The 68,647-nt window shown below is 41.5% G+C and overlaps 1 protein-coding gene across 1 annotated transcript; it reads right to left on the minus strand.

The window, feature by feature from the left end:
* Window positions 1-28,278: 28,278 nt before the first annotated feature.
* LOC120064016 (sodium channel protein type 2 subunit alpha-like) lies at window positions 28,279-59,622 on the minus strand. Its single transcript, XM_039014326.1, has 26 exons — window positions 59,362-59,622; window positions 57,589-57,707; window positions 57,251-57,340; window positions 57,028-57,156; window positions 56,131-56,222; window positions 53,664-53,927; window positions 53,116-53,179; window positions 52,759-52,900; window positions 49,249-49,455; window positions 47,774-48,052; window positions 44,363-44,701; window positions 43,455-43,587; window positions 43,098-43,336; window positions 42,813-42,986; window positions 42,324-42,680; window positions 41,697-42,194; window positions 35,677-35,809; window positions 35,331-35,485; window positions 34,398-34,571; window positions 34,038-34,160; window positions 32,473-32,742; window positions 32,250-32,303; window positions 31,206-31,343; window positions 30,954-31,058; window positions 29,539-29,809; window positions 28,279-29,444 (listed from the first exon to the last, which is right to left on the minus strand). The coding sequence occupies exons 1-26, from the start codon at window positions 59,620-59,622 to the stop codon at window positions 28,279-28,281; spliced, it is 5,976 nt and encodes a 1,991-aa protein (XP_038870254.1).
* Between the last annotated feature and the right edge of the window lie 9,025 nt (window positions 59,623-68,647).

Genomic DNA, 68,647 nt, shown 5'->3' on the forward strand with positions numbered 1-68,647 from the left:
CCCTTCCAACCCCCCCCCCAACCCAAATGACCCAACACTTCAATCTTTCCCTCTCTTCAACATACTTACAACAATATAACAACACATGCTCCACCGTTTCATCGACCATACACTCCTGAAACAAACCATTCACATGCTTGCCATCCAGATGTAATGACGAGTTCAATGTACAATGTTCTAAGCGCAGTCGAGCGAACACCACGTCTTCCTTCCTAATCTGACCTTTGAGTCTTGGTCCACCGACCTTTCATTGGAGGGCATATAAATTCCGTCCTTGGGCTCAGAGTCCATCTCCACACATCTATCAAAAGGGCTCTAATCTTACATTTAGAGCATTAATATCCATTATATCTCGTTTTTCAAAGCTCTGTTGGCTAACTGATCTACAATTTCATTCCCTTCCACACCCTAATGTGCTGCGACCCAGCAGAATCTCACTACCTCACCCAGTCTCTCAATTCTCCATAATAACATTAACCCTAGGATGCATAGTAAACATGGCACCCCAAGAATGCATGTGCCGGGTCAAAATGACCCGATAATGTAATATCTGTGTTTTATTTATATGGGTCTAAAATATTATACATTTGTGGAACATAATTATTTTGAGTGGTGATTTGGAACTTTCAATAATTAATTGTTTGAAATGTTTTTAGTCGCTCTTCAACATTTTGATACGCATTTCAATGATAACATATTATGAAAATTCATAACAGCTGTTGAAAATATTAGCATATTTTTCTTACAATCAATCTTACATTCAACCTTTTAGTGTGAAGAACAAAATAAAACTACCTTAAACATGTTTTATAATATTTCAAAACATTTATTTGAAAATCCAAAGTTCATCATCAATATAAACGACAACACTAACAATTGTGAATTTAGAAAACATGAACACTTAAAGGAACAAAGTGTGCCTGTGTGTGATGCTTACTTATGCTGTCTTAGTCCATGCATTTGTTACAAACCACAAGCATGTGACTGTGCTCTTTGCAGACGGGTGTGTTGCACTGAGAACACCAGCAGCTGACTTTTCTATCCTTTGTGTGTGGGCAGAGCTGGCACCTCTTCCTCTTCCGGCCCTGGCTGCTCTGAGTGGTGGTGGCATGGCTCTCTTTCATCACCCCACATCTTTCCATTGCCTCAGTTCTTCTGTGGAGATGGGAGAACCTTCCAGAAGGACAACCATCTCTGCAGCACTCCAACAATCAGGCCTTTATGGTAGAGTGGCCAGACAGAAGCTATTCCTCGCCAAAAGGCACATGACAGCCCGCTTGGAGTTTGTCAAAAGGCACCTAAAGGACTCTCAGTCCATGAGAAACAAGAGTCTCTGGTCTGATGAAACCAAGATTGAACTCTTTGGATGGAATGACAAGCGTCACATCTGGAGGTAAGCTGCAGTAAGACCCCCTTTTGACTGGTTTTCACTCTCCTCAGAGGAGGAGTCTTTCCCGTCTGTAGAATCATCTAGGACAGCTGGACTACCAGGTGCATCCACAACTCCAACTTGACCCACAGGCACATAGTCTGTGTAATCTGAATTGGATACCTCAGATTCTGAGTCAGAGGCACCAATGGCGTTCTCATCATCTGTAAAACCATTTTGGTTGTATATCTGCCAACATTCTTATGAGCCTCCTTATGAAACTCCTTTTACTCAATGAGTTACAGTGCCTTGCAAAAGTATTCATCCCCCTTTGCATTTTTCCTATTTTGTTGCATTACAACCTGTAAATTAAATTGATTTTTAATTTGGATTTCATGTAATGGACATACACAAAATAGTCAAAATTGGGAAGTTAAAAAAATTACTTGTTTCAAAAAATTCAACAAGAAAAAAAACGGAAAAGTGGTGCGTGCATATCTATTCACCCCCTTTGCTATGAAGCCCCTAAATAAGATCTTGTGCAACCAATCACCTTCAGAAGTCACATAATTAGTTAAATAAAGTCCACCTGTGTGTAATCTAAGTGTCACATGATCTGTCACATGATCTCAGTATACATACACCTGTTCTGAAAGGACACAGATTCTGCAACACCACTAAGCAAGGGGCACCACCAAGCAAGCGCCACCATGAAGACCAAGAGCTCTCCAAACAGGTCAGGGACAAAGTTGTGGAGAAGTACAGATCAGGGTTGGGTTATAAAAAAAATATCAGAAACTTTGAACATCCCACGGAGCATCATTAAATCATTATTAAAAAATGGAAAGAATATGGCACAACAAGAAACCTTGCCAGAGAGGGCCGCCAACCAAAACTCATAGACCAGGCAAGGAGGGCATTAATCAGAGAGGCAACAAAGAGACCAAAGATAACCCTGAAGGAGCTGCAAAGCTCCACAGTGGAGATTGGAGTATCTGTCCATAGGACCACTTTAAGCCATACACTCCACAGAGCTGGGCTTTACGGAAGAGTGGACAGAAAAAAGCCAATGCTTAAAGAAAGAAATAAGCAAACACGTTTGGTGTTCACCAAAATGCATGTGGGAGACTCCCGAAACATATGGAAGAAGGTACTCTGGTCAGATGAGACTAAAATTTAGCTTTTTGGCCATCAAGGAAAACGCTATGTCTGGCGCAAACCCAACACCTTTCGAGAACACCATCCCCACAGTGAAGCATGGTGGTGGCAGCATCATGCTGTGGGGATGTTTTTCATCGACAGGGACTGGGAAACTGGTCAGAATTGAAGAAATGATGGATAGAGCTAAATACAGGGAAATTCTTGAGGGAAACCTGTTTCAGTCTTCCAGAGATTTGAGACTGGGACAGAGGTTCACCTTCCAGCAGGACAATGACCATAACCATACTGCCAAAGCAACACTCGAGTGGTTTAAGGGGAAACGTCTAAATGTCTTGGAATGGCATAGTCAAAGCCCAGACCTCAATCCAATTGAGAATCTGTGGTATGACTTAAAGATTGCTGTACACCAGCGGCACCCATCCCACTTGAAGGATGGGCAAAAATCCCAGTGGCTAGATGTGCAAGCTTATAGAGACATTCCCCAAGAGACTTGCAGCTGTAATTGCTGCAAAAGGTGGCTCTACGAAGTATTGACTTTGGGGGGGTGAATAGTTATGCACTCTCAAGTTTTCTTATTTTTTTTTCTTATTTCTTGTTTGTTTCACAATAAAACATATTTTGTATCTTCAAAGTGGTAGGCATGTTGTGTAAATCAAATGATACAACCCCCCCAAAAAATCTATTTTCATTCCAAGTTGTAAAAAAATAGGAAAAATGCCAAGGGGGTGAATACTTTCGCAAGCCACTGTAAAAAGGAGAAATGAAAATGGTGATTAATGAACATTAAAAACAATATATTTAATAAATATTTTATTAATTACTTTGATTTTATAGTTGTAGCAAAAAGAAAGGTCAGTTTGGCGAGTGCAATGCAGTGAATTCCATAGGAAATACATATGGGTCATATGAAAACTTGGGGTAGTGATGCAAAAGCTATTTTTGCTGAAAAAATATTAAATTAAAAAACAAAACTAGGATGTTAGAACATTAAAGACACATTATTTAAGGAATTACTGGAATATTAGATGATGACATTTTTTTGGGGGGGGGGGGTCAATACAGCAAAAAATAACATTAGGCCGGGTCATTTTGACCCGGCATATGCATCCTAGGGTTAATACCTCAAATAGCTGGTCACTCCTATTAGATTTACCAGATGATAAACTACTCAGAGAATCTGAGCATACTATAATTCTGCCAGGTTGTATGTCCTCCACCCACTGGAGGGCAACTACTATCGCCAACAGTTCAACTGAGTATACTGACAGTTCATCTGTTAGTCTTCTATCTGCACTTATCTGCACATCAAATGCAGAAACATAAACACCTGGTCCTGTGCGCCCACTATCTGGGTCCTTGGATCCATCTGTGAAAAGCGATAAAAAGGCATAAACACTTCTACCAATGTAATTGTCAACCAGTTTCCCTATATCACTGACTTCTGATCAATCTTTCATTTTCTCTGCCAAGGTTAGTTCAACAACAGGTTCTGGGAGTAACCATTGAAGAGGATCCCCTATCACCACAGCAGGGCCAACCTCCAACTCCCTCAAACCCTTTTCGTCAGAAAGCTTTCCAACTGTCCAACCAAAACCACTGCCTTGTCTACTAGTGTATTCCCAACAGTCATCTAGAACAGTAGCAGTGGGATGCTCAACTTCACAGCCTTTCAACCTAACCCAATAAGCTAATGACCATTTTTTACACCGTATATCCAAAGACTATATCTCACCTGCCTCCACTAGTAAGGCACATACAGACGTTGATTTAAATACCAGGCATGTTCAGATTACAGGTTAAAAAAGGCTATTATATGTTTCAAAATGGCTTCTAGAGCTCCTATTGGTCAGTTTTTTGCAACCTGTTTACCAACCACATCATATTTTGTTTTGCATCCCCATCATGCTTGGTCTATGAACCCATGAGCCACATTTTGAATTATAAAAAAAACTTTGTTAATCTGTAAACCCTGATATAGGCCGAGGGACAAAACGGGTGGGGTTTTACTTTCAAGAAAAAATATTTAGTTGTTTGTAAAATATGTTTCCAAACTCTGCGTATATACTGCTCTTGGCAATATTTTTCTTTGTTCTCGATTCGGGAAAAGTTTATCTTATTAATGTCAGTGTCCAGTTGCAGACGGTTATAAAAAAAAACAGACAAAACTCAAAAAGATTTTAAATCCATGTTTTGTGCTACACGAGGAGGTTCCTCGCCATCTTCCTCGTCCAGTTATTATCATGCTTGTAAACAAATTACAGTGTTCAAAATCCCTAATATTTGATAGCTTTTTATAAATAATGTTTTGTTATTGCATATAACTGCTGAAAATTCTGTTATCAAGGTAATTTCCTTAGTAGGTGACATCAGAAGTCAGCATGTGGGAGAAGTGGGAGCTCAGGATGATAGACGAGTTTCCCACTAGTAATTACCAGTTGGAGGGCCGTTCAAGTGGATTTTTTCCACTTCCCACTTGGTTACGAATGCAGCATTACAGCCGGTCCACCTCTTGGGTTCTCAGCTGAAGGTATGGACCACAGCTGGCTCCATGTAAACTACAAACACTTTTTTAAGGTTTAGAAACATTATTAATCCTCGCTTGCGATACGGTTTAGTAAACATTTGGACCTTAACTTTTATATAAGTGAGAAAAAATATTTCAAATGCAAAAATACACCCGGATTTGTTGCACCCTGATTAGTTTTTACATGTCCTCGGCTACTACACATCATCTCACCTTGCACTCGCCTTTCCATTGACCATTCCATTTAACATTTGCGGCTGGATCATGTGTTTTTCAAACTACAGCAGATTGCAAATTTGCTAAGCTGTGTACAGTAGGTGTATATTTCGTATTTGAAAAATGATTTCTCTCTAATACGAAAATTAAGATCCAAATGTTTCCAAAACCGTATTGCGTACGTGGAGTATTTGTGTTTAGACAAAGCATTTGCCCAGCGTCGGGGCAGTGTCGGAGTGTCGGGTCATTTGCCTCGGGCAGCATATACAGTTGAAGTCGGAGGTATACCTGTGGATGTATTTCAAGTCCTACCTTCAAACTCAGTGCCTCTTTGCTTGACATCATGGGAAAATCAAAACAAATCAGCCAAGACCTCTGAAAAAAAAATGGTAGACCTCCACAAGTCTGGTTCATCCTTGGGAGCAATTTCCAAACACCTGAAGGTACCATGTTCATCTGTACAAACAATAGTACGCAAGTATAAACACCATGGGACCACGCAGCCATCATACCGCTCAGGAAGGAGACGCGTTCTGTCTCCTAGAGATGAACGTACTTTGGTGCAAAAAGTGCAAATCAACCCCAGAACAACAGCAAAGGACCTTGTGAAGATGCTGGAGGAAACAGGTACAAAATATCTATATCCACAATAAAACGAGTCCTATATCGACATAACCTGAAAGGCCGCTTAGCAAGGAAGAAATCACTGCTCCAAAACCGCCATAAAAAAGCCAGACTACGGTTTGCAACTGTCACGTTCCTGACCTGTTTTCTGTTAGTTTTGTATGTGTTAGTTGGTCAGGACGTGAGTTTGGGTGGGCAGTCTATGTTTTCTGTTTCTATGTTGGTTTAAAGGGTGACCTGATATGACTCTCAATTAGAGGCAGGTGGTTTGCATTTCCTCTGATTGAGAGTCATATTAAGGTAGGTGTTTTCACACTGTTTGTGGTGGGTGGTTGTCTCCTGTGTCTGTGTCTATGTACGTTGCGCCACACGGGACTGTTTTCGGTTTGTTTGTTCGGTTTATGTAGTCTGTTCCTGTTTCATGCGTTCTTCGTGTCATGTAAGTTCTTATGTTCAGGTGCGTCTACGTCGTTTGTTGTTTTGTAGTTTGTTAAAGTGTTTTCGTGTTTTTTCATCTTGAATTTAATAAATCATGTCATCTCAAGAAGCTGCATTTTGGTTCAATCCTTGCTCCTCCTCTTCGGATGAAGAGGAGGAGGAAAGCCGTTACAGAACCACCCACCAAATCAGAACCAAGCAGCATATGTTCGAGCAGTGGAATACACAGGACTACTGGACTTGGGAGGACGAGCTGGATGGAAAAGGACCTTGGGCTCAACCAGGAGAATATCGCCGTCCCAAAGCTGAGCTGGAGGCAGCGAAAGCAGAGAGGCGGCGATATGAGGAGGCAGCAAGGAGACGTGGCTGGAAGCCGGAGAATCAAGCTCAAGACCGGAGATATGAAGGTACGCGGCTAGCAAGAAAGCCCGAGAAGAAACCCCAAAAATTTCTTGGGGGGGGGGGGGGGGGGCTAAGAGGTAGTGGGCCAAGGGCAGGTAGGAGACCTGCGCCCACTTCCCAGGCTAACCGTGGAGAGCGGGAGTACGGGCAGACACCGTGTTACGCAGTAGAGCGCACGGTGTCTCCTGTACGTGTGCATAGCCCGGTGCGGGTTATTCCACCTCCCCGCACTGGTAGGGCTAGATTGAGCGTTGAGCCGGATGTCATGAAGCCGGCTCTACATATCTGGCCACCAGTACGTCTCCTTGGGCCGGCTTACATGGCACCAGCCTTACGCATGGTGTCCCCGGTTCGCCTACATAGCCCGGTGCGGGTTATTCCACCTCCCCGCACTGGTCGGGCGACGGGGAGCATTCAACCAGGTAAGGTTGGGCAGGCTCAATGCTCAAGGGAGCCAGTACGCCTGCACGGTCCGGTATTTCCGGCGCCACCTCCCCGCCCCAGCCCAGTACCACCAGTGCCTACTCCACGCACCAGGCTTCCAGTGCGTTTCCAGAGCCCTGTTCCTCCTCCACGCACTCTTCCTATGGTGCGTGTCTCCAGCCCAGTGCCTCCAGTTCCGGCACCACGCACTAAGCCACCTGTGCGTCTCCAGAGCCCTGTACGCACTGTTCCTTCTCCCCGCACTCGCCCTGAGGTGCGTGCCCTCAGCCCGGTACCTCCAGTTCCGGTACCACGCACCAGGCCTATAGTGCGCTTCGAGAGGTCAGTGTGCCCTGTCCCTGCTCCCCGCACTAGGCTTGAAGTGCGTGTCTCCAGTCCGGTGCCTCCAGTTCCGGCACCACGTACCAGGCCTACAGTGCGTCTCAGCCGGCCAGAGTCTGCCGTCTGCCCAACGGCGCCTGAACTGTCCGTCTGCCAAGCGCCGCATGAACTGCCCGTCTGTATTGAGCCTTCAAAGCCGCCCGTCTGCCATGAGCCTGCAAAGCCGCCCGTCTGCCATGAGCCTACAGAGCCTTCCGCCAGACAGGAGCTGCTAGAGCCTTCCGCCAGACAGGAGCAGCCAAAGCCTTCCGCCAGACAGGATCAGCCAGAGCCATCCGTCTCCGCAGCGCCATCTGAGCCATCCGTCTCCGCAGCGCCATCTGAGCCATCCGTCTCCTCAGCGCCATCTGAGCCATCCGTCTCCTCAGCGCCGTCTGAGCCATCCGTCTCCCCAGCGCCGTCTGAGCCATCCGTCTCCCCAGCGCCGTCTGAGCCATCCGTCTCCCCAGCGCCGTCTGAGCCATCCGTCTGTCCCGAGCCATTAGAGCCGCCCGTCTGTCCCGAGCCGTCAGAGCCGTTAGTCAGTCAGGAGCCGCTAGAGCCATTCGTCAGTCAGGATCTGCCAGAGCCGCCAACCAGACAGGATCTGCCAGAGCCGCCAACCAGACAGGATCTGCCAGAGCCGCCAACCAGACAGGATCTGCCAGAGCCGCCAACCAGACAGGATCTGCCAGAGCCGCCAACCAGACAGGATCTGCCAGAGCCGCCAACCAGACAGGATCTGCCAGAGCCGTCAGCGAGCCATGAGCGTCCAGAGCCGTCAGCCAGCCATGAGCGTCCAGAGCCGTCAGCCAGCCATGAGCGTCCAGAGCCGTCAGCCAGCCATGAGCGTCCAGAGCCGTCAGCCAGCCATGAGCGTCCAGAGCCGTCAGCCAGCCATGAGCGTCCAGAGCCGTCAGCCAGCCATGAGCGTCCAGAGCCGTCAGCCAGTCATGAGCTGCCCCTCAGCCCAGAGCGGCCATTTATCCAGAACTGCCCCTCAGTCCAGAGCTGTCTCTCTGTCCGGAGCTGTCCTTCAGTCCGGAGTTGCCCCTCTATCCTGAGCTACCTCTCTATCCTGACCTACCTCTCTGTCCTGTGCTATATCTCTGTCCTGAGCTACCTTATCCCGGTGCTGCCCCTTGTCCCGGTGCTGCCCCTTATATTAAGGTTACCATTTAAATTAAGTGGGTGTAAAATGAGGGTGGTCATTCTAAGGGGGAGACGTAAGCTGGGATTGACTATGGTGGGGTGGGGACCTCGCCCAGAGCCTGAGCCACCACCGTGGTCAGATGCCCACCCAGACCCTCCCCTAGACTTTGTGCTGGTGCGCCCGGAGTTCGCACCTTGAGGGGGGGGTTATGTCACGTTCCTGACCTGTTTTCTGTTAGTTTTGTATGTGTTAGTTGGTCAGGACGTGAGTTTGGGTGGGCAGTCTATGTTTTCTGTTTCTATGTTGGTTTAAAGGGTGACCTGATATGACTCTCAATTAGAGGCAGGTGGTTTGCATTTCCTCTGATTGAGAGTCATATTAAGGTAGGTGTTTTCACACTGTTTGTGGTGGGTGGTTGTCTCCTGTGTCTGTGTCTATGTACGTTGCGCCACACGGGACTGTTTTCGGTTTGTTTGTTCGTTTGTTCGGTTTATGTAGTCTGTTCCTGTTTCATGCGTTCTTCGTGTCATGTAAGTTCTTATGTTCAGGTGCGTCTACGTCGTTTGTTGTTTTGTAGTTTGTTAAAGTGTTTTCGTGTTTTTTCGTCTTGAATTTAATAAATCATGTCATCTCAAGAAGCTGCATTTTGGTTCAATCCTTGCTCCTCCTCTTCGGATGAAGAGGAGGAGGAAAGCCGTTACAGCAACTGCACATGGAGAAATGTCCTCTGGTCTGATGAAACAAAAATAGAACTGTTTGGCCATAACGACCATCGTTATGTTTGGAGGAAAAAGGGAGAAGCTTGCAGGCCGAAGAACACCATCCCAACCGTGAAGCACGGGGGTGGCAGCATCATGTTGTGGGGGTGATTTGCTATAGGAGGGACTGGTGCACTTCACAAAACAGATGGCATCATGAGGAAGGACAATTCTGTGGATATTTTGAAGCAACATCTCAAGACATCAGTCAGGAAGTTAAAGCTTGGTAGCAAATGGGTCTTCCAAATGGACAATGACCCCAAGCATACTTCCAAAGTTGTGGCAAAATGGCTTAAGGACAACGAAGTCAAGGTATTGGAGTGGCCATCACAAAGTCCTGACCTCAATCCTATAGAAAATTTGTGGGCAAGATAGGAGGCCTACAAAACTGATTCAGTTACACCAGCTCTGTCAGGAGGAATGGACCAAAATTCACCCAACTTATTGTGGGAAGCTTGTGGAAGGCTACCCGAAACGTTTGACCCAAGTTAAACAATTTAAAGGCAACGCTACCAAATACTAATTGAGTATATGTAAACTTCTGACCCACTGGAAATGTGATGAAAGAAATAAAAGCTGAAATAAATCATTCTCTCTTCTATTATTCTGACATTTCACATTCTTAAAATAAAGTGGTGATCCTAACTGACCTAAGACATGGAATTTTTACTAAGATTAAATGTCAGGAGTTTTGAAAAACTGAGTTTAAATGTATTTGGCTAAAGTGTATGTAAACTTCAGACTTCAGCTGTAGTTATGTGGAATGACCCAATGTAATGCAATGGAATTCAAGTCATGATAAGAGCTAATTCACAGGCAGCCTGAGAGGGTAGGCTTCTAAGTGTCAAAGGGATAATTATTTTAGCCATCTAGGATGCCAAAAATAAACAATGGCACATTTCAATCAGAGCGCAAAGGCATGTAAAAAATAAGGTTATGTTACTTTGAATATATAGAAATTAGTCCAGATAGCTCTGATTTGGCAATGGCTCCTATACACAGAGGTCGAATCTGTGTGTGTGTATTGGCCATCTGTTTTTCAGACATGCACATTTCCAGCAGCAAAGCGTCACCAGGGGGTAGCCCAGTCAAATATCCAGATACATAGAAAGAAAACCGGAAGATATTGCATAATGGCAAAGAGGAGCGCTATGCGGTTCCTGGCTTGGGAACCTTCAGGTCAGATACCAATTATAAGCATAAAGTGGGCTAGGTTAAATGAAAGTTCAGTTACTGTATTGCCTACTTATCAGTGATGCCAAACTCCCACATACCAGTCCGTCTCATGTACGATGGAAATATATTCACATCCAGTCAGCTTTAATTGGAGGTTCCATGTTACACAACAGAAAGATTGATTGTGAAATCATAACCCTTTGATGTCTGGGCACTGACTCAATAGTAGGAGCATCCAATTCCCAGTGTTCATGGGCACAGAACAGCTGTCCCAAGGGAAACCTTTCCATGCCATGTCAGATACTATCTAACACAAGCACTGGCACATAATCATTACTCTCTGCAGCACACATCAATGGAAGAGTAAATCAGGTTGCTATCGAGCTCTGAGCATGGGCAACTGTGAGAACTGGTTATGAGCTGTATAGCTGGCTCCCTTTAACGAGTGTACCACACACCTTGTTGTGATCTAACAGAACTGCTGCTAAACCATCATTGATCATAAAGGCTACGTTAATGAACCAGTGCATGTGAAGTGAGGTTTTATTTTTTCATATAGTTATAGAAACACCCTTATAAACACACATCAACACAGTTTGTGTAGATGTTATTGTGGAACTGTAGTGTTGTAGGTTGAAGGAGTAGCACTGTAAGGATAAGGAACAATAGTATTTAACAAGAACACATTAGAGAACCTGTTAGGAGAGACTGATTAATGTGTGCCTGTGGGATATCCTGCTACATACAGTATGTTACTGGCCACTTCCATTGTGGTTTCTCTCTTTAATAGGCTACTTAATGTCCCAGTCAATAACACACACAGCTCTTTTGGTTGATTTACACTTGAATTTTGTCCATGTTGTTCTAAGACCATTTCATAAATAATTAAATACTTCAAATGCATGTACAGTATAGTTTACTGTACGATCCTATTCATTAACATAACTTTACAGTGGGTCGATTTGGATTGTTAGTGATAGTGTTATGGGGGAGAGAAATGAATGCATCTCCGTGATGGTAATCTATAGCAGCATAAACTGGACTGGCATTTTCCTGAAAGCATAATATCAAATTACTAACCATGTTTATTGAGAGTAAATACATTAGGCATCATCCCTTCTGGCTCATTACTCTGGGTATCCCAGCTAACCTGGCTAAAATAATTGCAATGAGCTCAAGTGTCTATGCCTGTCTGTGCTGTGTCAATGTGTGTGTGTGTGTACTGGGGGAGGTGGGGCCCTTACTATCTATCGCTAATGGGAATCCCTTTCCTGTCAAGAACACTAGTCCATCTAAAAAGCAAAAATCTGTTCTTATAGAGTGGGCCCCATTTGGGACATCTGTTTCTCCTTTCCACAGTTGTATTTTCCCATCATATGGTCAGGATCAGAGCAAACTCCATAGCTGTGTTTGCCCTCCAGATAGATAGACATTTTCGCATGTGGCCATGTTACGGAAGGGAAAGAGTGGGGAAAGGGAGGACAGCCAGTGCAGGCGGACTCCTCGTTTGTATAGAGAATTCTGGGAGGCAGGCAGTAAAGGTTGAGCAATAAGGAACAGTGAGACACAGAGGAGCTGTGATGTCAAGTTGCTAGACAACAGGTGAGGAGAATCTGCAGCATCACTCCTCATTTAAATGACTCTCCAATAAGAGTTCCCCCAGACATGGCACTGTATCCATCTGCCATTTTAGTCACCGAACAGATTTAGTAACACACTAACTCTTCCATTGATGGTGGATAATGCAGTTTTAATTAAGGATATACAGTATAGGTCACAGCAATGCATTTTAATTTCAATAATTCATAAATTGATCGTCCTGTCCACTACAGTGAAAAGTATGTGGACACCTGCTCGTCGAACATCTCATTCCAAAATCATGGGCATTAATATGGAGTTGGTCCCCCATTTGCTGTTATAACATCCTCCACTCTTCTGGGAAGGCTTTCCACTAGATGTTGGAACGTTGCTGCAGCCACAAGAGCATTAGTGAGGGTGGGCACTGATATGGGGCGACTAGGCTTGGCTCGCAGTCGGCATTCCAATTCATCACAAAGGTGTCCGATGGGGTTGAGGTCAGGGCTCTGTGCAGAACAGTCAAGTTCTTCCACACCGATCTCGACAAACCATTTGTGTATGGACCTCGCTTTGTGCACAGGGGCATTGTCATGCTGAAACAGGAAAGGGCCTTCCCCAAACTGTTGTCACAAAGTTGGAAGCACAGAATCGTCTAGAATGTCATTGTATGCTGTAACGTTAAGATTTCCCTTAACTGGAACTAAGGGGCCTAGCCCGAACCATGAATAACAGCCCCAGACCGTTATTCCTCCTCCACCAAACTTTACATTTGGCACTATGCATTGGGGCAGGTGTGTTCTCCTGGCATCCGCCAAACCCAGATTTGTCCGTCCGACTGGCAGATGGTGAAGTGTGATTCATCAAACCAGAGAACGCGTTTCCACTGCTACAGAGTCCAATGGTAGTGAGCTTTACACCACTCCAGCCGACGCTTGGCATTGCGCATGGTGATCTTAGGCTTGTGTGTGGCTGCTCGGCCATGGAAACCCATTTCATGAAGCTCCCGATGTACAGTTCTTGTGCTGACGTTGCTTCCAAAGGCAGTTTGGAACTCGGTAGTGAGTGTTGCAACGGAGGACAGATGATGTTTACGAGCTAAGCGCTTCAGCACTCGGAGGTCCCATTCTGTGAGCTTGTGTGGCCTACAGTACCACTTCGTGGCTGAGCCGTTGTTGCTCCTTGAAATGTCCACTATATCAGCACTTATAGTTGATGGGGGCAGCACTAGCAGGGCAGACATTTGACGAGCTGTCTTGTTGCCCTATGACGGTTCCGCGTTGATATGTACTGAGCTCTTCAGTAATGCCAAACTACTGCCACTGTTTGTCTATAGAGATTGCATGGCGGTAAGCTCGATTTTATTCACCTGTCAGCAACGGGTGTGGCAGGAAATAGCCGAATCCACTAATTTGAAGGGGTGTTCACATATACTTTGTATATATAGTGTAGCTACAGTAGATTTGTGTTGACCCAGGGGTCAGCTGGAGGTCATCAATAACATTAAACAACAGAATGCCACCGGATATATACAGTTGAAATATACAGTTGAAGTCTGAAGTTTACATACACTTAGGTTGGAGTCATTAAAACTCGTTTTTCAACCACTCCACAAATTTCTTGTTAACAATATAGTTTTGGCAAGTCGGTTAGTACAAACAATAGTACGCAAGTATAAACACCATGGGACCACGCAGCCGTCATACCGCTCAGGAAGGAGACGCGCTCTGTCTCCTAAAGATGAACGTACTTAAGCGCGAAAAGTGCAAATCAATCCCAGAACAACAGCAAAGGACCTTGTGAAGATGCTGGAGGAAACAGGTACAAAATTATCTATATCCACAGTAAAACGAGTCCTATATCGACATAACCTGAATGGCAGCTCAGCAAGGAAGAAGCCACTACTCCAAAACCGCCATAAAAATGCCAGACTATGGTTTGCAACTGCACATGGGTACAAATATCATACTTTTTGCATCAGGGACTGGTGCACTTCACAAAATAGATGGCATCATGAGGTAGGAAAATGATGTGGATATATTGAAGCAACATCTCAAGACATCAGTGAGGAAGTTAAAGCTTGGTCGCAAATGGGTCTTCCAAATGGACAATGACCCCAAGCATACTTCCAAAGTTGTGGCAAAATGGCAACAAAGTCAAAGTATTGGAGTGGCCAAAGCCCTGACCTCAATCCTATAGAAAATTTGTGGACAGAACTGAAAAAGCGTGTGCGAGCAAGGAGGCCTATAAACCTGACTCGGTTACACCATCTCTATCAGGAGGAAAGGGCCAAAATTCACCCAACTTATTGTGGGAAGCTTGTGGAAGGCTACCCAAAATGTTTGACCCAAGTTAAATCAAATCAAATCAAATGTATTTATATAGCCCTTCTTACATCAACTGATATCTCAAGTGCTGTACAGAAACCCAGCCTAAAACCCCAAACAGCAAGCAATGCAGGTTTAGAAGCATGGTGGCTAGGAAAAACTCCCTAGAAAGGCCAAAACCTAGGAAGAAACCTAGAGAGGATCCAGGCTATGAGGGGTGGCCAGTCCTCTTCTGGCTGTACATGGTGGAGATTATAACAGAACATGGCCAAGATGTTCAAATGTTCATAAATGACCAGCATGGTCAAATAATAATAATCACAGTAGTTGTCGAGGGTGCAACAGGTCAGCACCTCAGGAGTAAATGTCAGTTGGCTTTTCATAGCCGATCATGGAGAGTATCTCTACCGCTCCTGCTGTCTCTAGAGAGTTGAAAACAGCTAGTCTGGGACAGGTAGCACGTCCGGTGAACAGGTCAGGGTTCCATAGCCGCAGGCAGAACAGTTAAACAGTTAAACAATTTAAAGGCAATGCTACCAAATACTAATTGAGTGTATGTAAACTTCTGACCCACTGGGAATGTGATAAAATAAATAAAAGCTGAAATAAGTCATTCTCTCTACTTTTTTTCTGACATTTCACATAATTAAAATAAAGTGGTGATCCTAACTGACCTAAGACAGGGAATTTTTACAAGGATTAAATGTCAGGAATTGTGAAAAACTGAGTTTAAATGTATTTGGCTAAGGTGTATGTAAACTTCCGACTTCAAATGTAAGTGTAATTTTGCTTTCATGATAAGGCCGGATAGAGAAATACAACACAGCACAATCACTTGGATTGGGCGTGGTGTATGGTTATAATCACTTCAATGTGAAAAGGATTGGTAGTAATAATCAGCACAGTGCCATTGTCTTCCTTCTGTTCATTGTGCTCTATAGAGAGCAGCACCAGAGTAGCCCCAGGGAAATGCCATGCAGTGTTTGGGCTATGATTAATTATTCATCAAATGTTCCACCTACTCAAGATGTTAATGGCCTCCAAAACAGCAGCCACTGCTGAACCACTCAAAAAACAGATTATTTCATCCTGACAAACAGCAGTTTGTGTATCCAATTGTAATGTACACAATACTTCACTCATATTTGTTTGTTTCTTTTGTTCCCTTAGACCTCCTCGATAACCTTCTTAGACTTAGACGTTATAATTCAGTTTCAATTCATAATGGCCAAACCTCTCTCAAATAATCCAATATGCAAAGTCTTTGATCACATAGAGGCACAAAATAAGTTAAAGGAAAAACGAAATGAAATGGAGGAACCTATTCAACAAATATCAAGTGTAATATAATACAAAAAATAAAGTGAACTGAATGGAAGATGGGGAGGAATGCATCACATTATTCTTTAATCTTCAACATAGAAATGCTACCAAAAATTGTTTAGTGAAACTTGTGACAAATGATGGAGTCAACCATGATTCACCAAACAATATTTTGAAAGAGGACGCAAAGTACTTTAAGCACATGTTTTTGTTTCAGTCTCCTCCATCTCCACTAACCGAAGATAACTGTATGGATTTTTTTTATATGAATAATGTAAAATTAATAGCTGTACAGAAAGACTCATGTGAATGCCAAATTACAGAGGAATAACTTCTTGATGCAAGCATGTTTTAACCACTCCTACAAAAATGGTAGATTATCAGATACGCAACAAGAAGGTCTGATTTAATTATTACTTAAACAGGATACAAGTGGTATATATATAAAGATCCGGTCCATAAAAAAAATTGGAGGCCCCTTACACTTACGTTTTGTGATGCAAAAATTCTAGAAAAATGCATAGTGCATAGAATTTAAAAGGTATTGTCGGATATTATTCATCCTAATCAGACATATGACAAGTACTAGAAACAATAGAACACTATGAAAAATCTGGGAAACCAGGCCTTGTATGCATAGCTGACTTTGAAATGGCTTTTGATAAAGTACGACTGGAATTTATATATAAAAGCCTTGAATATTTCAATTTTGGAGAATCTCTTATAAAATGGATTAAAGTTATGTACAGTAACCCCAGGTGCAAAATAGTAAATGATGGTACTTCTCTGAAAGTATTAAACTGTCGAGAGGAGTAAAACAAGGTTGTCCACTATCGGCATATTTATTTATTATGGCCATTGAAATGTTAGCTATTAAAATCAGATCCAACAATAATATCAAGGGGTTAGAGATCCAGGGCTGAAAAACAAAGGTGTCATTATACGCTGATGATTCATGCTTTCTTTTAAATCCATCATTTGGATCCCTCCACAGCCTCATAGAGGATCTAGATACTTTTTCTAACCTCTCTTGATTACAACCAAATTATGATAAGTGTACTACATTAGCGTGTAGTTTACCAATAAAATGGTCTGAAGGTGATGTGGACATACTCTGTATACATGTCCTGAAAGAAAGAAATGATCTCACTACAATACATTGTAATAGAAAGTTAGTTTTTTTACGATGGAAAGTAAAACATCTGTCTATTTGTGGAAAAATCATCCTGATTAACTCTTCAGTCATATCCCAGTTGACTTATTTACGTATGGTCTTGCCTACACCAAGCAACCTGTTTTTTAAAATTATATTAGCAAAATATTTTACATTTTATTTGGAACGGTGAGCTACATAAAATTATACGGGCCTATTTATATTATGAATATAAATTCGGGGGCAGAAATGATAAAATATTAAAGCATAAGACCTCTCACTAAAGGCGTCAGTCATACAAAAGTTATATTTAAATCCGAACTGGTTCTCTAGAAGATCAGTAAGAATGCCTCACCCCATGTTCAAGAATGGCCTTTTTCCCTTTATTCAGATTACAATCGCTCACTTTCAGTTATTTGAAAATGAAATAATCTCCAAAATATCGCTATTTTTATAACAAGCCATAGAAAGTTGGTTGCAATTTCAGTTTAATCTACCAGGAAAGACAGAACAAATAATACAACAAATATTCTGGTTAAACTCAAATATACCAATTGATTAAAAAATATATATATTTTTCACTAATAATAGAAAAAGGTATAATCTTTTTAAATGATCTCATAAATAGGACTGGTGGAGTTACGTCACACATGCAGCTAACAGAAATATATGGAAATGTCTGCTCCACCCAAAATTACAACCAACTAATCGCAGCATTACCGCAAAAATGGAAGAGGGGAGGGGAAAATGTAAGAATCTTGTCTGTTGGCCAAAATTGGTTAAAGAAAATTGTGATAAATAAAAAAAAGTACACCAGTTTCATTTAAGGACCAAAAAATTGACAGCTGTGCCATGTACCGATTCCATGGCACATGGTTTATGAACTGATACGCAAAACAACGCCAGATTCAAGACTTTAAATTATTCTAAGAAATTATTGCAACCAATAGAATGTTATATATATGTGGGTTACAACCATCCCAGCTCTGAATATTTAGCTGTGAAGGGACAAAATCATTAGATAATTTGTTTTGGTACTGTCCATGTAGCTTGTTTTTGATCTCATGTCCAGGAATGGGTGAAGAAGTGCAACATTTACCTGGAACTAACTCTGCTGATAGCGCTACTGGGGGTTTGAAAAGTCATTGTCAGTCGATCAATAATAGAGTAATACTTTTAGCAACAAAAAAAAATATTTAATTTACAATCTGTAAAAACTATGAGAATAGAAAGTTTCAGAACTTTTGTGAAACATCACAGTTGAAAAATATATGGCAAATATAAATAAAACATGGATGGTGTTGGGGGATAGATGGAAGGGGTTGAGTGGAGATGAAGGGTGGGATTAAAAACAACAAGATAACGAATGTAAAATATACTGTGTACGTAAAATTTATATGGTTCGGAACATTTGTGAAACAGCAGAGTTAAAAATATATGGCAAGTAGAAATCAAGCTGGATGGGCTTCAGACATGGAGGGGTTGATGGTAGCTGAAGGATGGGATTCAAAACAAATAGAAGATAACTGTTGTAAGGTGCATTGTGCACATGAAATGAATATAATACTTATAAGCTAGAAGTAGAATCCTAAGTGTTGTTGTCCATTAGTTTACTCCAATTAGGAGAGGTTGGGTAGGGTTAGAGGAAATTAATAAAGGAACATATATATTTTTTTAAATGAAATACAAATAAAAAGTATTTGATCACATACTGCGCCATTAGCTGTTTGTAATTTAACATTTTGTGGAGAGAAGAGATATTTGTCTGAGACACTTCCTCACTGCTACTCAAAGTTAAATATGAGTGAAAAAGTTTTCTCCCATCAAACAAAAATGACTTGCCGTTAAGTGCTCATTAAAATTTGCCACATGATAAATGGACACTGTTGAGACTATTGCTAAATAGTGTGGTTTGGGTGCAATGATGGTCAAAGTCCTAAAGAGTGACTGCAAAAGCTTTATGCCTAATGCTTTTGCAATTATGTGGTTAGTCACTTGAGACAGGTCTGGTCCAATCAGTGAACCTAATCTTAGCAAGGAAAAAGTATATTGTTTAGGATGATGAACACAATATCCTGCTACATTTCCTGTTCAAACAGTAATTTAATAGAGCACACAATGCAGGAATTAGAAAGCACTTACATAGAATTAAACATAATAAAACTTCTCACAAATTATAGTGTGCTAAAGTCAGTCTGTCTCCATGACGCATCATTGAATCCTTTAGATACTCTGACAAGGATGTGGGCACACTGACAAATCACCAGTAACTTGGTCAGGATTTAGACACAGATTCAGCCTTTAAAAGGCACAGAGAGGAAGAAATGTTGTAGCAATAGATGTTTTTCAGATTGGATTTGACAGCAACAGATTGTTCCCTTGTAGATTTAAGTCTGTTGAAATGTTATTCACCGGACAATAGCGCCTGAAAATCGTAACATGTTCTGTAAAATAGTGGACAGTTAGGTATTTTTCAATAGAGTGGAAATGTTAATCGAAAAAGCACTGACTGAGTCTCATCTCTGGAGTTGAGAGTGAATCTATTGCTTCATACAAATGTAATGTTAATTTGTCCACATTTCCAACCTTGCTATAATGCAGATAATGATGGTTTCACACTGTCCTCAATCATTAGCTAGTAGCTATACTCCCAGCAGGGCCATGCAAAGCAGTGACTAAGGCTGAGCCGAGTAGCAAACATTAGCTGGCATCAGTGGAGGCTCCTCAGAGGAGGTAGGGGAGGACCATCCTCCTCAGTGAATTTCATAAAAATAAAATTGTAAAACATAAAAGTTATCCTTTTTAGATAAACAATACTAAATATATTCACGTCACCAAATAATTGATTAAAACACACTGTTTTGCAATGAAGGTCTACAGTAGCCTCAACCACACTTTGTAGGGTAGCACCATGGTGTAGCCGGAGGACAGCTAGCTTCCATCCTCCTCTGGGTACATTGACTTCAATACAAAATCTAGGAGGGTCATGGTTCTCACCCCCTTCCATAGACTTACACAGTAATTATGACAACTTCCGGAGGACTTACTCCAACCTATCAGAGCTCTTGCAGCATGAACTGACATGTTGCCCACCTAATCAAAGGATCAGAGAATTAATCTATTACTGAAAGCATAAGCTACAGCTAGCTAGCACTGCATTGCATAAAATGTGGTGAGTAGTTGAATCAAAGAGAGAGAAAGAAAATAGTTTAACAGTTTTGAACAAATTAATTTCTTATAAAATGAAGGAGAAGCAAGCGATAGAGAGAGTGATTTTTTTTTAAACATTCAGTTTCACTTACTTAGCTAGCAAATGCAGTTAGCTAGTTTAGCCTTCTCAAACACCCTGCATAATTGTAGTGGGTTTATTAACTCGTTAGTTCTATTAGCTATGTTGCTATGACGTTTCTTCAGCTAATATGGTGACGACGATGTAGGCTGTGTGTAGCGGTTATGATATGGATTGGCTTGGAAAGTTTTTTTCACCTGGTCACATACAGTTGATGTGTTGTGCATTGAAGTTCACAAAGGAAGGGCAAAAGGTGAGAGGAGGAGAGCTCATAGATGCGAGAAGGAATACAACGTGGATGCTATGAAAGTGTTTACGCGTTTACTGTGTTTACGCATGATCAGGGGTGTGTTCATTCCGCAGATTCCACAGTGCCTCTTTAACCTCAGGAGGCTGAAGAAATTTGGCTTGGCACCTAAAACCCTCACAACTTTTACAGATGCACAATTGAGAGCATCCTGTCGGGCTGTATCACCGCCTGGTACGGCAACTGCACCTCCCGCAACCGCAGGGCTCTCCAGAGGGTGGCGTGGTCTGCACAACACGTCGTCAGGGGATAAACAACCTGCCCTCCAGGACACCTACAACACCCGATGTCACAGGATGGCCAAAAAGATCATCAAGGACAATAACCACCCATGCCACTGCCTGTTCCCCCCGCTATCATCCAGAAGGCGAGATCAGTACAGGTGCATCAAAGCTGGGACTGAGAGACTGAAAAACAGCTTCTATCTCAAGGCCATCAGACTGTTAAATAGCCATCACTAGGCTGCCCCATATACAAAGACTTGAAATCACTGGCCATTTTAATAATGGTAAACTAGTCACTTTAATAATGTTTACATATTTTTCTTTACTCATCTCATTTGTATTCTATTCTACTGTATTTAGTCTATGCCACTCCGACATTGCTCGTACTAATATTTATATATTCCTTAATTCCATTATTTTACTTTTAGGTTGTGTGTATGGTGTGTATTGTTGTGAATTGTTAGATATTACTGCACTGTTGGAGCTAGAAACACAAGCATTTCGCTACACCCGTAATAACATCTGCTAAACACGTGTATGTGACAAATACAATTTGATTTGATTAGGTTGCAGCAACCTCATGATGCGTATAGGGAAAATTTGAGTATCACGTAGTAGCCTAAACCCATTAATGTTACATTGAACTTGGTGAATGGAATATGAATGACAGTCATCCAATATGCTGTAATAGTAATAAGGCCATGCTATTCTTAAACGGCACCAACCGCCACTGGCTGGCATTGACTGTCTCTAGAGACAGAGGCTCAGCTGCCATTCCTACTAGTGTACCTGGTTCCACCACCATTCATTCACCCAAAAGCCTTAAACAGGTTAAACAGGGTCAGTCAGCCCTGACCTCTCAGCATAGACGTCAGCTGCTACTGTATCTCTGATGAACTCTCAAGTGTTGAAATATATCTCTGATTTAGGTAGCAGAGTTGCTGTTGGCCTAAAGCAATTCCCCCTCTCTTGAAACCCGAGTGCATTCAAGACATTTACACCACTTAGGAAAAAAAATGACAGACAAAAATAAAATGTATAATGAAACTGAATCTTGTGAAAAATAACTTTATAATTTTCCATTCAAGAACAGTACATCATAGAGTTGAGGAAGAGTTATGCTATGCAAGGGGAAGAAAATCATACTACTTGATACCCATTGATACCCAACAGTAACTTAGAATTTACTAATACCAATTCATATCCAGCATTTTGTTCACTAAAATCTGAGACTGCATTGCACTATGACAGGTACAAGGTATTCACACATCAGCATACCGTTAGTTCAACCTGAAAATGTATTCCAGCTGAATATTGTATTGTGTTCATATTTTGTTTGGAATATATTTGAAATGAAACAGTATGCTGTAAAGCAGTAGTATTCAAACTTTTCCAGCGGGGACCCCATTTTATTTGCAATAATTTCTCGCGACCCCACCCCAAATCTAAAGACACAACCTTAAAATCTGTACATTGAGCTTTTTTTACAAGAAAAACTCATCTTTCATTCATTACATTTTAGTTTATCAAAATGAAACTTTTACAACAAAAAAAATTCTAATTATCTTTCTCAAAAACATTTGTATATAGTCCCATGCAATAATCTGTACTCTTAATCTTTTGTTCCAATTTTTTTTATAAAACACTTTTATTTAAGGGTTTCCCCAGTGGCGCAGCGGTCTAAGGCACTGCTCGAGGCGTCACTACAGACCCGGGTTCCATCCTAGTGTAACAGTTTAGCTTCCGTCCCTCTCTTGAACAACTACTTCAAAGTCTCAGAGCGAGTGACGTCACCGATTGAAACGCTATTTGCGCGCACCCCGCTAACTAGCTAGCCATTTCACATCGGTTACACTAGTCTGTATCACAACCGGCCGTGATTGGGAGTCCCATAGGGCGGCGCACCACTGGCCCAGCGTCGTCCAGGTTAGGGTATTGTTTGGCCCAGGGGGGGCTTTTCTTGGCTCATCGCATTCTAGCGACTACTTGTAGCGGGCCGGGCGCTTGCAGGCTTACCTCTGTCGTCAGTTGAGCAGTGTTTCCTGGGACACACTGGTGTGGCTGGCTTCCGGGTTAAGTGGGCGGGTGTTAAGAAGCGCGGTTTGGTGGGTCATGTTTCGGAGGTCGCATGACTCGACCTTCGCCTCCTGAGCCCGTTGGGGAGTTGCAACGATGAGACAAGATCGAAATTGGGGAGAAAAAGGGGGTAAAAAAATAAAAAAATAAAATAATTCTTTTTTATTTTTGGCTGTCCTCATTGCAGTTCTCCCAAGACCTCACTAGGGGAAGCAACCATACTTTGAACACCACTGCTGTAAAGCATATTAAGAGGCACCTAAAATTCCTGTGTAAATACAGCAATGTGGATTGTAAATAGCTAAAAAAGGTTGCTGAAACGCTGCCGATGGAAGATAACAAACGATGGACAAACACATTTCTCCTCTGAAGTACACAGGGGGAAAAAAGAGGAATAGAGTACAAAAAAAAATGAAATAATGAAATAAAGATGCCCTACATATATGAATGATTGTGCTTACTCATATCGATCATTCAGAGCTTTGGGATTTAGGTTCAGCTCTCAATCATCCTACTAAAGTGCATACAATACAGTAGTACCATTTTTTATGCATACTGTAATACTGTACATGCATTTACATTTCTTGGGTTATTCATGTCAGGAGTAGATTCAGTAATCATGTGCCTTTGGTGACATTAATGAGGAGTGGTAACAGCACATGGTTCAGCAACATCCACAACAATTGCCAATGCATGCAGATGGAAGGTGATTGTGAGAGATGGCTGGTGGTTGTTATAGCTCTTGTTCTATATAATAGATGGCTGGTGGTTGTTATAGCTCTTGTTCTATATAATAGATGGCTGGTGGTTGTTATAGCTCTTGTTCTATATAATAGATGGCTGGTGGTTGTTATAGCTCTTGTTCTATATAATAGATGGCTGGTGGTTGTTATAGCTCTTGTTCTATATAATAGATGGCTGATGGTTGTTATAGCTCTTGTTCTATATAATAGATGGCTGGTGGTTGTTATAGCTCTTGTTCTATATAATAGATGGCTGGTGGTTGTTATAGCTCTTGTTCTATATAATAGATGGCTGGTGGTTGTTATAGCTCTTGTTCTATATAATAGATGGCTGGTGGTTGTTATAGCTCTTGTTCTATATAATAGATGGCTGGTGGTTGTTATAGCTCTTGTTCTATATAATAGATGGCTGATGGTTGTTATAGCTCTTGTTCTATATAATAGATGGCTGATGGTTGTTATAGCTCTTGTTCTATATAATAGATGGCTGGTGGTTGTTATAGCTCTTGTTCTATATAATAGATGGCTGGTGGTTGTTATAGCTCTTGTTCTATATAATAGATGGCTGATGGTTGTTATAGCTCTTGTTCTATATAATAGATGGCTGATGGTTGTTATAGCTCTTGTTCTATATAATAGATGGCTGGTGGTTGTTATAGCTCTTGTTCTATATAATAGATGGCTGATGGTTGTTATAGCTCTTGTTCTATATAATAGATGGCTGGTGGTTGTTATAGCTCTTGTTCTATATAATAGATGGCTGATGGTTGTTATAGCTCTTGTTCTATATAATAGATGGCTGATGGTTGTTATAGCTCTTGTTCTATATAATAGATGGCTGGTGGTTGTTATAGCTCTTGTTCTATATAATAGATGGCTGGTGGTTGTTATAGCTCTTGTTCTATATAATAGATGGCTGGTGGTTGTTATAGCTCTTGTTCTATATAATAGATGGCTGGTGGTTGTTATAGCTCTTGTTCTATATAATAGATGGCTGGTGGTTGTTATAGCTCTTGTTCTATATAATAGATGGCTGATGGTTGTTATAGCTCTTGTTCTATATAATAGATGGCTGGTGGTTGTTATAGCTCTTGTTCTATATAATAGATGGCTGGTGGTTGTTATAGCTCTTGTTCTATATAATAGATGGCTGGTGGTTGTTATAGCTCTTGTTCTATATAATAGATGGCTGATGGTTGTTATAGCTCTTGTTCTATATAATAGATGGCTGGATTGGCATTGTGTAATTGTCTTGGTAGTCCACATGTGGTCCAGGTACTGTAGGTGGTCCAGGTACTGTAAAGGCATGCTTTACAGCTGAAACAGTTCGGTAGAGTTTGTGCATATGTGACTTTTTTGTACGTTTTGGACTTCGTTGAAGATTGTTTTGGCTGTTCAGCCACACAAGAAAAAATTCTGGAGGCAAGCCGAAGTTCAGAGCCGAGGTCTACCCCACTTTGTCGGTGAATGGTCAACAATAGGGATTCTTCAATAAAAATGTTGTTGTCATTCAACGAGACGACAAATTGTCATGCTATTTTTATATTGAAAAATACTGCACCAAACATCTTAGATGTAAAATTGCAGGACTAAGATCTCTTCGGCAAAAAAAAATCTAAATTAATGACAGATTTCTTGAGTTATCTTAGATTAATTCTGACTATTTTGAGGAAGTGTATACTGTCTACGGCATCTCAAAATGGACAAACAGTAGTATTGCTGCTATTTTCTCGTTTTTCAAGCGAAGGTCTTTTAACGGTAGTATGTGAGCACCCTCGTTCAGTTCAGCTAACTGGGTTTGGCCAGCCGAACTGAAGCATGCTAACGCCTTAAGTCATATCATAGCACAAGTAAAGGGGAAGATTGATGACATCACATCAGACCATCAGACCAACTCATTGAATTGTCTACAACACAAAAAAACTATTTTGCTCCCCAAAAAATGTTTTACCCTTAAGTGTGTGTACATTACTGTATTTAAACTTGGGATATTGTTTCTCAACAGGAAAAGTAATTTATTTTAAATCTTTAAAATATTATGACGTACTGTATTTAGTGTTGTGAAATGCAGTGTAATGGTCAGGATATATTGAATACAAATGCTTAAAAAAACATGTAAGACTTCCATTTACCGACATGTGAGGCTTTACTTCTGGAACACCATAGGCAACTACATATTAACATGATTTGATTTATAGTTTTTACTGGTCAGGTCACATGATCAAGAAAAAAGTGTTCCTGACACGGAAAAAACTCCAGGGCCTTGGAAGAATTAATTTAACTCACTGGCCACTGCTTTGAAAACATTTGTTTAGTGTGCAAAACCACACTGGTAACTGGGTTAACAATGTATTTATAGAGTATGTTGATGTAATGTATTGATGGCTTCTGCTAGATGACTAAAATGTAAATGGATGGCAAAGTTGTGAATGAATAGTCATAAATACGTGCAATGGAATAAATTAATATTTTACAGATATGTATTCTTTCTTTATTCATTTAGCTTTTCAATGGGATTGGTTAAAGCAATATCTTGCATGGAGTTTACTCATGCACTACAAGAATTATGCACGTAAAAGATGGGATGTATTAAATGTTATGTAATCAAAACATAAATTGTGTATAAATGTATTATATTATGAATGTTTTTATTACATGCGAAATATACTCCTATAAATGTATACTTTATAACATTTTAATTACAGATACTTGTGACATATTATACAGAGTGAACAGCTGGCAAAAGTAACATCCTGAAGAATTGAATAACTATACAAATGTAAACAAATGCCGGAAACAATCGAAGACTTGTGCAGTCACACTAGCCTTGAGACAATCATATTCAGAATTCTCTGAACCTGATGTTCCACCTTAGATATTTATTATGATAAAGCATGTGATGTAAGCTGTGACCACAGTTTACAAATGACGACACACAATAAAAATGGCAAGAATCAAAACGAGAAGTCACTTCCCCTTCACTAGATCACATGGGGAGTTTCAGAATGAAAAAGTGCAGTGAAGCTGAAATAACTAAAGTGGCTATGGTGCAGACAGTGAAGCCATATTGTGTTGCAAATTATTTACAAAGGGGTTATATAGTACAAAGAAAAATTATTATATTACAGTATTTATATAGACATTAAGTGAAATCTAAACACAATGTCCTCACAGCCTCAGCAGGATGCATCATACTCTGGTCTGTCTGCCATATAGAGCAGAGAATGCAGAATATAATATATACATTTATATGTACTAAATAACACTAACAACTTCATATATTCCATTATACATGAAAACTATCACCTAACATATCAAATATATTTGTATATTTCATATATTATAGAATATGTACATACAGATACATCAATAACAATGGAAAACTATTAGGGAAGTGAGGAAGGGAAGGTGCACACAAATGAACTTGGATTTGGTAAAAGACAAGGACGTTTTCTAGCACTGACCAATGATGTAGCAGTGGCAAAAACGCAGAGTCATGATGCTAGAATACCTCTTAAGTTTTTTTCATATGATGAGCACATATGATACAGAATACAGTGTTTCTCTTGTCAGAGGCTTGGCGACTAAATGAGGTGACTTACACCTGACTGACACAACTATACTGTGCAGAGGACATTGGCTCGTTTTAGCATTCACCACGTGAAGAGAACTCAAGACAGTATAGACATGTCTTTGAGGCCATTGAGGTACAAGCTGGACAGAAGAGATGGATAATGAATACTATGGCTATCAACTCTGTGAACCAGCTGTAAAGATTCATGTATTCTGTATTGTACTGTAGATTCTGATGAATGAAAGCAGGAAAACTAAGTATGTGTTACTAGATAGCGTTAGGCATTATAGCCCATGTTATTGTTCTGAAACTGATGGTAGATAATAATTGGTGGTAATGGTTTTTGGACTGTATGCTCTGGAGAAATGTTTTCTTGTTGATTTGTAATAGTGTGAGTAAACATGTAATAATGTTGCCGATTCATGAGTATGAAAAACATTTGTGCCTTCATGCAGGTCTACATTTAGATTGAACTGCAGCAATCCCCCTAACTGCACTGCAGCAATAATGGTCGCCATGAGTAGTCAAGTCGTATGAACATTTAAAGTGAACAAGACTACCTTTAAAGCAATAAATGAAACCCCTCTTTTGCAGAAAAAAAACTGTTTACAAAAAATATAGTCACACAATCAACCTATGATTAAAAAACAAGATTCTGTATGAAAAATAAGTTAGTAAATCATATGGCAGTTATAATGCAAGACACTGGATGCAGCCTTGGTAGTACCGGCTGCAAGAGAAGTTACAGGGCACAACATAACTAAATGTTTCCGATCGGAACAACACCCATAACAAATTCTTCTACCTGTCGGCGGGCAGCTATTTGTTTTTGTCCCCACGGAAATATTTATCTGAACAATGGGTCACCCTACAGCCTAAGAATATGAGTCACTACCTCATTTTAGACACCAACCTTACATTTAGACTCAAGTAAGCATTGTCAGTTTGGCATAGATATCCACACCAAAGAAGAAGGTCCACTTGACACATTAGTCACCTTCAAAGGCTGTAAACAATTTGTCACGAAATGAAACGTCTACGTTGCATCTTCCCAACATCCATTCACTTCTTTTTCTTCTTCACCTCCTTCTCTCTCTTGTCTTTTTCATATTTGTTTTTCTCTGGTTTTGTTACACTGTCATATGATAGGGGAGAGGCTGTGGAGGATGTCATGTCAGTTCTGTCTGAAGTAGAGATCTCGTTAAATTTGTCTATGACGAGAACCTCTTTATCAAGGAGCATCTTCTCTTTGTACATGGCAGAGGCCCGTTTAACAATACGTCTGAGCAGATATCGTCTGAAAGCTCTCTGAATTACCAGGGCAGACATGTCTTCTTGTTTGCGGCGTAGCGTGGTGGTGATGGGTTCGTAGGACACCTTGGAGGGGTTGGAGGCCATAAAGCGCTCCTCCATTTGACCCCGGAGGATGTCCAAGCCTTCGCCCTCGCCCAGGACACGTTTGGTGAAGGCAAACAGGATGTCCAGGCAGTGGATGCGCTCCCCACTCACCATGGGCAAATCCATGTAGATCAACTGGATCTTGTTGGGCTTAGAAATGCGTAGCGGGGGGTCCAAGGCATCAGCGAAGTCAGACAGCTTCTCATACTCCATGAACTGGGTGGCCCGTGCATCAAACTTCTCCCAGACCTCGTAGAACATCTCAAAGTCATCCTCGCTCAGGGGCTCAGCGCTCTCCTCAGTGGCCACACTGAAGTTCTCCAGGATGACAGCAATGTACATGTTGACCACAATGAGGAAACAGATTATGATGTAGCTCACAAAGAAGATAATGGCTACAAGGGGGTTCCCACAGTCTCCCCCCTTGTACTTGCTGCCTGGGTGCTCTTTACGGCTGTCACAGTCTGGCTCTCTCTTGTTTAGGATGGGTGCCAGCAGGCCGTCCCAGCCAGCTGACGTGGTGATCTGGAACAGGCAAATCATGCTGTTGCCAAATGTCTCAAAGTTGAACATGTCGTCAATCCCAGACTCCTTCCTGACGTATGCAAAGTTCGACATGCCAAAGATGGCATAGATAAACATCACTAAGAAGAGGAGGAGACCAATATTGAACAAGGCAGGAAGTGACATCATCAAAGCAAACAAGAGTGTACGGATTCCCTTGGCACTCTTGATGAGGCGAAGGATGCGACCAATCCGGGCCAGTCGAATGACTCGGAATAAGGTTGGTGAAACAAAGTACTTCTCTATCAGTTCAGACAGAAACATACCTGAAAGGACAGAGAATAATTACACATAATAATCCCCAAAGCAGACTGTCAAATTGCAGTATTACAACTATGGAAATAGGTGAAAAAATCTTACCAATTATCGACAGGATAACAACAATAAAGTCAAATACATTCCACCCAATGGTGAAGTAGTATTGGCGGAGTGAGAACATCTTCAGAACACACTCTCCGGTAAACATGACAATAAACACCAGGTTGATCTTGTAGAGAATTCCATCCATGTCGTCCGTCTGGTCGTCTGTCTCCACCATCATGGTGACCATATTAAGGCATATAAGAATCATGATGACAATGTCGAAGGCTTGCTTTGTAATGAAATCAAAGACATATCCTTGAAACTTGTTCTGGAGGAAACATAAGAAAGAAGCATTTTGAGAAACCAGGAAGTAGACATAGAGGTTCACGAAACAATGAACAAGTTAAAGAGTGGTATGACCAAACCTGTTCTCAGGGCAGTTCATAGGATTAGAATTTGGTGTTCATTTGTTCCCTCCAATTGGTATGATATATTATATTATGTTAGCTTACATAATTAATGGAATAGTGGTCGTACAATATCATACAAATTATAGGACGTATAGTATCATACGTCTTACCCGGTCGTACAATAGCATACTAATTGAATGAACTTATCAATCACTTGGAGGACTTATAGCATTATACATCTTTCTCTGAAAACCAGGTTTACTTGTTGCATTGTAACAACAAAGGAGCATTTCGGGGAGAATTTACATTGGTGGTTGGTGTCACGCCTTGATCTGTTTCACCTGTCCTTGTGCTTGTCTCCACCCCCCTCCAGGTGTCGCCCATCTTCCCCATTATCCCCTGGGTACTTATACCTGTGTTCTTTGTTTGTCTGTTGCCAATTCGTCTTTTTTGTCAAGTCAACCAGCGTTTTGTCTCAGCTCCTGCTTTTCCCCAGTCTCGCTTTTTCTCACTCTCCTGGTTTTGACCTTTGCCTGTCCTGTCTCTGAGCCCGCCTGCCTGACCACACTGCCTGCCCCTGACCCTGCCTGCCGTCCTGTGCCTTTGCCACTACTCTGGATTATTGACCCCTGCCTGCCTTGACCTGTCGTTTGCCTATCCTGTTGCTGTAATAAACACTGCTACTTCAACACAGTCTGCATTTGGGTCTTACCTGAAACGTGATAGTTGGAAGAACTAACGACAAATGTTAGGATAATTTATGTATAAGGTTACCAGAACGAAAACAACAAAGATTAGGAGAAAAATGTAAAAGGTTAGAAAAATGTGACTAAGCTTAGGAAAAGGATTAGGGGACGGGGAAGCTAAAATGCTACACTTGTCCCTGACGCAACTCGAACATGCAACCTTTGGATTGCCAGATTGTATACATCCACCAACCTCCCAACTTTAGTTTCTGTCTAAAGTAACTAGACCATTAGTACATACCATATGCCTTAGAGGTGCAGAAAAATACGTATCATATACTTCGTATGGCTTTGAGACCAGGCTGCATGACCTTACCGCTGGCCTAGGGATAGGCTTTTGGGGTTTCTTTGAGCCAAGCTTCTTCATAGCATTGTAGTATTTCTTCTGTTCCTCTGTCATGAAGATGTCTTGACCTCCAAAGTAAAGAGGCAGGACAAACCTAGTTAAATTCCTGCAGCTCTTATACATTTCTAGTCCATTATTGAGGGGAGAAAATCATCAATACCTTAAATCAGAGAAGATGTGTGCATGTATCATTGCCTGATTACTGCAACATGAAATACTTATCTTTTTCTTTTGCTGATTGAAGTTGTCTATAATGACACCAATGAAGAGGTTGAGTGTAAAGAAGGATCCAAATATGATGAATACCACAAAGTACATATACATGTACAGATTAACTTCATAGTCGGGTTGATCTTCCAACTGTAATAGAATAGCATAGTATTACCATACATTATAGAACGGGTGGGTCTAATCCATAATGCTGATTGGTTAAAACCGTAATCCACCCAGTGTCTATTCCACAAGTTACCACTGGCTAAATCTATGACGTTAAAATGCCTATTTACTCTGTTCCATCTGACTGCACCGTCCCATCAGCCCAGCCAGGAACTTTATAAACTTGATCTCCACTATAAAAAGCATCTCGACATTATCTCACATTCCTTTTAGACTAACATTTCGTTTTCAACAGCAGAGATTTGTATAAACCTTGTTGTCTGTCTCTCCGACATTTGCAACATTGTTTCAATATTCAAATTCTATCTCCAGCTCTCCCATAGTAATGAATGTGTTGGGAGTCGGGACGAGACAGACAGGCAGGCAGCGTTTCTCAGCCAGTCGAAATCATGAATCAGCTGGTATCATTTTTATGAATAAATACAGTGCATTCAGAAAGTATTCAGACCACTTTACATTTTCCACATTTTGTTATGTTACAGCCTTCTTCTAAAATGTATTAAATAAAACAAATCCTCATTAATCTACACACAATACCCCATAATGACAAAGTGAAAACAGGTTTTTAGAAATCTTTGCAAGTTTATTAAAAATAAAAAACAGAAATACCTTTTTTACATAAGTATTCAGAACCTTTGCTATGAGATTCGAAATTAAGCGATTTGGGACGGTTTGCCGACACACGACTTCATCCCATGCCTAACAACACCCGTGCCAATATATCATCCAAACACCAACTTCTCAGGTATTGTCGCTTAATTAACAACATCATACAAACAACAACACTATGATATATACATTGAAAATGTACAAACACAATCAGCCATTAGTCTGAAATACCTTGTGAAAGGTATTCCTGAAAATACTTACATTGCGAGAGTCCACAGCTGCATACATGATGTCCATCCAGCCTTTGAATGTAGCCTCAGAGAAAGTAAGGAAAATGTTATTACTTAGTAGTGAAGACACTAGTTCAGAAGGACATCGTCCTCACACAACTCATCTGCCCACACGGAATTGGTACAAAACCTTTGACATAGGTCCCCTCTCTGTCAATAACATATTTCTGGTGATATGAGAGAGAGCAGCTCACCACTTGTAACAGTGCCAGATAGCCTGCTCCCACATTATCAAAGTTGATCTTCACATTCTTCCAGTAGGCACCTTCCAAAGCCAAACATTCTGTCTTGTTAGCTACGTCTCTGACTTTGAAGCGCTCCTGTGTGGTGATGTTGACACAATGGTAGTATTTCCCCGCAAACAGGTTGACGCCCATGATACTGAAGATGAGCCAGAAGATGAGGCAGACCAGCAGCACATTGAAGATGGAGGGGATGGCTCCGAGCAGAGCGTTGACCACCACCTGTAAGGATTCACACACGGCCTCAGTCTCAGATATAGGAGCATAGACGATATCTCATTGAGTAATGATGATCATTTTCAGAACTGACAAGAAATACTGTGGGCCACTTGTTGACTTTGGTGATGGTGAAAATAGGAAAACACATGAGTAAAGTGTTTAAATGGCAGTGTACACATCAGTCAAAACTCAACACAAGAATCACTAACACCACAGCTTATTAACAACAATGACAACAGCAAGGTGAGACGCAAAGGAAAGAATACGGAGAAGAGGGGGAATGTATCTGTAAAGGAGATACTGCAGGCTATGTTTATGTTTTAGTGTATTACATTTAGGCTACAGTGAGAAAAAAACGAAACAGAAAAAACCTTGTAGAGGCAGGATGAAGTCACATAATTTGTTTACTGTAAATAAAAATACAAACACATAAATAGTGTTCACATTAAAGGCAGTCCCCCGCAGCAAGTAACATACAAACACAGTACCGTTTCAGAGAACATCAATATCGAGCCAGTGAAGCAATGAGAAGTCAGTCATACAGATGGGAGAATTCAGTGACAACCACGTGAGGAGAGACCGTCGTCACAGTACTGGCGGAAATCTAGCCAACCACAACATGCAAGAATCTGATCGATAAGAGCTACATTGATTATAGCAGTCGACACCCATCCTGCACATATGACATAAGCATCCAAACCCCTGGCTAGAGCTTGTATTGCACCGTAAAATATACATTCCAGTGAGAGTACCATACATTTTTAAGTGCAGTAGCCTCCAAGACTTCAGTTTGTTTACATTTTGTTTAAGTAAAGTGAATGCGTTTTCCGCGTCTTATTGATTCATTTTCAATAACGCTGACATCTTCTGATGAGTGCACATGGCCTGCCAGTGGGACTGACGGAAACTCTCATCCTGAAAACTAGGGTTGGGGTCGATTCCAGTCAATCAGTAAGTACACTGAAATTCCAATTCTCTTCAATGCTTTTTAAATGAGACAAATTTGGAATTGGAGTTTGGTTAACTTTCAAAATTGACTGGAATTCAAATGGAATTGACCCCAACCCTGCTGAAAACACATATAGCTGGAAAAGGAGGAATAGGAGAGGAAAGGTAACTCTAAATATACATGCATGGAGTGAGTGAACTTTACATTCTCCAGCTGTTGGGTTGCAGTGGACCTGAGTTTGACTACAGAGCTCTGTGCCCATGCAGGGCGCTGATGTCACGCTGGTAAAAGGCTGTGATGGTATGCACGGTGAAGCAACAGGACAGGGCTCTGGTCTGATGACTCTTACCCTCATGCCCTCGAAGCGGGACAGCGCTCTCAGGGGCCTCAGTGCTCGTAGAGTCCTCAGGGACTTGATGGCACTCAGCTCAGCGTAGCCCAGGGCGTTGGCCACAAGGCTGACAAGAGACACCTGTAAACACAATGACGCCATGAGAAGAGACGAAGGACTGGCTGGCACAGGCTTTCTCCTGGGCCTCAAACATATGTTTTAAACCAGGAAATAGGTCACTCCATCGCCTTAGCTACACGGCAGTAGCATTTCTACATTGAAACGTCAAGGCAATGTCTCAAAACAAGCTAATTGTGAACATTGCCAGACTACATATATTTTGTGCAAGTGAAAAGGTCGTTTCAAAAGAAGACCTACGTCGACAATGAGGAAGTCCAGCCAGCACCAAGCGTTGGTGAAGTATTTGGCGAATCCATAGGCCACCCACTTCAGCAACATCTCCAGGATGAAGATGTAGGTGAAGACTTTGTCTGCAAACTCCAACACAGTCTTAATAGTCTTCCTCTTCTCGATGTAGATGTCCTCAAATGCCTTGATGTAAACACACTCAAATCAGATAATCCCGTCCTATACACCACAGTAATCTCACACACTGGAGTAGTAGCTGCTGCCTCATCCGATCTGTTGCCAGTTATTTCTGTGTCAAGGGATCACAGAATTGTCAATTACACAATACTGAGCCCGTTGAACAACAGAGCAGCTGCATGTGGTACTGCATTTCTACTCCTTTGTAGTTTCTCATAAGGGTCAGACAATGGAGGAGAATTTGCTGTCATTTGCGGAATTTGCTGTGAGCTGCTGTCAGAGCAGCTCACAGATCACTGCACCTGTACATAGCTCATCTGTAAATAGCCCATCCAATCCACCTCATCCCCATACTGTATGTATTTATTTATCTTGCTCCTTTGCACCCAAGTATCTCAACTTGCACATTCATCCCCTGCACATCCTACCATTCCAGTGTTTATTTGCTATATTATAATTACTTTGCCACCATGGCCTATTTATTGCCTTACCTCTCTTATCCTACCTCATTTGCACATGCTGTATATAGATTTTGCTACTGTATTATTGATTGTATGTTTGTTTATTCCATGTGTAACTCTATGTTGTTGTATGTGTTGAACTGATTTGCTTTATCTTGGCCAGGTCGCAGTTGCAAATGAGAACTTGTTCTCAACTAGCCTACCTGGTTAAATAAAGGTGAAATACAATTTTTAAAATAATAATTTGCCAGCCCCCTCTGTCATACTCTCAGATCCTTCCCCGAATCATTACTTCCATACTTACCAGCGCTCCACTGCTGAGCAGGATCATGAAGATGATAAAGCTCTCAAACCAGTTGTGCTCCACTATCCTAAAACAAGTTTTTCTCAACGTCCACCACATCTTCCACTTGGCCTCATCAACGTTCACTTGGCAGCATTGGAATCTGCGGACACATCCTGAAAGCAGACAACATGTAGGCTCATTGGAACAGATGTTACAATTCAACTTATTTTCCCAAAAATGTGTGTCTTGTGTTTCTAGTTTCTGATCTTATCCATTCTATTTCTGGATTCCAGCTTGTTATGCCTGAAGCTGTTCGCAAAAGACGATACCCACATCCTGAGACCTAGACTGTTGTATCTCTCACCATCAGTGAAGCAGCCTTCAGGTTCCATGGACTCCTCAGGCTCCATGTCCACCGAGCCCTCTCCCTCTCCTGGGGGCCTAATGTCCACTGTACTGCCCTCTGAGGAGCTCAGCGGATGGTCTTCAGATAGCTGCTGCAAGGGGAGCCAAGCCAGAGCAACATTAGCACAGCACACCCATGACAGGGCCTGGGACACTAGCATCTGCCCGGGAGCTGACATACTGAGCCTCATTACAATGGGTCACCCAGTGATGCAAGGGTACTGCCATATGTAAGCTCACAGGGTCTGTCTCTTTGTCTAGAGTTGTATATCATTTCATGCAGAATCAATCAAAATTACCTACAGACTTTGAAGATGAGACACGTAATAGTTTGGAAAGTCAAATTGCATGCTAACACATGCATAAGCGCTGTTGAAATATATTTTTGTATCTTAATAAAGGCTGTAGGTAAAAATGATTTCACTTTAGTCATATGGCATGCGTTCTCTAAAAGTGTATGTTTGAACCAAGCCTGTGATCTAAATTATAGAACATGTGTGCTCCAGTATTTTCATGTCCAGGACTTTTTGACCCAAACAAACTGGTCTTTTCCCCTTCACATTTTCCTCATTGACATGAAAACACATATGTCCAGTTGCTAAGCAGTAGACAAGCCTTAGTCATTTCAAGAAGAGGGTAGCCTGCATTAGCTTAACAGCAGATATAACAGTGTTGTGCACTTTAACCAAGACAGGCATTAAGGAGTCCGCATTCCAAGCTAGTGTCAGATTAGAACCACCTGATCACGCATTAAACACCCGAGACAAGATAACTTGAGAGAGTAATGTGATCATACTGGGGAAACAATTAATAGAAAATAGAATAGAAGACTCAGCGCTTAGAACACTTCCAAATACAGTGTAAGATCTAGAGGACTAACATCTGCTAACCATCTGGATGTGACCAATAAAATTTGATTTGGAAAGCTGCTTTTAGGAGAGGTGTGCTGGATTACAAGGAATAGCAGCCTCCCCATGCAATGATGTCAAGCATCTAATACTGTTGACAATATTCAAAGATGTGCCAGTTTTTCCAATAATTAAGCTTATTCAACATCTCTCCTCCAGCACTTTGTATCTTTCTACTAGGTGTGTCTTCCAACAGCCTTGAACTGAGAGCAGCCTTGCGTTAATGCCTTTCTGGGGAGTACAGTAGCACTGAGCTGTCATGGGACCCAGCTAATGCAGAATGGTGAATGATGTAAGCATGCTACGATGAAATATGCGCTGGGAATACTCCGTTTGACTAAGCTACCGCAATCACACAGATGTTTGACCTTCAATTTAGGTACTATTGTAGGCACTACGATATCTTCTCATTTCCACATACAGTGTACTCTACTATCTGTTAGTAGCTCAAGAAGTTGCACCTCTTTTGGACTTGAACTTATTCAGGTACCGAAGTCAAATAGAATTAGTCGTTACTATATACAGTAAGTACTCGCTTTGAAAAATGCTATCTAGAACCTAAAAGGGTTCTTCAGCTGTCCTCATAGGAAAAGCCGTTGAAGAACCCTTTTTGGTTCCAGGTAGAACCCTTTTGGTATACCTGGAACCAAAAAGGGTTCTCCTATGGGGACAGCCAAATAACCCTTTTGTAACTCTTTTTTCCCCTGAGTGTAATATGTTCTGTATTCTTACCTGCACTATCATTAATAACGAGTATGCCTACTAGCAACAACATTCATTTTTGGAAACCCAGCTGATTGAAATAAGGATGGTCCTCTTAAAAAACAGCATTTGTAATCACCTGCTTTCATCATTCCATTATGGATCATATTTGCCAAATGAAAATGCCATAGTAAATGTCCAGGCTGTGAACCATTCCTCCAATAAATTTTGACCGTCAAAATCCATTACTCTACAGCATATAAGTCAAATTTGTCAAGTTCCAGGTGATCTCTGGCTGCTGAAAAATCCACCCCCAAAAACTAAACCAAACTAAAGGGACAAAACTAATAATAATCATGGGTTGAGCTGTGGATGAAAATGGTGGTTTTGCTCATTCATTTAAAAAAAAGAAAGCATTGCAAAGAAGCCATAAAATAATCAGGGTTGGCAGCATCAGAACGGCTGCTGAACGTATATAAAAATGAAGTAGGGAGTAAAGTATGATCAAGCAGAAACAAACATAGATGATCAATCTAATAAAAAGGTTGTTCTTTGTTGGTAAATGGAATAGGCAATCTCCATGGTTAGTGTTATGTACAATAAAGTGGTCTTACAAGTCTCCTCTCATTGAAAACCTTGAGAGCGTCTGTGAAACAGCTGCAATAACAAATGGGGTTAAGTGTGGTAAGTTACTGTGCCACATGCTACCTTGTATGGAAGCAAAGCAAGTTAGTCACATATTAACATCTCAAAAAGTACATTTACAAGTGAAGGAAATACAATCTCACCAAATTTCCAACAGTCATTATTGTTAAATGAGAAATAGTAATTACAGTACCATAACAACACAAACAGCACAGTACAACAACATCAGCAAAATAAAACTGTAACACAGTGACATTTTATGATTGTCTGACTGCAATGTTACCATAGATACTAATTGACACTCAGTTTGCACCATGTTCTGGGGGAGAGGGAGAGCTGAAATGGGCCTTTTTTACAACTCAATGCAATAAAGCTCCCTAAAGAGGTGGATGTAGCTGCAGAATGTTTCCGATTTAAATGGCACATAATGTCATCTGAAGACGAGGATTCTCTTGTCTCTGTGGCCTCTCCTCATTAAAGGGTTGTTGTATAAGGATCCATAATGTCACATGCTCATACTTGGCTTGCCATGTAGCGTGGGTTAAGTGCACCAGCATGACCACGGCAATGGAACATTCTACTTATCTGAAACAGTGAATGTATCCGCAGAGGACCACACCACAGCCAATATCTGAATCGGTCTTCATCCATCATTCATATTCTATTTGTCTGGCTCCATTCTGCCAGAACATAAAACCAAAAGCCGTAGAGACATCGGAGTCTTACAGGAACATGTCAAAGTAATCACTAATGGCCCAAGCCTAAGAGACCCCTCTGTTAGGCAGATCTGCGAAATGACCTCTACTCACATGTCTGTCTTTGACATCAATACTGTAAATGATCTAGAACTGTGATAAGGGTCTTGGAGGGACTAAGTGTTTATGTCCCCAGGATAAAAAGTGATCATTTCATGCAGCGCATATCGAGAGATTTAAGACCAGAAGAAACCAGGTCTTACCGTTAATGCGGTTGGTAATGGCATGGAAACACAACCTATCTCTAAAGGGTTTGGCTCGTGAGACGGCTTTGAAATACACCTTCATCATCAAAGCTTTATTATTAAAAGATCACGTTTGGGAGCAGTAAAACAGTGAGCGGACATCACCTTTTTATCTATGTATTGTGTAGGCCTACAATATTATAGCCAGCTCCCGTTTTGGGCCATATGCCCATCATGCAACGAGAGATCAGATAACGCTGGTGACCCTTGTATTTATTTTCCTATAACAATTGCTTGTTTTCCATTTCATATGATTAAAAACCAAGCCCTCAATAGGCTACCCTTAACCTAGGCCTATACATTCTTAGAAAAAAAAGTGATATTTAGAACCTAAAAGAGTTCTTCGGCTGTCCCCATAGAAGAACCCTTTGAAGGACCCTTTTTGGTTCCAGAAAGAACCCTTTTGGTTCCAGGTAGAACCCTTTTGGGTTCCATATGCATCCCTTTCCACAGAGGGTTCTACATGGAACCCAAAAAGGGTTCTACCTGGAATCAAAACAGGTTCTCCTATGGGGACAACCGAAAACTCTTTTGGAAACCTTTTTTCTAAGAGTGTAGGCTATAGCGAAGGCTGGTTCAACAGCAATCCATTGTCTTTTTTTATCCTGTTGATTTTATGATATCACGCTTCTGACCCCAAGCTATTTACAACTATTGTTGTTGCTTGAAAAAAAAATGGACATCTTGTTTTTTGTTTAATTTTATAAAAAAACGAATTTGGCGCATGCAACAAATAACAATTTTGAATTCACCATCCTGGCTTTATGGTGAACGTCCAGCTCACATGCAATGCAATTTAGGAGCCGTCTGCTATTTCTGGAGAAGTGTGAATGTTTATAAAGCATTATATTTGGGAGCAGCATAACATTCAGTGGACATTCTCTTAATATTGGTTCTTTGTCCAGATTCTGTGGAAAGTTGGATGTGCGTAAAAGCCTCCATTGTCTGAGTTGCCTTAATATTATATGCACACGGGGAGAAATGATGGTGCCTGTAACTGTATTTAGACATAACCTACAGTATTTAGACATAACCTACTGTATTTAGACATAACCTACTGTATTTAGACATAACCTACAGTATTTAGACATAACCTACAGTATTTAGACATAACCTACAGTATTTAGACATAACCTACTGTATTTAGACAACCTACTGTATTTAGACATAACCTACTGTATTTAGACATAACCTACTGTATTTAGACATAACCTACAGTATTTAGACATAACCTACAGTATTTAGACATAACCTACTGTATTTAGACAACCTACTGTATTTAGACATAACCTACAGTATTTAGACATAACCTACAGTATTTAGACATAACCTACTGTATTTATACATAACCTACTGTATTTAGACAACCTACTGTATTTAGACAACCTACTGTATTTAGACATAACCTACTGTATTTAGACATAACCTACAGTATTTAGACATAACCTACTGTATTTAGACATAACCTACTGTATTTAGACATAACCTACTGTATTTAGACATAACCTACAGTATTTAGACATAACCTACAGTATTTAAAACAAGTTGTTGTTTTGTCTTGATTAGAATTTGATAGAATTATTGACTCTCTTTTGAAGCCTTATCAATAGTGAATTTAATATTGTTTCTTGACAACTTTTGGTAATTCCATGGCTCAGACATGGCCGACATAATGCAATTGAATAATATATTTCCATGTTGAAGCCATGTAATTAGGCTTCTTACAATGTGGACTGCAAACACGTAGCAAAGATGGGATAGGCCTACAGACATTTTGTTATGTTGTTTCCGTAGGGTATTTAACAAATTAGGCAATAGCGGACTAACAATGGAATTGGAGTTGATGACAACGCAATACATAAAAGACCATAAAAACACATCCTGAAGTAACCACATATTTAGCCATGGAGCACATTCTGATTGGCCAGTTAGGGTTCAAGCCTTGACATATCTACAACTTGTTTTTTCATCAAAACCCAACCCTTTCGCGCCACCGCTAGCTGCTACTAATTCCGGCTGTGAAAACAGCCCAAAATATTTCTGACACGCCCCCAAACCTATACCGCCAGCGCAAAGATTCACCATTGCGTTAGGTTTGTTAAAATACAGCCCTGAGAGTGTTTATGTTAGCTCCCTGGTACATATGAGTCACTGCAGCTCTTCTACCTCCCTAACCGACAATTGATTAACACGCCAGTGAGTGAACAGTGGGTGGCAGGCCAGCAATCCCCTCTTTATAAGCTCTAATGTGCCAAACAAGCACACTATGATTACATTTGACCATCACCTGGCTATGGCTGTCACAATTTGCAGCAGAGGAGGCTGGTGGGAGGAGCCATAGGAGGATGGGCTCATTGTAATGGCTGTAATGGAATGAATGGAATGGTATTGAATGGAAACCACATGTTTGACTCCTTTCCATTTTTGACATTCCAATGTGTCCGTCCTCCTATAGTTCCCCCCACCAGCCTCCTCTGATTTTCAGATACTACATCAGTGCAATAATCTCTAATGAGTCATTCTAATGTAAATGTTTTAAATAATGTGTACAAACAACAGCAAACAAGCAGATTTGCATAACATCACGGTCCTTTTTTTAAAGCTCATAACGTCGCTGTCCATTTTTCAAATCCTTAACCTAGATCATCACTTGATTTCAAACTATGTACAAGAATCTGAGACTGTGAACTACTTCCACATTGTTCCACATAGAATCATGCTCACCTCTTTGCTTTCCTCTATGTCCGAGGAATCACTGCTGAAGTCCTCAGTGTTGAGGTCCGACTCTCCCACAGCGATGGGCACCGTGACGGTCAGGCTGGCGTTGTGGATGAACGGCATATAGTCAGTGTTGTCATTCATTATGTACTTCCCTGCTGCATTGCTGCCCACCCCCACTCCCAACCCACTGGTGGCGCCATTGCCACCCTTTATGTAATCGGGGTCTTTCATGATCTCCACAGTGGTGTGGTTGGAGTTCCAGTTGGTCCCCATGGTTTTGTGGAGGTCATCCAGGGTCTTGTCCTCGTTCAGGCTCCTCTTCTTCTTCCTCAGACAGATGCTTTGGAAAGAGCGGCGCACCAAGGCCTTGACGAAGGCGATGCCCTGGTGGATGCGGCCTATGGCCACCGTCAGATTGTTCATCTCGCTGTCATCATCCGTGGCCGCCAGGTTATCAGCACTGAACGAGCTCAGCAGCAAGGCCAGGAACAGATTCAGGACCTACCACACACACACACACGCACACAAACACACGCACAACTGATGGTTTAAAGTTACTGTAATTGATTTACGGTGGATTAACAGTGTTCTTAACAGTCATACGGAGATACAGTAGAGCTGAAAACGTACCACTAGGTTCCCGATGACCATGACCATCAGGAAGACGATGAGACACATGCTCTGATCAGCCACCTCCATACAGTCCCACATGGTCTCGATCCACTCCCCACACAGCACCCGGAACACAATCAGGAAGGAGTGGAAGAAGTCATGCATGTGCCACCGGGGCAGTGTGCAGTCTGTTGAGATCTTACACACACAGTCTCTGTAGCTCTTCCCAAAAAGCTGCATGCCCACCACGGCGAAGATGAAGACAATGATGGCCAGTACGAGGGTGAGATTACCCAGAGCCCCCACTGAGTTACCAATGATCTTGATCAGCATGTTCAGTGTGGGCCAAGACTTGGCCAGTTTGAATACTCTCAGCTGCATACAAAGAGAAGAATGGGATTAGTATTAATTTCTATTCCAATATGTTGACAGTCAACTTTTATACCAGTGATTATTGACTGAACACGCAGCATTTTGGATGCTGTGCTGGAGTGTCGATGCTCTTACCAATCGGAATGATCTGAGGACAGACATTCCAGACACGTTGGCCAAGCCAAGCTCCATCAAGCTCAAACTGACAATGATACCATCAAATATATTCCAGCCTTCCTGAAAATAAATGTATGGATCCAAAGCAATAATCTTGAAACACATCTCAGCTGTGAAGATACCTGTGAACACCTGAGTAAAACAACATACAAGAATAGCGACAACAGTAATTAACATGTCATGTGCTTAAAATGGCCAATTTTAAAGTGATATGGCAAAAACAAATGACATGTGACTGCGTACCAGGTTTCCCACATAAAGCATGGTGTTGAACTCCCCAGACATTGGGTAATGCTCCATAGCCATGAACACTGTGTTCATAACAATACATATGGTGATAGCTAGGTCTACAAACGGGTCCATCACGATCATATTGACTATTTTCTTGATCCTCAGCCACTTCGGACAACAGTCCCAGATGAGGAAGGTGTTGGCAAACTTGTACCAGAAAGGAGGGCACTTCTGTCTCGATTCTTCAAGTTCTGATACATATAGAGGAGAAATAACAGAGAAATATTTGTTTTATGAATGTGTTCTCATTTTGTCTATTCATGCTATTTGTTCTAGGGGGTGTATGGGGTATGGTATAGTCGTACACACCTTCCATAGTGTTGGTTATAACACTAGCTACACTGAGCGCCCTCTGTCTGGCAACGGGGTCTTCCAGGAAGTCCATAGAGGCCTGGTACGATCCATATCGGGCCGTTCTATACTCTGTCTCCGTCGGGTTTTCCTGGAGTTACATCATTTGGAAGCATTATCAATGTATTAATAAGTCATCACAAACCAATTGCATCAGCAATATTCTGTATCTCAGCACAATGTAAACACCAAAGATGGCCATGTTCAAGGGCCAATTCATCTCTTAACCAGGAAGTCATTTATCTGTTCAACCAAAAAATACTGTATATCTAATCACATCAACAGACATTTTTTCATAGTTTCTTATCTATATGGAATAAATAAAAATCTATATGAAAATCCAAACCTGTTTTATACTGCCTTATATTTATTATTTTTAACAAAATGTCATCTTTAGCGTGTAACTGTATGTAAATATACCATAAGTAATGTTTAGGTAGTCAAGGAGAGAAAGAAGGAAGAGAGAGAAGGAAAGGAACAAGATGCACACTACAAGACCACAGCAGAGCTAGAGTAGAGGCACGGCAGACGGAGACAGAACAGAACTGGTTTAGAGACAGCAGAACAGAACTGGTTTAGAGACAGCAGAACAGAACTGGTTTAGAGACAGCAGAACAGAACTGGTTTAGAGACAGTAGAACAGAACTGGTTTAGAGACAGCAGAACAGAACTGGTTTAGAGACAGCAGAACAGAACTGGTTTAGAGACAGCAGAACAGAACTGGTTTAGAGACAGCAGAACAGAACTGGTTTAGAAACAGCAGAACAGAACTGGTTTAGAGACAGCAGAACATAACTGGTTTAGGCCATCCAGGCTAAACTACACTTCCTTGCATTGTCATCAGTAGAGGCCTTATCTACTGTCACCTCTGGCAGAAGGAGTCCCTCAGGTGACTTGGGGAGTGAAGCCCCGCCCACTAGGGACACCACCCCGTTGCAGTCGACGGAGCTGTGCATCTTCCCATTTGCTGGCAGCAGGACGTGTGATGGCATGCTGTTCTGGCTCACGTTACTGGAGCGCCGGTCGCTCCGCCGAGGGACAAACAGAGAGCCCCGGCGACTGTCGTTGTCCTCGAAAGTGCTGTTCTCGTCGTCGGCAAAGTCGTTCTCCGAGCCTATGTCCCGCGCACGGTCCCGGAAGCTGTAGAGGCTAGCCCGGCTGTTCCGTCTGGACGAGAACAGGGGTCCGCGGATACTCAGGAAGGACTGGGAGAAAAATACATTCCTCAGTGCCTGTCACTGGCATAAGCATGGGTTGAGAAGTGGAGTAATTTAAGATGGAAGAATGGGTCCTGCAGAGGGTGATTGTGATGAAGATGATGCAATGATGTTGATTATCTAGAGCAGTGGTTCCCAAACTTTTTATAGTCCCGTACCCCTTCAAACATTCACCCTCCAACTGCATACCCCCTCTAGCACCAGGGTCAGCGGACTCTCAAATGTTTGTTTTTTTGTTGCCATCATGGTAAGCCAGCCACACACACACACAATACGATACATAAGAATGAGTGGGAGTTTTTCTCACAACCCGGCTCATGGGAAGTGACAAAGAGCTCTTATAGGACCAGGGCACAAATAATAATATAATAATAATCAATAATGTTGCTCTTTATTTAGCCATCTTACATATAAAACCTTATTTGTTCATCAAACATGGTGAATAACTCACCACAGGTTAACGAGAAGGGTGTGCTTGAAAGGATGCACATAACTGAAATGTTGGGTTGTATTGGAGAGAGTCTCAGTTTTTGTCACGATCGTCGTATGGAATGGACCAAGGTGCAGCGTGGTGAGTGTACATTTTTCTTTATTTTGCAAATGTCGCCAACAAAACAATAATACAACAAAAACTAACGTGAAGCTCCGTAAGGCTATACATGCACAAACGAAGACAACTACCCACAACTACCAAAAGGAAAAAAGGCTGCCTAAGTATGATTCTCAATCAGAGACAACGATAGACAGCTGTCCCTGATTGAGAACCATACCTGGCCAAAACATAGAAACAAACAACATAGAATGCTCACCCCAAATCACACCCTGACCTAACCAAATAGAGAAATAAAACGTCTCTCTAAGGTCAGGGCGTGGCAGTTTTAAATAATTTCCCACTGTATTTAGTTTTCATGCTAGTGAGGGCCGAGAATCTACTCTCACATAAGTACGTGGTTGCAAAGGACATCAGTGTCATAACAGCGCGATTTTCCAAGGCAAGAAACTCTGAGCGCAGCCCTATCCAGAAATCTGTCAGTGGCTTCTGATTAAAATAAATTTTCACAGAACCGCTTGTTGCAATTTCGATGAGGTTCTCTTGTTCAGTTATCGGTAAGTGGACTGGAGGCAGGGCATAAAAGGGATAACAAATCCAGTTGTTTATGTCATCCGTTTCGGAAAAGTACCTGCTTAATTGCGCACCCAGCTCACTCAGATGCTTCGCTATATCATATTTGACATTGTCCGTAAGCTTAAGTTCATTTGCACACAAAAAATCATACAATGATGGAAAGACCTGTGTGTTGTCCTTGCTAATGCAGACAGAAAAGAGCTCCAACTTCTTAATCATAGCCTCAATTTTGTCCCGCACATTGAATACAGTTGCGGAGAGTCCCTGTAATCCCAGATTCAGATTATTCAGGCGAGAAAAAACATCATCCAGGTAGGCAAAGTCGTGTGAGAAACTCGTCATCATGCAAGCGGTCAGACAAGTGAAAATTATGGTCAATAAAGAAAACTTTAAGCTCATCTCTCAATTCCAAAAAACGTGTCAATACTTTGCCCCTTGATAACCAGCGTACTTCTGTATGTTGTAAAAGCATTACATTGCATAAGCAGAAAATACACGAGAGTTCAGGGGCCTTGATTTAACAAAGTTAACCATTTTCACTGTAGTGCCCAAAACATATTTCAAGCTGTCAGGCATTCCCGTGGCAGCAAGAGCCTCTCGGTGGATGCTGCAGTGTACCCAAGTGGCGTCGGGAGCAACTGCTTGCACGTGCGTTACCACTCCACTATGTCTCCCTGTCATGGCTTTTGCGCCATCAGTACAGATACCAACACATCTTGACCACCAAAGTCCATTTGATGTCACAAAGATGTCCAGTACATTAAAAATATCCTCTACTGTTGTCCTGGTTTCCAGTGGTTAGCAGAAGAGGATATCTTCCTTAATAGACCCCCATAAACATAACGGACATATACCAGGAGCTGTGCCAGGCCCGCCATGTCTGTTGACATGTCTGTTGACAGCTGTAACGTATAGAATTCACTGGCTTATATGCGAAGCAGAAATTGTTTCAAAATATCTCCTGCCATGTCACCGAGGCGTTGTGAAACAGTGTTGTTTGATGAAGGCATTGTCTGTATAGTTTTTGTTGGCCTTTTCCCCCAGCATTGTCCCATCGATATCCGTGGTAGCAGGAAGAATTAAGTCCTCCACAATAGTATGGGACTTGCCTGTCCTAGCCACTCGGTAGCTCACCATATAAGATGCTTCTAGCCCCTTCTTATTATTGGTATCTGTTGCTTTTATACGTCTTACTACTCGAAAGTTGTCTTTATTCTCGCAAAAAAAACTCCTGTGGCTTATTTTTCAAATTGTCATGTTTCGTTTCTAAATGTCTGCGCAAGAGTGAATGTTTCCCTCGAGAGAGTAACAGTTAATGTGATTGGATGTTAATTATTTGCCACGTCTACCTGTATTTGACATTGTGTTGTTATTTCGCTGAACAGTAGATGGTTTCATTTTATTTTTTGCAGTGAAATGAGGGTACTCAGGCGGGAAAAAAACCTCACCCAATGTATAGCCCCGTTGGAAAATATAAATGTACTGTTTGAAAATGTGAAGAGAAAAAAACATATTTTTAAATGGCGTACCCCCGACGGCATTGTGCGTACCCCAGTTTGGGAATACCTGATCTAGAAGATGACCTCAGGGATAATATAAAAGGAAATGTGCAAGAGCACAATGAAGAGGATAATGATGGTAATGACGACAAGCACAATCCTGTTGCCTTTGCTGATGAGGATGATGAGAAGGATGCTGATGAGGAAGATAGTAATTACGATGATAATACAATTGAAAGATGACGGTGCTGCTGAAAATGGAGATGATAGGGTAGCGTTGATATTGATAATGCCGAAAATAATAATGCTGATGAGATGAATAGATTCACTAAGGAGTGTGTAGCATGCACAACAATTCACCAATACAGCGAACACACATGATTTTGATAGCCAAAGGTAAAGGTAGGGTAAAGCAGTATGATAAATTATCCTGACCTGGTATGGTGTTGAACAGCTCATGTCATAGTTGTGCAGGTTAGAGGCATCCATGGAGAAGCGGAAGTGACTCTTTTTCATACTGCTTTCGGACTCAGACCTGTGACACTTGTCATTGTCCTCTCTCTCCTCCTCCTCCCTCTGCTTCCTCTTCTTGCGCCTGTTGCGCCTCTCTTTGGCGCTCTTGGAGCTGAGTTTGGAGGCCTCTGAGGAGGTCTCAGTGAGGTCCCCTCTCTCACTGAATTCCCCACTCTCAGCTGCCATCACCGTTGCCGCCGCCTGTAAACCAATCAACACACCTAAGCTATGGTTGTCAGGGGAAACACGTGACTCAGCAGGGCAACACGTCAGAAATAGACACAATAGGCTATTAAATGCCTTCTAAATTTAGATTAAAATACATTTACCTTTGAATACCTTTGAACATTTGTTATCTGAATTCTTTAAAAAATCTTGTCCTTTTTCAGTTTAAGATAAATAAGAATATGAAGAGTATATTTCCAAAATGCTATATCCATTAGTTTTTCACATTTGTGTTTTTTCACTAGAAATTATTGTTTATTGGTGCCTTCATATGTGTGTAAAACTGCTGAGCGTGAAAAACTCAGCAGCGTTGCAGTTCTTGATACAAACCAGTGCACCTGGCACCTACTACCATACCCCATTCAAAGGCACATACATATTTTGCCTTGCCCATTCACCCTCTGAATGGCACACATACACAATCCATGTCTCAATTGTGTCAAGGCTTAAAAATCCTTCTTTAACCTGTCTCCTCCCCTTCATCTACACTGATTGAAGTGGATTTAACAAGTGAAACAAATCAATAAGGGATCATAGATTTCATCTGTACTCACCTGGTCAGTCTACGTCATGGAAATCATGTTTTGTACCCTCAGTGTATATCTATTGTTTAGCTGGAATGGAATGTTCGTATCCTCTATATTTGACTGTAATATGTGGTTGTTTTACCAAGCTATCTTAAGAGGAATGCATGTATTGCTCTGGATAAGAAATGATTGCAAAATTAGTTTTAAAATATTAATGTCAGAAATGTATCATTTGTACAGCTCTATTATAAATGCCATTAGTTGTTACATTTGACTGTGTAAAACCTAGCAGTACTACTTATTTCTCTAAGAATGAGGCAGATATCTAGCATTTTGCTAAAAAAAAAACATGATTATTTGTCTCTCTGAAATGAAACCATCAAGCGATAGATTTTAAACAAATACATGTCTGTCACTGAACAATTAGATAGTGGAAAAAACACACCCATCTCTTTCATCATTTCTTTAAACAACAAAAGGTAATTTACCTACATTTCTGAAAATGGATATATAGCTTTTAGGAATGAAACTCTTCATATATCACTAGCAATGTAAATGACTATTAAAGGAATTCCATGGTTGTTGTAATTAATGAGTGTGCTGTAATGTTTGGCATATAGAGTTGAAATGGGGGATATCCTGTACCTGTGCATCCTCCTGCTGTCTCCTCAGCTGCTCCAGCATGGCTTGGAACTCCTCCTCCTTCTTCTGAGCCTCCTCCATGGTGGCCTGGTTCTGCTCGTCGTACGCCATGGCAACCACAGCCAGGATCAGGTTGATCAGGTAGAAGGAGCCCAGGAAGATGACCAGCACAAAGAAGATCATATACGGCTTCCCAGCAGCCCGCAGGGTCTGGAAGAGGAACAACACCTCTTGTGACACATTTCTTACAACCTCTTCGAACATATCTCCAAAGTAAATCACCAGTCTTTCGTATTACACCTCGTATAACATATCTCTTTTGAGAGGATGCTAGTGGAACCCTAAAAGGACCACGATAAAACATGCATAAAATGTCTGCTCACATAACAAGCAATTTGGAACATGCACATTAACCCTGTGACATTGCACACCTGATCTGGGGTATTGTTCTGTATTATTTGCTCAGAATGCTTCGCTGATCTCTCTATTCAAGGGACAACAATGCATTCAAAAAGACATGTTGTCTTTGCTTTAGTCATGATGCGCAAAATCTTTGTTTCTTTGAGCAGAAATGCACCTGCCCTCCATTAGGAGGTTGTTTGAACAGGGGACTGGCAATCTTCTTTTTGATTTCTGTTTTGTAATGGGAGAATGTACTCATTTTCATCACACAGCAAATGATGCCTGTCTTTGTGTTTTCAAGAGAACCTGTAGCCATCAAGTTAAACATGTCACAAACTAGGGCCAGGATCTATTTTAACAAACCTAACGCATTGGTAAATCTAAGCACTGATGGTAGTGCCATACGTCCAGGGGTGTGTCAGAAATATTGTTGCTGTTTTCACAGTCGTTATTTTGAGCGCAATAGCTGGCGGTGGTGTAGGTGTGACGAGGGCTTGGCCACTCACTGGCCAATCAAGGTGTTCCATGGCTTATTACTGCTTTTGTCTCAAGTTCTGCAGGTCTTTGTGTTGTTATCAACTCCAATTCGGCTGGGGACACGGAATATTCTGGTCCTAGTCCATTGTTGATTGATCCTACGGTTTATTAAATAGCATAGGTTACAGTAACAAGGTATAGCAACAGTAAAAAAAATAATAAACATCCAGTGATTGCTCAATATGGTTGGAGTGTTGACAGTCAACATTGCTGTAGTTGGCTTCAATGAATATAGGCCTTAACGCATCGCACTTCTGCTCAAGTAAAAATGACTAGGCTCCCGTAAATTGTGCTGTATGTGCGAGGCACGTTTTCAATAAGCAAGATGTAGCCTAGTCATTATATAGCCTGCCATTATAGGACAGCACTATTTGAATAGCCTATGTTTGGAGGAGCGTATCTGGTAACCGGACAAGAGGCTGGTTACGTATCTGGTAACCGGACAATGGGGATGGATACAAGCCGAATGGAGCACTGCAGGTAGGCCGATGGGAATTGTGAATAATACAAAAGCATGTCGGCAAAAGCCTCGCGACTAGAATCCTTTTATGGATAGGCTGCTCGTGAATTATAAAGACACCAGACACATTGCTGTTGAAGCAGCTTTCGTTATAGTAGGGTACGTTTTTTTTAATCAAACGAAATCAAACGAAACGGAAAAACAACTTTAATGTTTTTAAATATGAGTGTCCCCGGATTATCTTATCATTTGCTCCATTATTGGCATACAACCTACATGGAGAGTTTTTTAATGCACTTCCAAAATAATAACAGGAGCTGGCTAAAACAATGTATTAGCCTACATAGATAAAAGGGAGATGTCCGCTCACTGTTTTGCTGCTAAAGCGTTGGTGATGAAGATTCATTTTAAAGCGGTCTCACGACCCAAACCCTTTGGCGGCCCTGTGTTTTCACATGTACATTGATTGTTTTTTTATCTGATGCTACACTAAGATAAGATCAGAAACATACATTTTTCTAAACTAATCCAATCTGTAAGTGGTTGGATTCATAGCAACTGTTAGTGAGATAGTTGTTCCAGTTTGACGTAGGTAGTCTCCCTCCATGTACTGTATTGTCTTCCCTACTCTGACAGGTGTTCTGAATGCAAGTTAGGGGTGATGTAAAAGTGCCGGATATCTTCCTCCAAACAGAGATTGAATATTACATTGCAAACTACATAATGTGACACATTAAGAAATATTCAAATAAGGCTTTACACCCGTATTACTCAAAGGATGTAAACCCGAAAGAGAAATGCACTCAGCTGGAGTTGATTGTTAATTCATTTAGTGTCATTTTAACTCCAGAAATATCAACACCATGTCCGAGTAGTTTTCAGACAAAATGGGGGTTGGACCATATAAACACCAACATGTTGTTAAATTCGACTCCATATGAGTTGAATTAACTCTTGCAATTGTACTGTGTATGCTTGGTTTTTAATGAAATGAAACGAAATGGGAAAAAAACATTTGTTTTTCATGTTTCTAAATATGAGGTTTACAGGCACAAAAAGCACATCTCACTTGCTCCATGTGCATATGGGCACTGTGTGTCACAGCTGGATAGGCTTTGCTTCCATTGTTAAAATCCATGCCATAACCAACCGCGTTACCGCTAAGTCCAGTATTCGGTTGGTCTTAAATATCCCAAGCAGCGCATACTGAAATTGGCACTTTGGTGCACGTTTTTAAGGACACACCTTAGATAATGCCAACCCTCCCACCTCAGCACATGCAAGCTCATTTAAGACAGGTAAATGACCAATCCTGGCATATGGTTTGAAAATAGAAGAGTGCCGGCTTTAACAGGTTGAAATTGCAAATAAGCGTGCATTTGACAATTGCGCTGGGCGTTGGTTTAACACCAGACAAAATTATAGCCCATAGTGTTCCTCACAGGTGCAATCAGAAGCACAGGAACACAGGGATCTCCACTGAGCACAGAAGTTGGCACAAATGGGTCTGTCCAATGCAACGACAACACTAGCAGTCCTTTTGCCTGTAAAAAAGCCCCCAGTATCACGTCATAATGCAGACAGACCATAGAGTTGGGATAGAGGGCGCACTTGGCCCAAAGCCTTTTTTAGCAAGGGTAGCGCCCCTTGAGGTAGGCTTGAGGAACCAGCCTGATCGCTGCCTTCACAATTCTTTAAGGAATGGCCATCAGGCTGGTTCCACCAGGCTTCCAATGAGAGCTTTCACCATTTTGAAGTAGTCAACATGGTGGGACTTGCTATGGGTCAACGAACGATCACAGAATTCCATCCTGGTCAGCGGAAGGGGTAAGCCAATGAGTTATTCTCCTGAGCAAACATTCCACAATTACAGGTGGCAGTTAATCACTAACCTTGGCTTTATACCTGTTTAGATGATACACTCCAGCACAGTAAGTGGTATGCACCTATTCAGTCTATGTACAAACTACCAATAAACTCATAGATGTAAAAGAGGAAGAGATGGACTACTTTAAAATGGAGATAGCCCTCAATGGCAGTAGCCAAGCTGTCACAAAAAGCGGCCATTGCAAAGACAGGAGATGAGCTCTCTAGTACATCTCTATGAGACAGACCTGCTGGTAGAGGTTCTCCCAGTAGTCCTGAGTCATCAGTCTGAACAGAGACAGGAAGGCCCAGCTGAACGTGTCAAAGCTGGTGTAGCCGTAGTCTGGGTTCCGGCCCGCTTTGACGCACCAGAATCCCTCTGGACACAGCCTACAACAAACAACAAGCCTGGGAAACTCAAACAGAATCAGAATCACCATCACTGCATTCCCAATATCCTGTGAAGTCTATTTTGATGTTAACGCACAAAGACATGCACGACCGCACGCAGGTACGCACACGCACACACACAAACAAACGCAAGCACAATCAATAGTGCATCCTGACAATGAGACACAAAGGTAGTAATGTGGGCTCAATCTTACCCAGCACCACTGCCATTTCCACAAAGCAAAGCATCCCTTTTACCTGGGAGGTAGTAATAATTATCTACAGGAAAAAGAGACAAGTCAATCTTTTGTCAACTGCAAAAAAGAGAAATGAATTTCATTCTCACCTCCATCATCACAGCATTGTAACTAGTGAACAGTTCAAAGCTTTAGTCATGAAAAGCCCTTTCCTTATCTATTGTCTCCCCTTTGATCCCATGGCTGCCCAGGTCCTAGTGTCATGGCCATCCAGGTGCCATTTTCCCCATTTGGGTGGTGACTCAATGCCCTCCGTGTTGACAAGCTAAACATGCCACTAGTATCATCCACAAACCGGCAGTGTTATGATGAACCGCCACACTACTTCCCACCAGAAGCTCTTACGAACCCCTCTCAGCCATTCCTGTCATTTTACATTACGCTCTTCAGCCGGGGCTGCTTGTTTGGCTATTAGCAATGAGCTGTGACTCACTCACTGTGGTCCGTGGTTACTAGCACGGCTTTCACCCTCCAATGACTGTCTAAAGCCAAAGAACCATGCTTACCAGGATTATTAGTGTAATTGGTCCAGTTGACCGCGACGGTCTCGTTAAAGTCCGCATCATTATACTCCTTCCCATTAAAGTCCAATGTATCATTCAAGAGGTTGGTTGAGTTAGGACGGATCCTTAAACATTTGTTTCTTAAATTGCCCATGAACAGCTGCAGCCCTACTAGGGCAAAGACACTTAGGCAGAATACAGTGAGGATCATCACGTCTGACAGTTTCTTCACTGACTGGATCAGCGCTCCCACAATGGTCTTCAGGCCTGCAGGACACGACAGAACCTCACTGTTATTCGCATAGGAGTCTTATACAGTGTATGCAAAGAAGAAGTGTCATTTGTATACAATGTAAACATCACAGCATGAAACGTCATCTCTGTTGCTCATATGTTAAAAAACAAATAGTGTGGGTAGGTGTCCAAAACGCAAAATCCACACATTTTTCATTTTGTGTTTTTTCACTAGAAATGATTGCTTAATGTGTGTGTAAAATATGACTGTTCTCAGATTTTTTATTCATAGATTTTATATGTGTCTAAACGTTATATTTCCGTTGCTTAGCTGGAATGGAATGTTTGTATACAGTGTATTTGACTGTATGTGGTTGTCTCACCTAGCTATCTTAAGATCAATTAACTGAGTCGCTCTGGATAAATAACTAAAATATTACATGCAAATTATTTACATACAGATGTTATATAACTGTATTGATTTGTTTTATATTGATGTCACAAATGTATCATTTGTACAGTCCTTAATTTAAAAAATGTGTTATTTGTTACTTTGGACTGTGTAAAACCTAGCAGTCCTACTTAATTATCTGAGAGTGAGGCGGATATACACTGAGTGTACAAAACATTAAGGACAACTTCTTAATATTGAGTTGCACCCCCTCTCCCCCTTTTGTCCTCAGAACAGCCTCAATTCGTCAGGGCATGGACTCTACAAGGTGTCAAAAGCATTCCACAGGGATGCTGGCCCATGTTGACTCCATTGCTTCCCAAAGTTGTGTCAAGTTGGCTGGATGTCCCTTGGGTGGTGGAGCATTGTTGATATACACGGGAAACTGTTTAGCGTGAAAAACTCAGCAGCTTTGCAGTTCTTGACACAAACCGGTGCACCTGGCACCTACTACCATACTCTGTTCAAAGGCACTTAAATCTTGTGCCTTGCCCATTCACCCTCTGAATGGCAGACAAACACAATCAATGTCTTAATTGTTTCAAGGCTTAAAAATCCTTCTTTAACCTGTCTCCTCCCCTTCATCTACACTGATTGAAGTGGATTTAACAAGAGACATCAATAAGGGATCATAGCTTTCACTTGGGTTCACCTGGTCAGTCTATGCCATGGAAAGAACAGGTGTCCTTAATGTTTTTTACACTCAGTGTATAGCGTTTTGCAAAAAAACATGATTATTTGTCTTTCTAAAATGAAACCATCAAGAGATAGATTTTAAACAGATACATGTCTGTCATTGAACAACCCCATGCCATGATTAGATAGTGAAAAAAACACACCAACCTCTGTCAAACGTTCTTTAAACAATAAAAGCGAATTTACCAACATTTTTGAAAATGGATATATAGCGATTTTGAAAGAAACTCCTCAATTGTCAAAGAATGGTACGCTGGCAGTGCAGTGACAAATATTCTACTGTCTCAACTGGTGGTCTTACACCATAAGAATGTTTAATCTGTTATCTAACGTTCTTTTCTCCACTAGAATTATATGAGCCATGATAAGCACATAATATTTTCTGACTAAGATCCAAATCCCAGTAATATGTTTATAGCACACAATGTAGCTTCAAATTAAGTCTCTGATTGCTCTATGGTTGATTATAAAAACAAATAAGCTGAGGAGCATAGTTGTAATCATGGCCAGGCAGTTCTGGCCACAAATTGACATATGTTGTAGTAGATATTATACCTGTGTGTTATACACCCTACCAAGAGTTTGGATCAGAAAATATGTCGTAGAGTATAATAACAAAAGCATGCATGTCTGTGAGGAAGGGCATACATCACAATCAGCTCTGACGTATGACCCACCCTTACCAGACCAAAACACAGTCTGTCTTCACTGAACAGGAACAGTTGAACGAAGACAAACACCAGTCAGGGAGAACACTGACAAGCAACCATCCCAAACAGCGAAGGAAGGAGACAAGAGCTGGACAGCACCACAAACACAATTAAAGCTGGATTTAAACAAAGTCTCATGCAAACAAAATCGACTAGACCCCCAAGGCTGTTCAATAAAAATAAACAAATCAATAAATAAAATAGTCTAAAAGCAAGAAATCCTTTCCATTTTAAATGAACTGCTTCAGATTCCTGCTTTTACTGGCAGCATGAGAGGCAAACCTAAAGAAAAGCGTAAAGGTGTAGTAACCCATAAACTTTGATGGAGTGAGTAGTACAGCACCACTCTTTGGCTCCGAAACCTTAACCTGGCTCTCACCTGGGATGACCGATATAGTTTTCAGTGCTCGGAGAACCCTGAACGTTCTCAGTGCTGACACATTGCCCAGGTCCACAAACGATGTGACATATCTGTAATAAAAGGGAAGTCGCATACAGACGCCATGACAGGACAACAAAGAGCAGTCGGAGGAAACATCACACAAGGAAGGGGCTGGCTGACAGCTGGCAGCAGGCACTCCTTACCTGGGATAACTGAAATAGTTTTCAAAGCTCTCAGTACTCTGAAAGTGCGAAGAGCTGAAACATTGCCTAGTTTTACAAACTCTGTTACATACCTGCAGGAAAATTCACAATTACAATAGAGCTTGTGTAGTTCAGGAGAAAATACATTCATGTAACATGGCAACGTCCCTAAACCCCTCAAACACTATTACATGGTGGGATAGACAATAGGTGTGAGGATTCTGAGGAAGGACACTAGCAAAGCTAAGATTAGACTGAGAAGTGCCTCAATATTCCTCATTTCTGCATGGTATTGTAATTACAAAGACGTGCAACCATTCCAACACAGTATTACAAGACAACTGTTGTCTTGTGTATGCTCCAACAATTAATACACTAACAACACAAAGAATAAACTAAGGGGACTTGTTGCCCCTGAACAACAAACAGAATCAATGTACTAAACTACATGGACAGTTACCCAATACTTGTAACTCATCTGCCTCAAGCAGATAAAGCAAATGGTAGTGAAGTCTGGTAGCTGTTAGTAGAAATAGGCAAAATGACTTGTAGTGTAGAAGTGGGTTTGTCGTGAGAACTTTACAGACTGAACATTAGTGTATAGTGTTGCCACTAGTTTCATCATACAGCTAGGTACGCAGGATACAGTATCCTGTTACAGCACATGACAGGAAAATGTGTGAATACTTACGCCATGACAATGACACAGAAATCCAACCAGTTCCATGGATCTCGTAGAAAGGTGAACTTCCCGACACAGAAGCCCCTTGCCAATATTTTTATAAGAGATTCAAATGTATAAATTCCAGTGAATGTGTACCTGTTGCAAACAAAGGGGACTGGTTAGTCGACATAGATAATTGTGGATGTGTATTGTGGATGCATGTCGATTTTGGGGTAAGAGGATGACTTACTCTATATTCTTTGCCCAGTCCGGGGGCTGACTCAGGGTCATAAACGCACAATTGGTAAGGATAGTGAACATGATTACCATGCTGAACAATGTGGAGGCAGTTGTCAAGGAAACTGAACTGTCCAGACTGGTTAATTTAATATTGCTTACACATGACATAGATACACCACCTGACATCAGGGATAGAACGTATCAGGTGACCACATATCTTCAGTACACAAATCCCTATATTGCACTAATTATCTGTTCAAACAGGATAAAGACATGGGATATAGGATATAGATTTAATTTGACCTAAAAAAAAACATAATTTAAAAACAAATGTCAATGAAAGGATATGAGTGAACCAAAACCTTAATTGATATTCTTCTAAGAGGGTTGAAGGGGCTTAAGACATACAAGGCAGGAGTGGCGTTGAAGCGGAAGATGGCCTTCCCTCGGTTCAATACTATAAAGGTCTGTGAGAGAGAGAGAGAGAGAGAGAGAGAGAGAGAGAGAGAGAGAGAGAGAGAGAGAGAGAGAGAGAGAGAGAGAGAGAGAGAGAGAGAGAGAGAGAGAGAGAGAGAGAGAGAGAGAGAGAGAGAGAGAGAGAGAGAGAGAGAGAGAGAGAGAGAGAGAGAGAGAGAGAGAGAGAGAGAGAGAGAGAGAGAGAGAGAGAGAGAGAGAGAGAGAGAGAGAGAGAGAGAGAGAGGGGGAGAAAGACACACCATGAGACTGTTAACACATATTCATGGTCAGTTAGGAGTGATGGAAATGAACTATTCACTAAACAAAAATATGTGATACTCTGTGGTAGAGAGCACAGTGATACTCTGTGGTAGGGCTGGGCGATATGACGATATCTATATCGATATATAAACGTCTATCGTTTCATATTATGCTCTATCGTTTATTTCGTTGGGTTGCAAATCACACTCTTTACGGGAATATTTTCCGTCAATTGGACGTCGCTTTGCGTTCTTCCACACGTGCCACGTGGAAGGAAATTTGCAACACAAACAAACATGGAGGAGAGTGAACGTGACACAAAGCACGGAGAATGTACCTAAAAGAGGGGCTACTTCAGTCGGATGGACGTGTTTTGGGCATGAAAAGTCTGACACAGACCAGAAAACCGTCCTCTGCCAAATATGCCGCAGGCCGGTCCCGACTACAGGCTCAAACACCACTAACCTCTTTTGCTACCTACGCAAGAATCATGTGAAACAGTACGGAGAGAGTCTACGGATGAGACCCCAAAAAGTAGTCGAGTGCTCAAAACAAACCCCTGACTCAGACGTTGCAAGAGGCTTTTGCCCGCGGCACACCATATGGCAAAGAATCATGAAGATGGAAGGAGATAACAGCTGCAGTTAAAACTTAGCAAAGACAACTTAGCAAATTTACACGGTAGAGAAATGGGGGTTTCGTGAGTTGGTGCTAACACTCGACCCAAGGTACCAAATGCAAATACCTTTTATTTGTTGAGTATAATTCAAAATGTAATAAGAAATAGGCCTTTACATGTGGTCATTTTATATAAAGATTTATTAATTGAATTTACAGAAAATATGTATATCGTGATATGTATCGTTATCGGGATATGAAATGACCTATATCGGGATATGATATTTTGGCCATATTGCCCAGCCCTACTCTGTGGTGTGGTAAAATGTCCTCCCTGAAATTGTCAGATGGTATCCCTATCGATCCTTGCTTTCCTGTCACCTTGAATACAAAGGCTCTGGATGGATGACAGCGTGCTCCATCACCTGACCTACACAATAACAACTGAACCTGGATCTGACAACAGAGAAAGCCTGTGCTACGACAACTCTGGGTGTCACAGCATCACAGTGCCCGACCCAGAGATCTCTCACAGCACGGTATACTGTACACATGACTGGATAGACAGTAGTATGCATCAACATAAACCGTCTGCTCAAAATATTATGCAGATCCAAAGTTGAGGGCTACTGTATCCAAAAACATAATCTACTACATCCGTTATGCAACATTACAGACAACTGTGTGTCTATGCTTTCCAAGACTGCCATAACCCTTCACAACTCCTTCAAACACCTCTTCCTTGGTTTCAAAGCCCAGCTCTTTGTGATGACTAATCCAACTCACTTTCTGATTGCTGTAGAAGGTGTCCAGGTCCTCCAGTGGTGTGGACACCAATCCTTTGGGAATGTCCCCGTATATGAGTGGCAGTGATTTGCCTGCCTCCAGGTCACTGCTGGGCTTGGGTCCGTTGTCGTCATCGTCATTGGGCTTCCCCTTGGGTTTCTTGGCGTTCTCCTCAGCGATCCGCCTCTCGATGGCATCAAGGGACTCACGACAAAACAGGAGGAAGCTGTCTGGTCCTGGCGGTACAAGCAGCTGTGCCATCTTTTCATCCTGCACATTCAGAGTGAACGGCTAGCCTCCTTCAATAGAAAGGACTGGAGAAACAAGAGGGAGAAGCTCCAGTTAGAGGCAAGTGTAGTGACTCTGTATCAACTCCTGAGGCATGGATATCCTAAAAACGACATAAAACCTCTGAAATATTTCTACTGAAGGAAATGTGCAACCTGTATGAGTGCAGAACACAGTGACTTGGACAATATTCTTCCGATATAATCTTACAGTCACAATCATCCAATGTCACATAGATACCAGTGACAAAAGGAAACAGAAATGCTTTCCATACCGCATCTCTTTGGCAGTATAACAATCAATATGAGGTACTTTACAGTCTATTCTTCACATCTATTACGTTACTTTAAAAAAACAAGCCCATGAGTGGAGGGAGATCTGTCTGTGGATCCCACAGAGGACAAGTAGCAATCCATTATCAGCCTAGGGAGACCTGACTTCGCTCTTTAATCCACAGCAACTACCTGGCAATAATGAAATCAGACTTGCCATATAATACAGGCTTCTAGTTTAACCCATTACTCTCTGCTCCAGAGCCAATCCTACCGACAACAGCTAGAAGGCGTGGTTTCGTTCCGAGCCCAGAGTTTCCACCTTAAAATGAGTAACGAAATTACAGAGGTAGAGGCTGATGTTCCAAATAGGCTCAGAGAGTAGTAAGAGGATGCACAGGGACACTGCAAGGGCAATATCGAGCATCCCTTTTACTACAGCTCCCCTCTGCATCTGTCCCGCTGTGGAGAGGCCTCAGCTTTATCTCTATGTCATAGGCTTTATAGTGCAATAGTGTCATAAAATAAGTCCATTGTTTGTCTTGACAGATCCAAGAAATCAATCACTAAGACATTGGTCAATGCTGGACTGGATTGAATATAAATCACGTCAATATGTCAACATAGTAAAACCCCATTGAGGAATTTAGTGAAAAGGAAGTAGTTGTTGTAACCTCTGTTTGAGGTATATTTGTGCTCTGCTATGGCATTCGGTTATATCACCCCATATTTAGGTTGTGGGTTGTGAATATGAATGATTTGTTACATATAACAGGAATGCAAATCCTGCCTAAGGCAGCATAATACCTATAATACACTATAATATAAATACCTTAATAGCACAGCTGTGGTTGACTAGTTTGACTCTTCAGACAGCTACACACAAATGCTAATTCATACGAACCTGAATTTGGAACGTTCTCATAAGTGCGTGTCATCAGCATCTAGAATTATCTAGAATTCTTCCTTAATGCATCTGACATGTTGACTCCGAAGACAAAAGGCAACCTTCATAGTTGCCTTTACAGGTATGAGTGCATGCACTGAAGGAGCAGAGCACATACACAAGTAGAAGCAGTTATGAAAAGAGTACAATGAAGAGCTGACACCTGCATTCTGAATAATAGAACCAATTATTCAGAATGAAATATTTGATATTGTTGGCTATAAAAAATATAAATGTCACATTAAAACACAGATGAATGACTAATCTATGTAATATAGCAAATATTTTCTATTAGTTTAAAGTCTTTTTATGTTAAGAGTTTTTAAACCTTTTAGAGTTTACCCACTGGGCACAGGCATCAGTTGAACGTCTAGTTTTGATTTGTCTTTGATTGAGTTGTCAATTAACAGACTTCAACGTAAAGATCAACAAACATCTTAAGCATGTAATTGGTTTTAGGTTCAAAGTTGGGTGAAAAAAAGACAAACATCCCTGAAGTCCCTTTACGTTGATGACTTTTTACAAATCCAATCAGTTTTCCACGTTGATTCAACATCATCACATTGAATGTTTTGGTTGAAATGATGTGGAAACAATGTTGATTCAACTAGTTTTGCCCAGTGGGTACCTTGCTCGACAAACAAAATCCCCCAAAATTGATTTAAAGGTGAATGTAAATGTCTGTATGAATCATTTGATATTTTATCCATTCACCACTTTCCAACAGGTATATAAGTGAGAATGCGCCGTGATGTAAAAAAAATACTTCCTGGCTTCAATGGTATCTGGGAGCAATTCCCAGTTTCCAATGTAATCGCTGAGGTGCCAGGTTGGAGTCATGCTATAATCCTGGTACTAACCTTTCTCTAGGCTGAGGGAGGTAGGCCTCTCCATCGGACCTACTACAAGCTATTTAGCCTTCCATTTATTTTAGATTGCTTCTACCAGAGAATATAGGTAAATGTTTGGTCACAATCCAGCTGCAAGACAAAAAAACAGGCACAATCATTCATACTGTACACTACAGTATCTCCATATAACACAACAACTCATTCAACACAATATAACATAAGGTCATTATTCCTATAACCTTGGTACATCAAACTCAATGTGCATTAAGATAATAAACAGATAATGGACTAGATACATGATGTCAACTAAAAGGGATTCAGTCAAACGTATCTTACAGTCAGATGTGACCGTAGGTGTGTGGCCAAACTGTATCCAGTGAAAACATGGTGACTGTTGGCAGCAGTTGAAGGATTTCTGTTGGGTAGGCTATATTCTGTGTTAACTCCTCGAATCTATGTTTATTGACATACTGTAAATACTGATTGGTGATTAGACTTAATATGTGAGCCAAAATAAATACTGAAGCGACTGGCCACCAAACATAGGCAGCATAAACAGATGGCCACCATCATTCCTGTTCCCAAGAACTATAAGGCTTCATGCCACAATGACTACCGCTCTGTAGCACTCACATCTGTAATCATGAAGTGTTTTGAGAGGCTGGTTATGGCACACATCAACTCCATCATCCCAGACACCACTCCAATTTGCATACCGTCCCAACAGATCCATAAACGACACAATCTCAATTGCACTCGACACTGCCCTCACCCACCTAGGTAAGAGAATTACCTTCGTGAGAATGCTGTTTATTGACTACAGCTCAGCGTTCAACATCATTGTCCCCTCCAAGCACATCACCAAGCTTAGGACCCTGGGACTGAACACATCCCTCTGCAACTGGATCCTGAACTTCCTGACGGGCTGATCCCAGGCGGTGATCACCTCCGCCATGCTGACCCTCAACACGGGGGCCCCACAGGGGTGTGTGCTTTTTCCCCTCCTGTACTCCCTGTTCACCCATGACTACGTGGCCATGCACGACTCCAACACCATCCTCAAGTAGGGCTCCCGAGTGGCGCAGATGTCTAATGCACTGCATCTCAGTGCTAGAGGCGTCACTACAAACCCTGGTTCGATTCCAGGCTGTATCACAACCGGCCGTGATTGGGTGTCCCATAGGGCGGCACACAAATGACCCAGCATCTTCCGGAGTAGAGTTTGGCTGGGGTAGGCTGTCATTGTAAGTAATAAGTTGTTCTTAACTGACTTGCCTAGTTAAATAAAGGTTAAATAAAAAAAAAGGTTAAAGGTTTGCTGACAACGCGATGGTGATAGGCCTGATCACCGGCAACGATGAGACAGCCTACAGGGAGGAGGTCAGTGACCAGGCAATGTGGTGCCAGGACAACAACCTAACCCTCAATGTCAGTAAGACCAAGGAGCTGATCATGGTCTACAGGTTGCACCTCCCTAGATCGCATGGCACTACAGATGGTGATGCAGACAGCCCAGGACATCAGGGGCCGAGCTCCCTGCTATCAGCTAATGGGGATTCTAATAAAATACCAAATATCAAAATCCAGCACCTCTAATTCAGGCAGTGTGAAAGGAAGGCCCGGAAAGTCATTAAAGACTCCAGCCACCCAACCCATCAAGTCTGACACCAAAAGGTTCCTGAACAGCCATAAAACTGCTAAATAGCTAACAAAATGGCTACAAAGACTATCTGAGTTGATCCTTGTATTTTATTTGTATTTTTGCAGTCTATGTACACTCACAGGGCCCTATACACTCATGCACACTGACAGTCTAACACACACACAAACACTCACTCCATCATCTGCTCACATACACATAACATGCACATACATTTATACTGACTCTACACACACACACTCACATACAATCATCATATACACTGCTGCTACTCTGTTTATCATTTTTCCTGATGTCTAGTCACCTTACCTCTATACAGTTGAAGTCGGAAGTTTACATACACATAGGTTGGAGTCATTAAAACTTGTTTTTTAACCACTCCACACATTTCTTGTTAACAAACTATAGTTTTGGAAAGTCGGTTAGGACATCTACTTTATGCATAACACAAGTAATGTTTCCAACAATTGTTTACAGACAGATTCTTTCACTTATAATTCACTGTATCACAATTCCAGTGGGTCAGAAGTTAACATACACTAAGTTGACTGTGCCTTTAAACAGCTTGTAAAATTCCAGAAAATTATGTCATGGCTTTATAAGCCTCTGATAGGCTAATTTAATAATTTGAGTCAATTGGAGGTGTACCTCTGGATGTATTTCAAGGCCCACCTTCAAACTCAGTGCCTCTTTGCCTGACATCATGGGAAAATCAAAAGAAATCATCCAAGACCCCAGAAAAATATTGTAGACCTCCACAAGTCTGGTTCATCCTTGGGAGCAATTTCCAAACGCCTGAAGGTACCGCGTTCATCTGTACAAACAATAGTATGCAAGTATAAACACCATGGGACCACGCAGCCATCATACCGCTCCGGAAGGAGACGAGTTCTGTCTCCTAGAGATGAACGTACTTTGGTGCGAAAAGTGCAAATCAATCCCAGAACAACAGCAAAGCACCTTGTGAAGATGCTGGAGGAAACAGGTACAAAAGTATCTATATCCACAGTAAAACGAGTCCTATATCGACATAACCTGAAAGGCCGCTCCAAAACCGCCAGAAAAATGCCAGACTACGGTTTGCAACTGCACATGGGGACAAAGATCGTACTTTTTGGAAAAATGCCCTCTGGTCTGATGGAACAAAAACAGAACTGTTTGCCCATAATGACCATCGTTATGTTAGGAGGAAAAAGGGGGAGGCTTGCAAGCCGAAGAACACCATCCCAACCGTGAAGCACGGGGGTGGCAGCATCATGTTGTGGGGGTGCTTTGCTGCAGGAGGGACTGGTTCACTTCACAAAATAGATGGCATCATAAGGAAGTAAAATTATGTGGATATATTGAAGCAACATCTCAAGACATCAGTCAGGAAGTTAAAGCAAATGGGTCTTCCAAATGGACAATGACCCCAAGCATATTTCCAAAGTTGTGGCAAAATGGCTTAAGGACAACAAAGTCAAGGTATTGGAGTGGCCATCACAAAGCCCTGACTTCAATCACATAGAAAATGTGTGGGCAGAACTGAAAAAGCGTGTACGAGCAAGGAGGCCTAAAAACCTGACTCAGTTACACCAGCTCTGTCAGGAGGATTGGGCCAAAATTTACCCAACTTATTGTGGGAAGCTTGTGGAAGGCTACCCGAAACATTTGACCCAAGTTAAACAATTTAAAGGCAATGCTGCCAAATACTAATTGAGTGAATGTAAACTTCTGACCCACTGGGAATGTGATGAAAGAAATAAAAGCTGAACTAAATCATTCTCTCTACTATTATTTCAGGTTCTTAAAATAAAGTGGTGATCCTAAATGACCTAAGACAGGGAATGTTTACTAGGATTAAATGTCAGGAATTGTGAAAAACTGAGTTTAAATGTATTTGGCTAAGGTGTATGTAAACTTCCGACTTCAGCTGTACATATCTACCTCTATCTGTCACTCCCTGAGCGTAGAGAGCTTTTTATGTCTCTATTTTGGTTTGGTCAGGGTGTGATTCGGGTGGGCATTCTATGTTCATTTTCTATGTTTTGTATTTCTTTGTGTCTGGCCGGGTGTGGTTCTCAATCAGAGGCAGCTGTCTATCGTTGTCTCTGATTGAGAACCATACTTAGGTAGCTTTTTCCCACAGGGGTTTTGTGGGTAGTTATTTTCTGTTTAGTGTTTTGCACCTTACAGGACTGTTTCGGTTTCATTTATTCTCTTGTTATTTTTGTTATAGTGTTCAGTTCTAATAAAAAAAACATGAACACTTACCACGCTGCGCTTTGGTCCGACTACTCTTCATCCGACAACGAAAATCGGTACACTATCACTCCAGTACCCCTGCACATTGTAAATATGGTACTGGAACTGACTGACCCTGTATATAGTATGCTTACTTACTTTCTCGTGTTCTTATTTCTTGTGTGTTTTTGTTCTACCTTAAGTTATTTTTAATATTACATTGTTATTGATTACTGCATTGTTGGGTTTAGAGCTATCAAGAAAGGCATTTCACTGGACTTGTGCATGTGACATTAAAACGTAGAACTTGAAACCAGTGTTTCATATAGGCCTCTAGTATCTATTGCACACAACTATGAGCTGCTAACGTGCTTCAAATATTTTTCTTCATCTGCAAGCTGTTGCCTTGACATCAAGACCATGAGGTGGCCAGCTGACCAAAAATGGCAACTCATTTGTCTCCTCTATCGTTCACTGACCTCAAATGACACCACTTTTGTTTTCTCTATCTTTCACCATGCATATTAGCCCTGTACTGTTCATCAACAAAAACGGAGGAGGGGCCTTGGCCTCAGTGGCCTACACCCCCAGCCTTCCCCTCCATGTTTCATTAATTCAATCAGGTTCTCCTCTTTCACATGGAGTTGACAGAAAACCCATGGTAAGCTACTGGTCTCAGTGTGCTTTTTTAGCCTAAGTGCTGGTATCTTTTTTCTCTCTTGTCAACACATTATGAAATTATCATGGATAATTATCATTGCTGACAAGGATTTAGCAAGAGAGCAGAAACAGACGGGCACTCAGGCTTAAGTGTGTTAGTCTACTTACTTGAAAAATGTACTATGAACTCAGGTACAATGAAAAGACTCCAGGGAGGGAAGTAGCCCACGGCTGTAGACGTGATTTAGCATAGATTATTTAAAACATAATTGCCATGCATTATGACGTTTTAGTAGCTTGTTATGTAGGCGAAAACATTTAGGCATTTCAGCGCATCTGCATATTTCCTACTGTAGCCGACCATAAACCACATTGAAAGTCCAATTTGAGTTGCTTAGTCTGTTATCAAAATAAATAATCCCAAATCAGTCTAACAGAGCAAATAAGGCTACTTGCTCTCCCTCTCTTTCGTGAACGGGTGCTGTTGATTGACGGATTCTACCGGGTAGTCCTACTTTTCGCGCATGTGCTGCTGTCCATGGTGCTGAAAGGTTAACCGTAAATGGACTAAGCGCAGAAATGCCAGTGGTTCTATCAGAAATGCGTGATATCCTCCCTCCAGCCTGTCTGCTCGTGTGAATGGCACTGATTTATCCTCCATTATTTCACAAGAGATATGCCCAAGAGGGAGAAATCTGAAGTTCATGGCATTACTCACATAAGAGTGTACAAAATTATGTAGTCTAACTAACTATTCAAAACATACTCGCCTTAGGGGTAAATCACTTAGCCAACTGTAAATCATGTTCAATTTCATGACAAAATATACATGTTGACCTGGGTTACTCATGCAGGCAAATGTATGATATGATTTAGGAAAGTTGAGATAGGACTTTAAATTAATAAAAGCGCTAGGAATTGCTGTTTTGCCGACTACTACAACGAAATTGTACAAAAGCAACGTTATATATCAGCTCTAAACAGCAAGCAACACTAAGTTATTGAGGTAAAATAAATTATCTTAACCAATCAAACAAATGAGTATTGAGAATGTATGACCAATATCGTATTTATACCCGAGGCCAATAAATTACACATTTATGACATCTGCTTGACTATCACCACAACCTTGACACGCAGCTAGCTGACGGACTTCTTGTATGTTTATGCATTTCTGCGTCTCGTCCATAAGAAGGTCCACCCTGAGTGGCGCGCTGAGGGAAGGTAACTAAATAGAAATATGCCCACACAACAGAAAAGGAGAAAGGTGTACGGATACATTCGAAAATGAATGACTTGATTAGGCTAATATTTTGGATATGAATATGAATATGACCGCATGCGATGATACGGGAGGGCATCAAACAAGTTACCTTATCAATGGTAGATATGACGTACGGAGGGGGTTCAACTGCTGTCGCCATATTGGAGGCTTCAATTATTTCCATGGAGAAGGCTCACTCATAGCAAAATCTCCACCCTACCCAGCGAGTTTGGTAGAACCAACACCCTCAAGCCACCCTTCCCATTCACGTACACGACAGTAGGCTATAGCCAAGCGCCCACAACCACTGCTTGCATCACGCCTCACGCCTCGATTTTTCTGAGAAAAAAAATGGGCTAAGTTGTAGAATGATTGGAGAAGTGTGACACATTTAGCGCGTCGGCGACACTATAAATAATGTAGACCTATACATTATGATGAGTTTAAACAGACTGATTACGATGTATAGCCTATAAATATATGTATATTGAAGAGTTATGACAGGCCTATGTCGCAGATAAATACATACAAACATGTTTTGCTAGTGGGATAAAGTAAAATCGTTCTTGACTGGTATATGTTCAATTCTCATAGTCTTTATACGGCAATAATCATATTACAGCCTATCTAGTCCCAGTTGATGAAGTGTTGGCTACAGTAGGCTATTTGTCCGGCTGTTCCAACGTCGGTAGCCTTATTGCCACTCTGTTGACATTAATCTAACAGGTTGGAATACCTAGAAGTGGCACCCAATTAGAAACACTATTGATGGGTCAGCTGAAACAATCCTGCAGCAGCAGACGGGACACTATTATGATCACAGTGATCAATAACATTCGATTCATATATCCGCTCTAGCAAGGTTAAACTAGGCTACAGTAGGGCGCATTATATTTTGTGTTGAACTATATTTTCTATGGGAGATTGGACATGCCGAAAGGACAATGTTGTCAGAGGTTAGAGGGGATGGGTTAAATGCGGAAGACACATTTCAGTTGAATACATTCAGTTGGACAACTGACTAGGTATCCCCTTCCCCCTTATATTTCATGCCTGATCCAGGGTTTGATCCATTGACATTTTAAGAAGAAGGTTTGATCACACAAATCTAATAACTAGCAG

This window comes from Salvelinus namaycush, chromosome 19 (assembly GCF_016432855.1).
Source record: "Salvelinus namaycush isolate Seneca chromosome 19, SaNama_1.0, whole genome shotgun sequence".
Lineage (NCBI taxonomy): Eukaryota > Metazoa > Chordata > Actinopteri > Salmoniformes > Salmonidae > Salvelinus > Salvelinus namaycush.

Excerpts from the sequence above, each read along its gene's own strand:
- LOC120064016 (XM_039014326.1), bottom strand. The coding sequence starts at position 59,622 with ATGGCACAGCTGCTTGTACCGCCAGGACCAGACAGCTTCCTCCTGTTT. Across the intron at positions 53,928-56,130 it reads AACTATATCGGTCATCCCAG|GCCTGAAGACCATTGTGGGA; the intron begins GTGAGAGCCAGG and ends CGTGTCCTGCAG. Across the intron at positions 31,344-32,249 it reads CAGCTGTGGACTCTCGCAAT|TTGGAAGATCAACCCGACTA; the intron begins GTAAGTATTTTC and ends ATTCTATTACAG.